Genomic DNA, 63,871 nt, shown 5'->3' on the forward strand with positions numbered 1-63,871 from the left:
TTCTATGGAGAGTGGTTGTGCAGGAAGTTAAAACATCATTGTCTAGGTTTAGCATCTCTTGAACACACTATTGCCCGTCTACGGCCTTGTATCCTTTATCTCAAAGAAGGGGATGCAAATACCTCCTTCCATCAACAGGTTCAGTTCAAAAAAAGGAAGGACTTTGTGGCTAAACTTCAAGTGGAGGATCAGCTTGTTACTAATCAGGAGGATAAGCAGTTGATCATCTTTGGCTTTTATCATTCTCTCCTGGGCTCTGCCGACCAAAGAAGGTCTTCTTTGAACCTTTATGCACTCCAACTGTAGCAACTTCATTTGGCTTTCTTGGATGAATTGTTCTCTAAAGATGAGGTGTGCGACAATTGGCATGATGGATTTATAGGGCGTTTCTATAAATCATGCTGGCAGATCATTAAGTTTGATGTGATGAGAGCCTTATTGGTTGTACAACAAGGTTGGGGTTCAAAATCTAAATTGTTAAACACCTCTTATCTCACTCTCATTCTAAAGAAGTTGGATGCTTTGCAGGTAAAGGACTATCGTCATATATGTCTTATCCACAGTTTTGCAAAGTTGGTTGCAAAAATTATGGCCAATCATTTAATGTCATGTTTGTCTTCCATGGTTTCCACAAATCAAAGTGTTTTTGTTTATGATCGCTGCATTCAAGATAGTTTCCTCCTTCAGCAAACTGCGAGATGCTCGCATGAGCAGAAGGAGCCCCATATTCTTCTTAAATTAGATATTTCTATGGCTTTCGATATGGTCACATGGCTATTTTTGTTTTTCTTCAAAGTTTGGGTTTTGGTTTTCGTTGGTGTAACCTTTTGTGTTGTTTGCGCTCTACTTCCTCTACTCGGATTTTGCTTAATGGGGAGCCAGGTGAGGTCATTTTGCATTAGCATAGCCTTAGGCAAGGAGAACCGCTTTTTCCCATGATGTTTATTCTTGTGATGGATGTATTAAACTCGCTGATACCCCGGGCATGCTTAGAAGTTTTTTTTGCAACCACTCTCGGTGCCATTGCTGCAACATAGAGTGTCTCTTATGGAAACGATGTGGTGCTATCCCTTCGCACTACAACTTCATATATGATTTTGATAAAAACAGCTGCTTGATATTTTTGGTGATGCTTCTAGGCTAAGGATTAACATTCTCAAATGCTCGGTGACTCCAATCCAGTGTCAAGAGCATGATCTGTCACTCATCAGGGATCATCTGCCATGTGAGATCAATAACTTCCCATGCACCTATTTGGGCCTTCCTGTTTCGATTAAGAAACCCTTCAAGGTAGAGCTACAACCCTTGGTGGATAAAGCGGCTGATCATTTGTCAGTCTGGAAGGCTTCTCTCTTGAATAAAGCTGGAAGACTAACTTTGGTTCGTGTGGTCCTCACCGCAACACCAATTTATCATATGATAGCTTTGGACCTTCCTAAATGGGTTCTCAATTCTATTGATAAGAAGCGACACAATTTTCTATGGAGAGGGAAGGACAAATGTTCAGGTTGTAGCTGCTTGGTCTCCTAGAGACGTGTGTGTCGGCCAATCCATCTAGGGGGTTGGGTATTCATGATCTAGCTTCTCTTGGTTGGTCCCTTTGAATCAGATGGCTTTGGCTTCGAATGCCAAGTCTTTATTTGATATGGCCACCATTACTATTATTGGAGATGGGCATAACACAAAATTCTAGGTGGATAGAAGGCTGCAGGGCAAGTCTATTTCTGAATTGGCCCCATCTTTAGTCTCATTTGTCCCTCGACAATCCATTAATCATAGGACTGTGAGTCAAGCTCTTGATCATCGGCGGTGGGTGTTGGATATCAGAGGTGCCCTATCTATTAATGCTCTTGTGGAATATGTTCATCTTTAGGATCTTTTGGAGAAAATCGACCTACATCAGGGTGTGGATGACAAGCACGTTTGGAAACTACCTCGGTCTAGAATTTACTCGAGTAAATCTGCAAACAATGCTTTATTTGTCGGATCAATCACTTTTTCCCCCTAGAAAAGAATTTGGAAGAGTTGGGTACCTCTTCAATGCAAGTTTTTTCTTTGACTTGCTATCCTTAATATATGCTGGATGGCAGACCATTTGGCTGGGCAGGGGCTCCCACACCTAGCCTCCTGCCCCCTCTGTGATCAAGTTGATGAGACAATTCAGCACACTTTGATCTCCTGCTCGTTTTCCTGCCAAGTCTGGTTCACCATCCTGTTAAAGCTTGGGTTGCATGTTGTGGTGCCCCAGCCGGATGTGAGTACTTTTTCAGGGTGGTGGTGCCATGCAATCAAGCATGTGAATAAGCAATTCAGAAAAGAGTTTAACTCCCTCATCATTCTAGTGTCTTAGGAGTTATGGAAGTATCGCAATGATTGTGTCTTTAACAATTCAACTCCTAACGTAAGCATGGTGGTTCATTCGTTCGCTACTGAGGGGACAACAAGCCAGGCAAGGAAGCCTGAGAAAAAGAAAAAAGGAACAAAAATAACACAACCAAGAACAACTAAAGATCAGCTAAAAAGGCAATCTTATACAGCTGCTCAAATAGCACAAGCAGCAACAGGCTATGTCACTGCTGGACCTATTGCCCCACATACGAAGGCACAGTTTAGCTGGGTCCACACACTCCTTGGTGATATTTTTCTTGGTTTTGGGGCTAGTGCTGCCATAACCCTCAAGGTACACCTGCTAATTCTATAAAGGTCCAAAATTTTTAGAAGACTATTCATATACTAAACTTATTAGTATTTAAATTTTTCACAGAAATTGTTCGTTCCAAGACTAAAATCTTGGACTCATAGAGTCGTTGCTAAAGGATATAAAAATGACACTACTATAGAACTGGGCTTATATGCCGATCTATCATTGTCGGTTCCTCATGGGCCGACAGTGATGGGGCATCATTGCCGGTTCATTAGCCGCACGGAAAGAATCGACCATCATGGCTTATGAACCGACAGTGATAGTGGTTATCACTACCAGCTAATGGATTGAGTCGGCAGTGATGCACCCACACCTCATCACTGCCGGTTTAATCTATTGACCAACAGTGATATCTCTACATCACTGCCGGTGGATTATATGAGCCTTCAGCCATATCCTCCTCTTCCCCACCTTCTTCTACCTCAAGCTAACAGAGCTATTTTAGTACTCTCTTCCTCACAAAATCTTCTATTGCAACAACCACTTTATCCCTTCTCCCGCATCGATTCTTCCACCACTCAAGCTCAATTTTGGTCAAGAAGGAGGTCTAGATGAGCTCACTCTAGCTATCCAAACGAAATCCATTTTTTCCTCTCTATTTGCTCATTTGCCCTTTCTTTATTTTTTAGACAAGTGAACTCTGAATTTTTCCCCAACAGGAAGCAAGCTTCTAGCAGGAGCCTCTTGAGCTCAAGTAAGTTGAAATCTCCAAGGTTAATCCTATATTTAACATTTTAACTCAAAATGTTACTTGAAAAACCAAAGTTGATCTAATCCCTATAGAGACCTAGGCAAATCTTCAAAGTTGATCCGAATTAACCATAGGAATAAATTTAGAAGTCTACAATATAGAAACTTTAGGTATGAGTATTTTTTTATTATTTTTAATGAATTAGAAAAATTAGCCATGATATTTAGGTATGTAGCAAGATCCAATTGTATTTTTATATTTTATTTAATTAGCAACCTCCAATATAAAAATTTTAGGTATGAATGTATTTATTTTTTATTTTTTCTTAATGAGTCCTAGATGAAGGTTGAATAATAATGAAAATTTCTAGAGATGGCACCAATAAATACTCATCAAAAGTGGACGCGAAAGCATATAAAAGGCGGGTACTCCAACTCGAGCCAATTGCCGGTAGGAGATGGCGAGGTAATTTATTTGTTGGTGATCGTAAAATCTTCTAGATATTTTGAATTTGGATTTACAATAATGATATAATTGTAGATGGATAGAAGACTCCTCACTTTTGTTATGGAAGCTTCAATTTCTCTGCGCGGCTACCAATAGTGAAAGGGGTTTCACTGCCGGTAGACATATTGGGCCGGTAGTGAAACTAGTTTCACTGCCGGTGGATTTATTAAGCCGACAGTGAAAGTAGTTTAACTGCCAATCGTCCTATTAAGCTGGCAGTGAAGATACTCTTTTAAATTTAAATAAATATGTATTCGGATTTTATGTCAACAAAATGTTAATAAATATAGATAGTACAAACTCAATCAAAAACTCTTGAGTAGCCCAGCGGTTTGTTCGTTCTTACTTGGTGCAGGTCGTGGGTTCGATTCTCTTGGCGTGTGCGAAACTAAAACAAATTTTTTGCACCCAGCATTACCAACAGTGAAAGGGGTTTAACTGTCGATGGACATATTGGACCGGTAGTGAAACTTTTACTGTCAGTGAACTTATTAGGCTGGCAGTGAAAATAATTTCACTGTCAGTCATCCTATTGAGCCGGTAGTGAAGGTACTCTTAAACTGTCAGTGCTCATAGAGCCGGCACTGAAAGTCCTAACCTATATAATTGATCGATGCCCGCCCTCTTACACTTAGAAAAAAATTTCCCGGCCTATGCCCTCCGCGCCGAAACACCTCCCGTCACCTCCTCCCCGACGCCGCCGTCCCCACCGCATCCTCCCCAACACCGCCGTCCCTGGAGCCCAGTCATCCCTGTCCTGGAGGCCGCCGTCCCCTTCCTCTGAGCCCCGCCATCCTTGTCCCGGAGGCCACCGTCTCTGTCCCCGATGCCGCCATCCCCCATCCCACTCGTGCCGTCGTTGTCCACCCGCGTCACCGACCGATAGAGCAAAGATAAATTTTATCGTCACCTCCCTCCCTACTATGTTAATCTGGATAGCAGATTATATGTGCTTTATGCTCTATGATGAAATAATGCACTGAGACTGGGTTTGATTTCTGAGTACACTAGGATAGACCTTGTCGGTGTATCAGGAACCGGGGGTCCCTGAGTCCCGAGGCCAGGCCAGCCATCCGTCACATGTCACCATCCCGCGAGGTCCCTCCGGCGGGATAAGGAAAATCTAAGTTCCGGGAGAAGGTGCTCGGGGCCACAGCCTCTGGTCCCCGAGCACCCCAGTTTCCCGATGACCCGCAGAGTTCAAGTACCGGGAAGAAAGTGCTCGGGGAGGTGCCTGGTCGCCCCCGAGCACCCTAGTCCCCCGACGATCAGAAGAGCTAAGTTTCGGGAGAGAGCGCTCGGGGGGCTGCGTGCGGCAGCCCCCGAGCGCCCGGTTCCCAGAGGGTCAGTGCAAAAGTGCTCGGGAGAGAGTGCTCGAGGTTGCACGTGGCAGCCCCCGAGCACTCGGTTCCCCGAAGGTTCGTGCGAGAGTGCTCGGGAGAGAGTGCTCGGGGAGGTGAACAGTACCCCCGAGCACTCGGTGCCCCGACGACCCAGAAGGGCCCCCGAGGGGCCCGCCGATGGGGTGTCAACCAGTTAGAGGTCCGAGGCCGCATTTAATGGGCGTGCGCGGCCTGACATTCCCAACTGCTCCCGCCGCAGTGTCAGTCCCTGCCATGTTTTAGTAGAGAGGCGTGGGGCTATTAATTGCACGGGTCCCGTCCCGTATCATCCGGTGTATCTCGGGATAACGTTGCCAGGATCAAGGCGTTCCGCCTGCCGCCCTACCGTGGCAGAGGGACAAGACAGGGCGGGCACGCCGGTGCCTCTGTGGCTGCCCGGTGGGCCCTCTCAACGGCGCCCGTCGCCAGGGCGTCCACAGTGACGAGTGACCGGACGCGCACCGCGTTTTTCCACCGCCCCTGTCACTTTGCCCAGAGGAAATGATGACGTCTTTCTCAGTCGTGGCGTCTTGAAACTTGTGCCCCTTCCTTCCCGTTCGGGTATGTCATGGCCGGCGAGTGCATAAAAGGATCGGCATACAGAAATAAGGGGACATGGGATCGAAACATCGGAGGAGAGAACAATTGGAAAAAAGACAAGCCCAAGCAGTAGACCGTGCCACACTCAAACGAAAACATTGCAAGCAAGCCTGAGCAGAGCTAGAACAAGGAGCCTCAAGCTCTTAGTAGACAATATATCCTTGTAACCAGATATATCCCTGAGGGATCCTCCTCAGGGAAAATTATTGCATCCATACAGGAGTAGGGTATTACGCCCCCGTGCGGCCCGAACCTGTCTAAACTCCGGTGCATTTACTTCCCATTACACTAGGTCGATCATCCCCCACCACCGGCCGTTGCATTTACTTCCACTTCCATTTATTTCTCCGACGAACTTATTCAGGATCATCCCCCCGGCCGAATCTTTAAAAAGGGGTCTCTCGGGATCCCTGCGACATGAGTTAATCCTCCGACAGACCTGAATGTTACTTATTGTATGTTCCGTTCTGTACCTGTACACTGAGAAATCCATATTGGTTTGGCTATCGAGTGCAATACATGTTAAATTGATCCTTGGATGTGTGCTGCTATGAGTTCAAAGTCTGTCTAATATACTTGATACTTGGTAAATTGTTATGTTAGCTTCTCTTAGTAGTAATTTTGCAAACTGATATTCAGTTCTACTACCTCGGTACTTTCTTATTTTGAAGAACTACAAGGAGGAAGTCTACTAGAGGGTTAGACGGCTTACATATCACCAAATGACACTATTTTAATGAAGGATATTAATTACTATATATTAATATAGGACATGAATTACTATGTATTAATGAAGGTGTATTTCGGAGTTGGTATCGTCGGATGACTCTTCGACAGAATGACCTTCCAACGATGATGCGAAGGAGGAGCAAGAAGCAATGGCTCGTCAGTGCGCCCAAGAGGAGGAGGATGAGAGGCTGGCCCGTCAGTTGTGCGCTGCAGAGGAGCAAGAAGTAGCTTCCCGTAAGCGTACCTAGGAGGAGGAGGACGAGAGGGTGGCCCATCAGTACGCTGCGGAGGAGGTCGAATGCTCAAAACGTACTAGCATTTAGGAGTCGAACTTCGATGTCTTTGACACGCCGGTGAGCCTGAAGCTTAGGCAACACTACGGTTGATCAGGCGTGCCCCCCCCCCTGTGTCCCTGCACGTATAGACACCATCAACCATCCACGCGGAGACGCGGTCCTCATCGCGGGAGAGGTACAGGGATACTGGATTGGCTCAACTCGACCGACTTTTCGGGGATGACCTGTGAGAACTATTATGTATATATGTGTGACATGAATTACTATGTATTAATGAAAGTGTCTTTATTATTGATTTACATTACATATGTCTTATTGTATGCATGTATTGAGTGGGAGAGAGATTGAGAGATCGAGGAGAGAGAAGGAGGACAGAGAGGGAGGATAGGGCCAAAGTAGAAGGGGAGAGGCACAACACTGCCGACTGGTGGTTTCAGCCAGAGCATCACTGCCGACAATGATATCTAGGGCATCACTGCCGGTCTAATCCTTCAGCTGGCAGTGATAAACCCTTTCACTGTCGATCCACGGAGCCGGCAGTGATAGTCTCCGACTATCACTACTCGTTACCCACTGCCGGCTCTAAAACTGGCAGTGAAGGGGGTTTTAGAGCCAACAGTGAAGGAGGTATCTATAGTAGTGTGAGATCAATGAACTTAATTCCAAGACTTATGAAGAAATTAAAGAAGTTATAAAAGTTTCTGCGTTAGCCTTTTCTGATATCGCTAGAACAAACCAAGAAGTACTTGCTTCAAAAGATGAAGGTTTCAGAATGCTTCTTGATAATTTATCATATTTTGGCAGTACGACAACCATTATTATTTGAATGTTGTTATCTTAATGATTGTCTCTTGTTAACAGATAAGAAGGTACTTATAAAGTTAACAGAAGCATTTGATTCACAAGTAAATGTGTTTAAATCCTTGAGTGAGAGTGTGAGACATTAAATCATATCAGGGAGAATAGGTTCTCACAATACAATCTATTGGAAGAGAATGTCCAGCCTGCACCATGGAACGGTCGGCATCAAACTTAATAATTTATGCAGAACCGCCGAGGTGGTTTCCTTATATTAGCAATTTAGGGCACATCATTCTGTGAATTTTGATTTAGTATTCTCATCATAATCCCCCGTTCTGAACCATCTATTTATAAAGTTCTGAACTTTGGATTTATCATTGAGGTTTGTAATAAATATTTGCATCAGTATTAACTCTCACCATATTGCTATTATTTTTTCTGTGTAGGGCCTATTGACAACAATGGAGAGCTTCCCAGGTATGACTTGAGTTATTGATCATTTCTGGCAGTATTCACAAAGTTTCCATTATGTGCTTACATCTTTCCAAAATGATTCTGCTTGTAGCAAACTAATAATATGTACACAACATCGCCAAACGGTGGTTCATGCTGAGCCACCAACTCATCGCCATCCACCAAAGATAACCTTTTCTATTTTAGCAAAATTTCTTTTAACTCTCAGCTCATGTTTTTGGTCTGTAATATTTTTTACTCCTTCACTCCTGGTTTATTGTTGAACAGGGAGGCATTCATTCACGCAATTACCTGCAGAACCTACTTATGGATCATTTTCTTACACCGAGGCAGGCAACTGCTGGACCATGCTACACTAGATGTTATCTCTATATCAGAGGTAACAAATATTTCCTATCGCATTCTCGAAGATGGGCAGGGCTCGAACATAAGGTCTCTGTCTGAAAAAAGAAAGAAAGAAAGAAAGAAAAAGAAAGGAACCCGCCCGATCCCATTCTTAAACCCTGCACGCTAAAAATGGGAAGATGTTTTGCGTTGCAGCAGTGATGAACTCGCTGTCTCGTTTTCCATACGGATTCGTGTACGACCATCTCCTCGGATATCGGTCGTCACAAATAGCATAAGGTCAGCCGGTCCCGCTTCGTTCACATCACATGGTCACAACTCACAAGGAGGACGGCGGAAGGAAGAGGGCAACAGAGACTTGTGATGGTCCTGGACCTCTCTGTTGTCTGCTCTTTTTCTTGGAACCAAAAAAAGGCAGAGCAGAGAAGCTGAAAACTCTCATGACGAAGACAAGAAAAATTCCAAGCTCGTGGTTCAGAATTCTCTCTCCTCTCTTGCCTATAGATCGATAGGGAGTGCGAAAAATCGGTCGGATCAGCATAACTAGGAGGAGACAGCGAGTCAACTAGATGTAAACGTTCAAACTTCAAAGCACATGCTGCTGCACATGTGCGTACTTTCCTTCCAGTCTCGCTGCAATCAGTTGACCTGCTGCTTGTGATGCAATGCAATCAGTCCTTGAGGTTCAACATGTGCTGGAAACCAAACAGGGCAGTGGCACCGAGTTCAAACTCGTGGGTGCGAAACTCGGATGGAAGAGTGCTACTCCATTTGATTACTTCCATGCCCTTGACGATAACTAATCTCAATCGATTGGCCTTGGTCAAGAACTCAGCCGTCACATGTATCAACTTGCATTGCCTCATGATCTCTCTAAACCTAGGTCTGTGGCCCCTTTCCTCCTCCTCCTCCCAGGGTTCCAAAATGTGGGCGAGGACTGAATATCGAGCCCCGGCGCATTCTTTGAATATCGATCAAAATTAGTAGAATTCGGTCAAAATTCACAGATTCTTTGAATTTTTTAATTTAGATTCAAATTTGATCGGTTTTTGCCGGTATTCGGAATGCGGTGGTGCTCGCATCCGTCGATAAGCATCCAATATCGCGCATTTGCGAACCCTGCCTCCTCTCTTTCAGTTTCATGCCTAGCTAATTACTGCACGCAGTGCATCAGCACCCCACCATGTAGAGATGGCAATGGGCCCAAAACCCGAAACCCGACGGGTAATTACTCCATTAGGGACCGGGTATGGACTACTTCTCATACCCGTGGATCTATTAATTGGGAAAATCATCACCCATAGGGTAGAGCGGATACGAATCCGTTCTTCTACTACCCGTACCCGTACCCGTTTTCCTACTATTCGTACTGTATACCCATCAGGCTAGTTGGGTCTAGGTGGGGTTCCGCCGCCCCTCCCAGTGGCTTCCGCCACCGTTGCCTCCTCCTCCGTCACCCCTCCCTGTCGCCACCGTCGCCTCACCCTCTGTCGCCCCTCCTGATCGTTGAGTGTGAGTTTTTAGGTGTGGGTAATTCGTTGGGTACCCGTTACCCGCACGGGTATGGGTACAAGTAAATATCGTACCCGTGTGCAAGTATAAGTATTGTAACGGACGTAATTTTTTCACACGAGTACGGAGTGATACAACCCAACAAATCTAGACCCATTGCCATCTGGGCCACCATGTTATCTAATCAATCGTCTAATCTCAACTACTAATCGATAAAGCCTAATCAAATGGGAAGCACTACACTACTCGACCGACACGCAAACTGCAGCTTGTGAGGGAGAGTGGCAGCACGAACAAGCATGCAACCCGAATGGGCCACCTGTTTGGTAGCCGGTCGTTCCTGCGATCCAATGCACCTAGCTTTCTCCGGGCAAGAAAGGATGGATGAATATTCAACCACATGTCTAGTGCTGCCCCCATTTTTTAGTACCGTGCCGGACCTAGTGTTGATCTTTATCTGCTCTATCCTCCTGATATTAGTTGTATGCCTCCGACCTGTTTCCTTTTATCAAGTGGTATTACGCTTACATGCATGCCATACATGCACCATCAGAAATTTAACCTACAACGCATAGATTTCAGGACTCCTAAAAAGCCACTTCAAGTTTGAGATGCTATTGATTTTTTTTCAGTTAATTTTGAGTGATCTCCCCCGGCAAGTGCATGATTGTCTCAAGGCCTCTCCGATCCTGCTGTTACTCGCTCCACTTCATATGACGATCGAGATTAAATAAAGTTCTACCGTCACACATTTGCGTGCCTATTAACATGGTAGTCCTCCGGTCAGTAAAGCTTGACGTTTGGTCAGAATAAAAAACCAAGGCATGATGATGTTTACTGTTTTTATCCTTGGTAACACCTAATCAGACGCGGTAGGAAAAAAAAAACCGTTAGAATATAAGGACTTACCCATTATATTTAAATAATTAATGATAAATCTTAAAGACCCAATATGAGAATGGAGAAGATAGTTTTTAGTCCCACATATGGAGAGAGATGATTTAAAAGGAGTTCTCTCCTTCACATCTTAGATCATAAGGATTAGAAGAATACATACGTTTGCTGGCTCACCACGCCTCCCCAGGGCGAAGGGCGCAGACCTACGACACTTGTATGGATGGTTCTTATAAATTGGGTCTAGTTGCTAATGCAGGTGTATCCTTCTTTTAGAGTTTTATTCTTTTAATGTACGAAAATAGTCAACACGTGTGAGTAACTGTCTAAATAATATTCTAATTAATTAATAAAATGATCATTTACCACGATCGTAACGATTAATCAGAATACCATCCCGATAGTCTTGGCATGTGTTTTATGCCTAAGATCGAAACACACGTAGTTCTAACATATGTCATCACAATAAAAATTAATAAAGAGCGAGTAATAAAATTATATTATAAGTTTTTAGAGAATTATTATTTACAATAATTTACAACACACGAATATTAGGAGGATAACAGAACAGTCTCATCCCTAGCCGCCTAGAGATACTACGTATTAGAAAACAAATATATAAACAATAAAAGATGGGTGGAGCCATTTGACTTGAGGCACCACCTAAAACTTTCGTCACTCGAGTAGTTTGTATTACTCCTACCTATCACCTACATCAGCGGGCGGGAAGTAACCAAATACTAGCTCATGCTCACATGTAGCACCTATAAAAGCAGCGTGAATACGAAGATACGCGTAAAACTTAATCCATAATATGTATATATAATAAACTGACTCTATGTATTTGGATGAGTTAGTAAGGAATCGGTCACAAGGTTAAGTAGATTCATAAGTAAAAGTAATTTTTAACACAAAAGTGTGAGCATCTACACTTAACCACATATACCCTTCTATCCTAAAATACATAACACAAACATACCTGTAATAGAAACATCTTATCTCATCAATAGCCATCACCAACCATTTCTCAACATACCATACCATCATCTCACATCGGTACTCTACGACTGCTGCAAATAGACAGAAGCATGCTTATGACCGAGAATGCGGCAATTCGAATTGTTCTTACACAACGCAGGGGATACATCTTTAAGTACATGACTCGATGACTATTCGGCTTGCGTGACTACACAGGCCTACACAAGGGGTACTCGTGTGAACCTTTCCTAAGTAAGCCCCAATTGTTTGAACAGATGCCTCTATGTACGGAGGTCATCTAGAACTACTCCCAGAGCAAAGTAGATAACCCTATAAGCCTATTATGCCTACAACACCAAAGACATGCAAGCCAAATGGTCACAACTACATGAGGTATTTAGCTTATCCTTCCCATAATTAGATATGTGATTAGTACAGAAAGTGTTAGAGCCAACTGCAACAACGGTTGGTGCTCAAACAATGCAAGCGACCTATGGCATCCGGGTTCCTCTCCCGACCCCTAGCACCGCCCACATCTCACCTCATCCTCACAACTCATACTTCCTAATATCATCATTATCCATGTTAACAATAAAATAAGCGCTAAGCTCGCGAACAATAGTTGACCAACTGCTCAACTTCTACAGAGGACCTATGCATTGCTAAACATATCGAAGAAAACTTTTAAATTAGACAATAACATTGTTAACTCAGGTTACAATGATACAGATCATCAACAATTCAAGGTACATATGATGCATCAAGATAGGTTCTACCTATGACTCCCGACACAGATTCGTTAACATGCACAACATACATATAGCATAATGTATCATTTCGACTCACATGATCCAAAATACAAGGTGGTGAAGGGATCGATGATGTCCTAAAAGGGGGCGAATTATGACATTTAGAACTATTTCGGCTCCAAAAATAGCACAAGATAAATCTATATCAAATTCTATATAAATGTGCTCTAGGTTTATCTAGTGTATCTACTCTACCGATCAAAGCACTTACAACCTATCTAAGAAGGTAAATTGCAAGAATGTAAATACGGAAACATAAACAAGGTAGAGAGAGCAAACTTGGTATAAGAATTTTTTTCCAGTGGTATTGATGGCATGAATGCCACCTCTAGTCCACGTTGAAGCTCCACAAAGGATATACTCCCGATCGGCACCCGGTTATGGCTCTTGAGCCACCAAGTCACAAAGACAAAGCCTCCACCTGGATGAGTCACTAAGCCACCAAGGCAAAGTCTCACAACTAGCCTCTCTTCTGGTACCTTGCTGTCGTGATCACTTCGGAGCTTGAGCCATCAAAGCAAGGGTCTCAACGTCCCTACTCAATCATCTTGCCGCCGCTCCACACCAAGTCGGAGGGTCAACAAGCTTACCGACGAGTCACCAAGACTCCAAGTTGTTGGCATACCACTTGGTACATAGCTGTATCACTCCTTGATCTACTCTCTAGGCAACAATCACCTAGCAATACTCTCTCTAGGCCTATAAGCACTAATCACTCACTAATTTTGTGCTTAATTATCTTGGATAATCACTCTAAGCACTTTGGTGGCTTGGATGTCTTCTCATGTGTACATAAACTTCTCTAGACTCCAGCACCTTTAAATGGCAGAGTGGGTGGGTATTTACAGCCCCAAACTCGCATACTAGCCGTTAACCCAACGTCTTAGAAAAATTATTAACACCGGATGATCCGGTGAGAACAATAGTACTAACACCAAATCATCTAGTGAGTACACTCTCACAAACTAGCCGTTGGAACCCCACTCAAGACTCTGTAAACACCAGACACATAGGTGAAGGCTCTGTAAACACCAGACACATAGGTGTATACTTCATCTCTATCACCGGACTATCCAGTGAGTTATCCTGAGCCATCCGAGCTTTTTCTTATTCTTTGTGTAAATTGCTCCGGTGTGAGCATCCTTTTCACCTACGCAACACTCATAAAACTCCAGTGGTTTGGGGTCACCTTTGGTCCCTTAGATAGTCGGCGCGTCACTCTCTAAACAAAACATGAATGCACTTCTTAATAATGGAATGCATGCAACATGTTTGACAAGAAAAGCGGCGTGTTTCAAAAGCATTTGCGAAAGATCGACAACGAATGGGGTTAAAAAAGGTTTGAACTTCAAAGTGGACAACTAAATACTATAGTAGACTGTGTAGCTGACGGTTAGACCAGAAGAAGTGGCAGTCAGACCGTCGATGTGCAGAGAGTTTCGTACTCTGGCGATCTGACCAGACCCCTAGGTAGTCAGACCGCGGGGTCTGGCGGTCAGATCGGCGGTGGTTCAGTTGGACCGCTAGGGAAGGGTCTTTTCCTAATTTCTTCCTAAGAGTCTAGGGTCTTTCTAACCATCTTCAAACTATTTCTACTCAACATAAATGGTGGAAATGCGCATAGACTCAAGACATATATTTTTGAAATGTTTTTAAATACTTAAAATATGATTTTAAGACGCCATGATGATTATACATACTTAATTATGTAATTAATGCATTCGGATGTGACAACACAGTTAAATACAGAAACCAATCGTGGCACATCTCAACTATGTGATTTTCTGTATGTATACCTACCGGCTATCACCACCACAAGAGATATACAACAAATTAGGGTTTGCCTCTTCTTCTCTACTACACCGCCATAGGTAAACTATTACATCCCGTTACGCTAGAGTGCACCAGCGATCGAGAGAGCGGGTCTTTGGAACCCATCGTCCTTGAGATCCTACATCGAAAGAGGACAAATAAGATTTTTTGGAAGCGCTCAACATGACTTCTCATGATCTCCATCCTCTATGTCTTCTTCATCATCATCGGTTTCATTGCATCATGGGGTCCTTTACATCTCTGCGAGTTCTACCATCATCGGAAGCTTTGCGAGCCGCCGTTGGGAGATCCACAAGCGTTGCCTTCATCGGGAGATCCGCGAGCCTCAACGACATCGACATCCAATAATCGATGCACGACTAGGATCTTAGGGTGGGATGCCTTTGTCTGCGATTGATACAAGCTTGTTGTGGAGCTGAGCTACTAAGTTATCTCAATTGAGGGCATGGCCGGTAATGCGTTGCTTGGTTTCCCAACATCAAGTTTTCGTGAAATATTCCAAAAGCCCCCAAATGTCAAGTATTCTTGACTGGAGGGAATATATATGGTGAATAAATCCTTGGATTCCAACAATTTCTATAGTTTATTCCCCGCACCAGGTCACTCTTAAGACACTAACTCGACCTAGTAGGCTGCTAGGGTAACCAACTTGGTCTCAATAGCATATAATGGTGCCACATCATCTAATTACGTTAGCTTGAGTAGAGAGACTAAGAAGAGTGTTAAAATTATATTTGTAGGGAAGTTGCTAAAAAACAAGTATAGGTTGAAGCTCAAAATTTGATTAACTTCCACCCTTTTTCGCAATTTCCCCGGATATTACATCACCACGAAGAAAAAATCATAAAAAGCTGTCCGTTGGAGCACATAATTAAAAAAATGTATGCATAACTTCAGTGATCATATATTTTACAAATAATGTAAATCACAATACTCCATTCTTAAACATATGTTGTTTTAGAATACCAGGAATCCAACATTTGAAAACGTATACTAATCATATGAGAAAGGCATCAACATTTGTCATAAAAATGATATTAGTAGCTTTGTCGTGAAATACTTATTTATCATTGTAGTTTTTACTATCTTTTTTTTTTACTAATTTATAGTTCAGAAAACACTGATACAAATCGTGTATCAAAGATTGTGTCAATGTCCGAAATTCAACAAGTAAAAATGAACTAAAAGAGTAATATGAAAATAATTTTGAACAGATAAATAATTCTATAACGTTTTACACTCCAATCAAAATATTCATATGCATAATTAGTCAATATTAAATACTTTGCCGCATATATTTTGCCACATTTAGTCATGTAGAAAAAAAAATCTTCATGGTAACAAGTGACTTTCTGTTACCTAACATTGAAAGCTCTTTATCCCTATTCCCGACTGCGTACTTTTTTTTTCCCCCGAAGGGGCTTCAAGTCCTAAACTTATCCCCCATTTCACAAAGAAGACACTTAAATACATGCAGATTACAAGGAAAATAACGGGGCCTTCTTCTTCATCCTACGACGGTTCGCCGGACCGCCGTATTGAACGTTGGAGGACACGAACACCGAGGACGGGTGCCACATCGACAGCTCAAATCGACGAAGTGACTCCAAAACACCGGATCACCGCAAGGGAGAACAACTTTGAATGAGCTCCGGCTGTCATGTCCGTCGAAGAAACGGTTCTGTCATCGTGGATGCGAGAATCGATGACTTAGCAGCAGAACATAATAGGAATACCCTGGAGCAGGCACCGTCGCCGAAGAAAGGACAGGGTAAAGTAAATTCATGGAATCACTGTAGATGTCTTTAGTTGCTCGAATTTTTTCAATCTACATGGATACAGATAATTTTAGAAAAAAAAAATTAGTTACCTATATATATTATTCTCGTTTGTATGAACGGATGTAAATATACAGTCTTATTCTGATTGAAGAGTAAAACTTAATTTGAGCTTTACTCCTCAGTCTGGCTGGCTCTACATCCGCTCGTATAGACGATCCTACATGTTAGTGTTACAAAATTATCTTTATACGAGTAATTAATTACAATCTCAACTCTTGCATTCACTTATACGACTTTAGATTCAGCTAACCGAACAGAAAATCAGTTCAACCTATCCAGAAAGATACAATTATCCAAATACTTTTTTTTAACACATGTAATTCTACTCAACATAATTTCCCTCAATCTACTCTATAAAACCTCATTAGAGCAACCAAACATACCCTGCACTATCGTAGCCACCATGAGGAACCTAAAATGCAGACATAGGGTCTGTTTGATAGATCTCTCACTGATTTAAATTATCTACGCAAAGTGATTCTCTGAGGAAATTGATTTTGTGGCTGAAAGTGATTCTCTGTAATAAACTATATAGATAAAGTGATTCTGTGCGGAAAGTGAATTAGGAAAAGCTGTTTTTTTCAGCTCTCCAACTTCTAGTTTATTTCAGAAAATCACTTCCACGGATTCCACTCAAGGAGATAAAAACTGAAAGCTGCTGTTTGACAGAACTCCCTCTAATTCCACCAAAAAAACTACTCTAAAAACTCTGCCAAACAAATACTAAGTCGTTAGCACAACTTTATGAGTTTTATTGCCGTCCCAAACTGTATTATTTTTGTTGTACGTTGGCACAGCTTTATGGGCCTCATTGCCGTCCCAAACTGTATTTTTTTGTTGTATATTAACCTCCTTTGTAATTTTCATCTGTCAAGTCAAAATATTTATAGAAACATTTATAAATTCAACTACATACGCCAAATAACACATATTTTTAACTATAGTGAGCAGTACCCGTCAGGCCGTCACTAGTTCCACACTTCCACTCCTATTAGGCGGCCGCCCTGACCACTATCATGAAATTATTATTTGTCCAAAAAATTCCTTATTTATTATTAAAAGATAAGATAATTTCTTATCTATCATCCAATTAAATAATTTTTTTATTTATTATTATTTTTAATTTTTATTTCTTTCTCATCGTGGTTGTCCATTTGATTAATAGAAAAGACATATCGATCCTTAGGGAGGAGGACGGCGACCTCGGGCGCAAGCCGCTAATCGAAGTTTAGGGTTTTTTAAGGTCAAATCTTAAAAAGTGATATACTAGAGAGTTATAGATAATTTCTTTATATTTTCATAGGGTTTTTGAACACTGAATTTGGATGAACAAATTAGAAGATATGAATTTCTGAAGTCATATTGTATGCAAATCATTATGGGAGTTGCATGGTTACATTGTGCCTATGATTATGCATAGAAAAAAAATTAGAATTAATTTTTATAGTGAATAACAAAATTGTGGAAAATTTTGTATAGATAATTTTAGTGTGCTTATTTATTGTAGTAAAAAATAGATATGAAAATAATAATGTGACTGAATTACAGTAGATGTATTAGTGTCGTGGCTGTTTTTATACGATGTAGTTTAATATTCATAATATTTTCTAACTAGAAAAATATGGTATATTAAGTATGGTTTCTATATACAAGTATGATTTTCTCCTTTCTAAGGGTAAATATATTTTTTAAATGGATGGCAGTGATCAGAAATAAATGAAAATTAAAAATAGTAGAAATAAGTAAGTTCATTTTGTAAGATGAAAAATAGAAAATTACTTTATCTTCAATGGAAAATAAAGAATTTTCTCTTATACGAGAGCGAGAGAGAGAAGGCAGGCATCAGCTGCTTGCGCTGGAGTCCATTTGACTCAGATTCCCATCTCGTCTTATCTCCACACATTTCCCCGTGTTTATATAACTCGCAATCTCCCTCCCACCACTCCCACCACCACCGGCGCCTCCGCCTCTACGACTGCTACCACTTCCTCCCTCCCCTTCCCCCCCCCCCCCCACCCCCTCCTTTCTCACTCCGCGGCCATTACATCGGTTTCTCCAAGGATCAAAGATGGCAGCACTCAAGGCGTCGTTCCCGGGGGAGCTGGGTGCCGTCTCCTTCCTGGACTCCAACAGGGGACCTTTCGGCCAGCTCAAAGGTTCGATTTTTCCCCTTTGGACGGCTTTCTTTCCCGATCGGCGATCGAGCTCTTCTCATTGTTTTCTGGCCTGCTATTCTGCAGCTTCCTGCCATTTTCGTGCTTTATTGTTTACTTCTAGCTAATTTAATAGATAGTTACGCAATTATCCGTTCCAAGCGAATTGCAATGGTATCGTCGGAAAGTTCTGCAAAGATGAGGTTTTTATGCCGTGCTGTTGTTCAAGGTTTAATAATTTATTCTCTCTTGACGTCCATGCGGCTTCCGCGATTAGGAAGTACTGTTAGCGTTGAAGGTTTCATGCCGAAGTTTGGATTGGATTTGGGATTGGTTTGGCTCGAGATTTGAGCTTTTCTTGAAAGTATTTCCCGGGGCCCGTCTCTGTTTTCAGAGTGCATGGGAACTGCGAGAGCTTTGGAGGGTCTAGTCATTGTAAAGTTGCAAGTTCTGATTCTAACCGTTTTGATTTGGACATCCTAAAAGGCAGAAATTTTCTGGTTCGTAGAAAACAGTTATAATTCCTTACTTTGAGATAAAGACAGAATTCTCCGACACGGGTAAAAGGCTGAAATTTCCAGAATTTATGCAGCCTTTTCTTGCTCGAGAATCGTTACTTACGTGTCTGAAATAACTTCTTTCGTGATCACCTGGGTGCGTTAAATTCTAAAATATCTGAGCCTCTTCTTGCCGTTTACTACTTCAGCCATTGGAATATATAATTGTCTTAGAACATATTCCCCATAGATTCCGATTTTCAACTTCCTAGTGATTTGAGATTACTCAGAGGTGGTAGCACTCTGTCGTGTGACGCTCTTATTGGCCAATTGGTTGGTGCACATGGAATTAGTGTTTACATGAATGACCAAAATGAGTAGCATGTCTACCTAGAAGATAAAATCTGTCAAGATCGGGTGCAGTAGCTTAAGGTTTAAAATTTGTTGAGTTTGTCGAGCATATTGCAGTAACGCACGTTTCACAGGGTTCTGTACTGCTAGTGACTTAATTTTAGTGTGATTTCTGGATACTAGTTCTATTTTGTAATCTGTATTTCAACTGTTTCATTGTAGTGGATTTTACATTTCAAAGGAAGGGCAAAAGAGCGATTTCACTTAGAAGGACATGCTGTTCTATGCAACAGGCTATACCTCCAGCTTGGCCTGGGCGAGCTGTCGCTGAGCCTGGCCGGAGGTCATGGGATGGCCCAAAGCCTATCTCGATTGTTGGGTCAACTGGTTCCATAGGAACACAGGTAAAGGGATTAAGTGAATACTCATGGATGTAATTTGTTAACCCATAATATTGATGTTAGTTGTGCAAATAAGGTTGATCGTTGATACATAAAACAACATTCGGTGAATTGGTGCATCTTCAACATTCAGTGCATATTTTGCATGTTGTTTTTAAAATTTTACCTACAGATAATCAGAAACAGTTAGATGTGGTCTATTTCTCATCCTTCTCTAACTGGTTTTTTAGTTTGCAAGGCTAATTGACCTGTTTATGTGCCCATAGGAACTGATTTTGAAATTTAATCAACATGTCTTACATGCATCACATAATCGGTATGATACCAGAGACACTGATATTATGCAGTACTAATATAATTCTTGTGCTATCTTTCCTTCTTCTTTTTTGCATAACTAAAAGACATTGGACATAGTTGCGGAAAATCCTGATAAGTTCCGAGTTGTTGCTCTTGCTGCTGGTTCCAATGTAACTCTTCTAGCTGATCAGGTACTATGATCTTGTGAGAAGATTCTCCATTTCACTTTTTCCCTGAAACCTTTAGGCAACAATTATGCACTCATTTGAGCATTAACTGGATGTAAATAACCATTTAATTGAACAGGTGAAAACATTCAAACCGAAGTTGGTTGCTGTAAGAAATGAGTCATTAGTTGATGAGCTAAAGGAAGCCTTAGCTGATTGTGAAGAGAAGCCAGAAATCATTCCTGGGGAGCAAGGTGTCATAGAGGTAAGACATTTCTTATCATTCAACACATGTGAATAACTAATGCTTCGCTCTTAGTTCCACAAATATTCAACTCTTGAATAATAGGTCGCTCGCCACCCAGATGCTGTTACAGTTGTCACCGGGATAGTAGGGTGCGCAGGGCTGAAGGTAATTTCCCTTCTATTTTGCATATTTCTCTTTGTGCTTTCTTTTATGTTGGTTGTTGCAAAATCAATTGTTGCCCTGGTGCTTTCCAAGTATTTCAAGAATTTGTTAGGCATGTAAAGATTTATGTGCTTGTATAATATACTCCAACTTTATCAGCATTAGGAATTGACTAAGTTAAAGGATTTTTTTAAAAGGTATTATTCAGATATGTCATTTGGTTAATAGTCCACTTGGTCTATTATTCAGATTTGTCATTTGGCTGCATGAATTTTTCATTGGGAAGTATAGTCTTGACTTGAATGAATTCACTGCAAATTAACTTCTTATGTAATTTAATGATTATCTAAAAAAATGTCCCTAGGAGTTATCGTTATACAGTTATAAGGTATTGAAAATGTGTACTGGTAAAGTTACTACAGATCATCTATTACGTGAAGATGAAGCTTTAGTTTGGTGCCAAAGATAGACATATATCTTTCGCATCTAAAATTCGATGCAACAACCCAATTGATAGTGGCATATATGTCCAATATCTATTGCCTGCCCTACCTTTATCGTTCAAGAACCATGATCCATGGGCTCTTTTCTTTTTTATACTGCAGTATCAGGAGGAGCATCATGACTCGATGATGCTACTTTCAGACTGCTCAATAACTTAATATTATATTTGCATTTCCAGAAAATTTGACTTATTTTGTACTTCTTACATTTTTCCACCATTCTAGGTGGACGCGAGTGCACTGTACTCAAATTAAAGACAGCAAACTAAATTATCAGTTAGTGTCGTGCTACTGGCTGACTCCATAATTTTATGTTGTTTATTCTGTCAGCCTACAGTTGCTGCAATCGAAGCTGGGAAAGACATAGCATTGGCAAACAAAGAGACACTTATTGCAGGTGGTCCTTTCGTGCTTCCCCTTGCACACAAACATAAAGTGAAAATACTTCCTGCTGATTCTGAACATTCTGCAATATTTCAGGTATTTCATAAAAATATAAAAAATACTTCTTACTGCAGTTATATGTTTCATCATGATGCATATTTGGTGTGAGGTTGGGAAAGTTAGGTATGTACTTGACTCTGCGTGTTGAAACAAACTGTAATGCAGTTGCGGTTTTATCTATGAAACTTGCAACAATGTGGCAATGCCATTTAAGTTTTTGTGGCGTAGTTTGCTTATTACGATATGTTGATTTAGAATCTGTTTCTCCTATGCCAGTGTATACAAGGCTTGCCTGAAGGAGCACTTCGGCGCATTATTCTGACTGCATCAGGTGGTGCTTTCAGGCAGGTCTATTCTCATATGTGTTATATGTACTTCTGGGAACATAAGAATCCATCTTATATCAACTGATAATGACAGGGACTGGCCAGTTGACAGGCTGAAAGAAGTAAAAGTTGCTGATGCTTTAAAGCACCCAAACTGGAATATGGGGAAGAAGATCACAGTAGATTCTGCTACTTTATTCAATAAGGTGTTTTGGAGCCCCTTCATTTTTTTTTTTGGAAATTTACCGAACTCTTATTTGTTTGTATTAAGCACTAAAGTGACAACTTGATTCTTATAGGGTTTAGAAGTTATTGAAGCACATTATTTATTTGGTGCTGAATACGATGACATTGAGATAGTGATTCACCCACAGTCTATCATACACTCTATGGTTGAAACCCAGGTGAGTCCTACAACATGGTTACATGTTTTACTAAGAAGCAAATATTTAAGTATTCTGCTTAGATATAGTGCTCTCTACGCTGCCATATGCACGCTTAATCCCAACATGGTTCGTATTTTTATTTTCACCTTCCATTCTGTTGTATTAGTGCATGTGGACCATTCTGTGGTTTATTGTTCTTTCAGGTTCAATATGATATATGCAGAATTGTTTCAGTAATGACTTTACATATGGCTTAATATTTTCATTTAGTATTCATGAAGTTCTGTTTCTCCAGGATTCATCTGTCTTGGCTCAATTGGGATGGCCTGATATGCGGATACCAATCTTATACACCTTATCTTGGCCAGACAGAATCTATTGCTCCGAGGTCACCTGGCCCCGACTAGATCTTTGCAAGTATGATCTCTTCACCTGAAATGCTAATAATATGTAGTACAGATGATAATCTTTTTCGAGAATGACCTCCAAGAATTCAAGCCTTTCTCATAACCCACTGAGATATGATGGCTAAGCTTGATAGCTACGAGTCTGGGGCAACTGATTCTGCTGTCAATGTGTGCATTTGTGTGAGTTAAGAATGGATTGGAGTTGGGTTTCAACCAGCAAACAGCATGGCAGCCACCCCCATAATGTTTCAATAACAAATATGTGAATGTACTTAACCAGACTTCTACAAAATTCCATCAAGATTGCACATTGACCTAAACTCGGTCCAATAATGATGTCCTCTTGTATAATTTTATGAGTTGAAGCTGGTCGGCTAACCCACCCCTTGAACCTTGTCTGGTTACTACTTTACTAGTAATAACCAGCTAGTTAGTGCTGAGAACCATGCTTAGGTTGTTAAAATATTGATACACTTTACCTTAAGGAATTACACCCAGTTAAACTTCTCAAATTATAGCACTATAACATATTAAACTTTTTCAGCACACTCAGGTTATATTTGCAATTGGCTAATGCAGGTTGGGTTCACTGACGTTCAAAGCTCCTGATAATGTGAAATACCCATCGATGGATCTCGCCTACGCAGCTGGGCGAGCTGGGGGCACTATGACAGGAGTTCTGAGCGCTGCTAATGAGAAGGCTGTGGAGTTGTTCATCGATGAAAAGTATGATTCTTTCCCTGCAGTATCATCCTTTCTCTGGTTTTCTTTTAGATAAGCATTGCATGTTGAATTTCATCTCCTGTTTTGGTTTACGAATATGTTCTGCAAGTTTTCAGGAGAGTTTTGTTATGCTGAGTACAGCATCAATGCAACAAAAATGCTTTGGTGCAACCAAAGTCCATGGGCATCTGTTGCACTTTACTTTAGAAAGTGTGAGTTAAAAAACGGAGAATGAATGTCCTTAAAGCTATTATTGTCGAGCACCTTTTGGGCCTAACCTACATTATGGATTAGAACAACTCTATAGCATCTTGATTTATACTATCATTCCTGATTTAAATATTTTAGCTTCACAATGGGCTGCCTTCCGTAGCCACCAGAAAATGGAAGGGACACAAAGGTGATATTCTATGCCTGAGGAGTGACATGCCCAAAATTTAATAGCGGAGAAAATTTTTAGCTTTATCTAAGTACATTTTCTTTTGCAGATTAGCTCAAATAGGAGAATATTTTGTTTCTGCACTTATTTTGTTACAAATTGTGACATATACATATGACGAAGTCATTTCTCCTTGTGTTGTTGCAGGATTAGCTACCTGGACATCTTCAAGGTGGTGGAGCTTACATGTGACACGCATCGGAACGAGCTGGTATCGAGCCCATCGCTTGAGGAGATCATTCATTACGATCTGTGGGCGAGGGAGTACGCAGCCAGCCTACAACCATCAGTTGGCCGGAGCCCTGTCCCTGCATAAGTAGATAGACATATATGCGTGCATATGCCTCGAGCTTGCCTGCCATGACCATGGTGTACCAATGGGCGCTCTAGGAAATCACGTATGGGCGACGTGTACACTAGTCCGATTTCCATGGTCATCTGGTCATTCTGGAGCTGGATGAAGAATTAGGGGCCATCTAGGCTGCATTCCTGAATGTGAATCATGTCTTCACATGAATAAGTTGCATATGTTCCATATAAATGTTGATGGTTACGTGTGAAAAGTTCAGGCAGAAAGATTTAGATGCATCCCTTCCAGTGTCGTGTTGAACTGAACATCGTTATGAAGTATGGGGCGTGTTTGGTTGTCTGCATTTGGGCTTTGTACGTGTGTATATTTTCATAGAGAAGTTTGTTTAGTTGTTTGCATGTACTATTTCTTCATGTATCTATATATGCAATTATACGGTTGGAGTCTGTTTCGGTGGATATATTCGAATCGAGCTTATCTATAGAGCTTGGTTCGGTTGTAACGAGCTCACTCGTTAGTTTTAGGTGCAAAATCACTGCATTCATCTATACAGGCAATCAAATACTCTCTTTTTTAAGGGATATTACATGTGTTTAACATGTTTCTACTCGTTTAGGATATATGTTACCGGATAACCAAACACATCTATAATGTGCTCAGAGTAGCTCTGCTAACCTAGCCTCCAAATCACCTTTAGCTCCGAGGTAAGCCCTTCCAATCCTTTTTTTTTTAGTATAGCCCTTCCAATCTTATGATATGTCAGAATAAATCAACCACCATTCATCACGACGAGATTGAGCAAGAATATGACCATTCATCTCGAGACTGGGAGCTATGCTCTCACTCTCTCAGCCTTCACGAAGAGATCAAGCAAATGGCCATTCATCTGGAGACTCGGAGCTATGCTCTCTCTGCCTCAGCCAGCAAGATCTCGAAATTTCAGGTATGAAATAGGTTTTTCGTTGGGCTCTTCGGTCCTTCAAAGCAACGAAATATGGTCCCGACGACCTTGTACCGATTAAATGGAACAAACAACCCTATTGATCACTAACAAAACAGAATACAGTGGCCAACTGAATTGCAGGATCTGATACGCAACATTTAAAAACCTTGCTGATACCTTTCCATCATCACGGCCGCACGGGTAAAGTATCCTGGCTTGCTGAGCCATGGCTTTTTTCACTGTCGAAACCACACGGATCAGGCCGTGAAATCCCGGTAAACAGGCCAACCAAATGCTCGGATAATTTGGCCCTGGGAAAAAGCGGGGGGGCTCCCCAAACAAGGCCTTAGGGAAGGTATCAGAATCTGACAGAATAGTGGAGCAAGGTTTTTAAATGTTACAATTTAGTTGGCCACTGTATTTTTTTGTTAGTGATGAATAGGGTTGGTTGTTCCATTTAATCAGTACAAGGTCGTCGGGACCATATATCGTTGCTTTGAAGGACCGAAGAGCCCAACGAAAAACAAACTGAAATAGTTTTCCTCAAAAGATTGCCGACCCACTAAATTCCAAACAGAGCTCAAGGAACACACAGATTGCAGGAAAAAAAAGAGGAAAAAGCGTAAAAAAGCACAATACTTCAGAATAGTACCACAGCACAATTCAAGCTCATTTATGAAGATACACAGAACATTGTTAAAGATCTACAGTATGATATCCTCTCTACGAATCATCCAAATACAATCCCAGGATGGACATACTACCCGCCATAACTGACAGATGATAGATGCAAGAACCAAAAGTGGCAAAAGATGGAGCTGTTGGAATATGAGAAGTGTTGGGTTGCAGCAGTAGCCTGAAACAAAAGCTCCAACAGCACATGAGGGTCTAGTGACCATATTTCTGAAACTCCCATTCACTGTTATCTGAGAGATAAAAAGTTGGTGGTCAGTATGCAATGCCAAGAGAATGAACTACAAGATCAAGTCATACACAAGAACTGCAGCTACCTAATGGGCACACTTGGCGAGTCTTAAGCCACCTGCTGATGCAGTGGAAGTGAAAAGCATGATTACAGACACCTGTCGTATGTACAAGCACCATGTTAGATCCAGTAAAGCTAAATAATCAACTATTCAACAATGCCAAAAAAATCATATGCTGCGAAGCCATACCATGCGGAACGCATGATACAAGATCCGATGACTATTAATGTGTAATGTACAACCATAAGAAAAGTTTTAATACAAGTGTGCAGCCACCTTGAGTTTATTTTTCTTTTGATCCAACAGCAATTATCATCATGTCCAACTGTAAATAGGTGAACTAATTTTCTATTTTTAACACTGTAATATGATACAAGGACCACCAAGGGGAGGTCAGGCAGGTCATCAACTTGGATATGGCATATAAAACATAACTCTCAGCCTCTCCGGAGCAACATACTGATATATGTTCCACCCGTTTATAACAATCATGCAACAATTTTAATGATATAAGACTGATACTAAGTTTATGCAACACATCAGGCACATGTAGGTTGTCGAAAATATCTACCACTTTATCCAATAAGTGGCCAAATTGGTGAGTTTACTTTTAAATTGAACTTTCTTCCCAACACATACAAAAATACTTAACCAGTATGTCTGCTTTCTAACAATATAAGGTGTACCTATGCTACCTAGTCCCGTACATTTGCAGGGTCTGGAGTTGCTCTTAAGAGCTTTACATGATGACCTACTCAGCAGAGTGAGCTATTCTGACGAGGTGACTAGGAGTATCAAACAAAATCTAGTTCAGAAACACCACAAGTCCACCTTACTCATATCAAGGAATAGCACCTCAGAGGTTAGGGCTGTAAAAGAATACTAGAAGATCCTCGATGCCTGGAGCACTGGAGGAGTGCAATTTTAAGATTACTAGAAGTAAAGGAATTGCTCTAGCAACACTGGTTAAAACTAGTTCATTCCTTCAATTGCATGGCGGTCCGGAGGACTGGAGGAGAGGTGCAAAACATATGCCGTTTAAAGGAACCACAATCCTCGGTGCCTAGTAGCTTTAGCAATTCACCAACTATTTTATATAAAAAAAAAACTAAAACACCACAATGAACAAGCCTGCGTGACATACAGATAAAATCGAACAAGTGGCATAATTCATAATTTGAATACCAACTAGATTGTGATACTATAATTCATAACGACTTCCTCTGCATGAAGAAACATTCAGATATAATTGAACAGCATACAGATAAAATTGAACAAGTGACGGCGTACAAAGGCAATACAGAAAAGAGAGGATTAGGCAGGATTTAAGGAGATTGGGTTCGTACCCCAAGCGACAGTACACTCCTCGCTGGTGGCGCTGGCCTGGTTCGCCTGGCACTCGATGCCTGCACCCAACAACGAAGCAACAAGCTCAAACCCTAATCGTAGATCCCAAACCCGGGACCAAAAGAAGCCCGAACTTACATAGATCCATGATGTGGTTGCGGCAGATGGCACAGTTGTCAACGACGATATCTGCACGGGACGGGATTCAATTCAATTCCGATCTACAGAAAGGATGGATGCGTGCGTGCGTGCGTACCCCATGCCCAGAGAGAGACGGCGTTCCACTTCTTGATCTCGAAGCGCTTGTTGGGCTTGCGGGAGGAGGACGGGCCTGCGGCGGAGGAGCCCTCGCCGGCGGGGGCGGGCGGCGGCGGCGCGTTTATGTCGGTCTCCATGGCGGACATCGGGTTCTCTCGCTAGAAGGATGGAATTGGAATCTTAATTAAAAGATGAAGTGCCCTGCCGTCTCCGACTGTGTGTAATGTTGTCATTTTTTCTTTCCTTTGCCGAGTATGTCGTCATCACCCTGAAAAAAAAGTATGTCGTCATCTCTCGTGGGAGTAGATGCAGAAGCGCTGATAACAGGGCTATGGTTCCTTCAAACGTCATCCGACCTGAAAATGCAACAAGTAGATATATGTATACTCATATCTATATACGCAAGACTATTTTGCGTTTATATGTAATTGCTATTTGTACTGTGCATATTCCCAATTATAATCTGAAACACTGTAAGTTATAACTTGTTAGGTAGATCAGTTACAACTTCACGTTCAGAAATACATAATTGCAACACAAGAAGTTAACACTATAAGTTACAATTTATTATTCGCACTGCGCACATCCCCAATTACAACTCGAAACACTGTGAGTTATAACTTGTTAGATAGACCAGTTATAACTTTACGTTCATAAATACATAATTGCAACACGAGAAGCTAATACTGTGAGTTACAACTTGTTATTCGCACTACGCACATCCCCCAGTTACAACTCAAAATACTATGAGTTACAGCTTATGAGATGTGCGCAGATATAAACTGCACTGAGCATACCTACAGAATATATATAGAGAAAGATATGAAATTTGAAGATTCATAAAATCACCATTACACCATGATGTCGGTAGGTATGTCACTATCACCGATAACAGGGCTATGGTTCGTTCAAAGGTCATCTAACCTGTCAAGTTCACTCTTTTTTTAAAACCCAGTATAATATGTATACGCAGCACATACTCATACCGTTATATATACATATATACTCACACAACGTTTACTGAAAATTAGATATACAAAACTTAGAAATTGATAAAGTCACAACAGACATTTTGTTATCAATGGATACATTGCTTATTACTGAAAAAATTCAGTCTTAACGAGACACGTAAAGAACAAACTTAGAATTTGATTTCTAATGAATAAAAAGTACGACCATCTCTACTACTACAAAGTCTTGGGTTGGTTCTCCTGTAAGTTCAGTCCTAAATTTGATATTGCCGTTCACCGAAGTGTTTACATTAGAAAAATATGTGGTCATGTGTATTTTCTAGCGTATATAATGGACATATAAATCTGGTGTAAAACATGTGGTCAAAATCTACCCATAATTGTTTGTCATTCCAGTTGTTGGGTTGGCATATGCAAACTGATGTAAGACATCGTGTAACAAATTCTCGACTGCAACCCTAATGCATGAATTTTTTTTTTTATGTGAACACAAAATAAACAGTTCATTGGAAACCTCGCACTGGTTTTCTACAATAACCTCTTACCCTTCAAATGGTTAAGAAATCATCAGCATTGTTTTCAGTTACTCGTGGATACGTTTTAAACTTTGAACCAAGGGTATTGTATTTAGCTAAGTTTTCTGATCCATTGTAGGCTCGCTACGCTGTAGCTCATGGCGTTGCTCTGCTACTTCACTAGTTGCTCTCTCAGTTTGATGGCTAACAAGACATACTCCAGGTCACATTCCAGATTATTATGGACTACCTGTCCAAGAATGCAGATCATGGGTCATTTACAACAATTCATCGTGCATTACTACACCATGATAGAACAGTTATATACAATGTTAAGTCCTACAGTCTTACAGAGTAAACAAAACGAAAACGATACACCAGCCATACTCTCGAAGTTAAGAAAAAAAGACCGTTGCCTCTTATGCGACCATGGCTTGTCGAACTGGCCTCAATACCTCATGCTGGGCTAATGTGAGAGGCTGAGAGCTACGGCCGTAATGATAAGCCACTGAGGGCATAACAATCCTAGTGCTTATAACTAAGCGTTTAATGAAAGAGAGTTTTAAACATTTATATAAAAATTATAATTTCTAATGCAAACAACGAATGCATTTCTTAAACATGGTTAATTATCTTGTTAGCACTACTGTAATTAGTGATGTTTAAGTAAACATCTTGTCTTCCGTCTAAGCACATGTGCCAATACAATTGAGAAAAAAAACCAGGCTTTTTTGCATAAGCACCTCATTGTACAATGTACATGCTCAGGCACCTAATTTGATGCCCACTTCCCCTTTTAAATCACCGCCAGAGTCAATTGACCACAGGCTTGAAACAGCTACCGGTAGTGGTATAACCATGCACCTGCATTCAAATGCCATGCTACCCTTCCCACAAATGTACAGGCACCAAAGAGGCAGGCAGCCATACCGTAGGAATGCTGACGAGGGAGGGCCGATGGTGTAAGGGTGAAAAAAACACCCCCACAACTGAAAAGCTTCAGGAGCAGTCACAAAATTTGCTCTTGCCTACGTTCACACTTTGCATCCATTTCCATGGTGCTTAATTATAACCAAGGTCCCCACCCTGGAAACATTTGGCACAAGCGGTCAGCATCTACCGCATCCTGTATGAGTTGTTGGACCTGAAAGGCAAACATAAAATACAGACGTAATTTTGCATTGGCAAAAGTATAATGATCTTAACACTTTGGCATACCAATATATTTACCTGGCTCTGCACACTTCTCATCTCACCGTCTTCGTATCCGTCCAACTTCTGTTTAACACGGAGTATAGCACGAGCTGCATCTCTGTTGCCCTCATAAGCCTCTTGGGAATCAGTATCATCTGTTTCCTGGGAAAAAAATATAGATTAGTATAACAGGTTGCTGCAAGAGAACCCGATGTGTTTTGAAATGAAAAATAAGAAACTTGGGGAATATGTTTAAATAATGATAGGATATCTGGGTGTATCTGATTGTTAAATTGCACGATCAAAGACTAACCTAAGAAATAGTTGCCAGGTAACTATGTCTTTCCTTCCCTTTTTTCTTTTGTTCGTCTTTCTTAGCCTTTGGATAATTATGTTTGATAAAATTGAATATAGACATCTCTAATACCAGCTGCTACTGATCATACATGCTATATATATCCTTAGTGACAGATCCAAAACCATAAAAAAGAGGACTCACACTCTTCTTCTTACTCCTCTTTTTCTCTTCTTCCTCTTCCATGTCCAAAAATTGAAGAGGGCCAGGGGTGGATCCACCGCTGCCTGTGCTAACTGGTATACCAGTGACTTCCAGTTGTATGAACTGTGCTGGACGACTGGAGTACTGTAGGAGCAAGTCCAACAACATTCTGCAAATTTATGTAAATTTTAGTTACCTTTTGACATGTGGTCGGCCTTGGAGAAGCACAAAGTCCCAACAAAGTATATTACCCTTATCAAGGATATGTACGATAATGTTGTGACAAGTGTTCGGACAAGCGATGGTGACACCAATGATTTTCCAATTAGAATAGGACTGCACCAAGGGTCAGCTTTGAGCCCTTATCTTTTTGCTTTGGTGATGAATGAGGTCACAAGGGATATACAAGGTGATATCCCATGGTGTATGCTCTTTGCAGATGATGTGGTGCTAGTCGATGATAGTCGGACAGAGGTAAATGGAAAGTTGGAGCTGTGGAGACAGACCTTGGAGTCGAAGGGTTTTAGGCTTAGTAGAACTAAAACTGAGTACATGAGGTGCGATTTTAGTACTACTAGGCACGAGGAGGATGAGGTTTGCCTTGACGGGCAGGTGATACCTCAGAAGGATACCTTTCGATATTTGGGGTCGATGCTGCAGAAGGATGGTGAAATCGATGAAGATGTGAGCCATCGAATCAAAGCCGGATGGATGAAGTGGCGCCAAGCTTCCGGCGTCCTCTGCGACAAGAGAGTACCACAGAAGCTAAAAGGCAGGTTCTATAGGACGGCAATTAGACCTGCGATGTTGTATGGCGCAGAATGTTGGCCAACTAAAAGGCGACATGTCCAACGGTTGAGTGTAGCGGAGATGCGCATGCTGAGATGGATGTGTGGCCACACAAGAAAGGATCGGGTTCGGAATGATGACATACGTGATAGAGTTGGTGTAGCACCAATTGAAGAGAAGCTTGTCCAACATCGTTTGAGATGGTTTGGGCATATACAACGCAGGCCCTCAGAAGCGCCTGTACATAGCGGAAGAATAAAGCGTACGGATAATATCAAGAGAGGTCGAGGTAGACCAAACTTGACATAGGAGGAGTCTGTAAGGAGGGATCTAAAAGATTGAAATATCACCAAAGAACTAGCCATGGACAGGGGTGCGTGGAAGTTAGCTATCCACGTGCCAGAGCCATGACTAGACTTGCAAGATCTTATGAGTTTCATCTCTAGCCTACTTTAACTTGTTTGGGACTGAAAGGCTTTGTTATTGTTGTTAGTTACCTTTTGACGTTGTAAAGTTTTCAGTGGTGAGAGGGCCCATTTATATAGAGGATGATGGATGAAAACCCGACACAATAGATCCGTCTCATGAGAAACTAAAGTATTGAACTATGTTAAAAAAAAATACAAAAAAAAAGACCTTTGATAATATACATACTTCGATAAGTCAGCAATGCTTCTTTGTTTTCCCTCATGACAAAGAGTTTTCTCACAACATCTTCTAAACACAACTTCAACGCCAGTAATACCCATGCCATACTCTCCGTACTACACGGGAGAACGATAGAAATCACAAGCGAACACATACAACACCATCACTATCTCTACTGAACGACATACAACCATCTCAATTCTCATCGCAAGCTATGCTGGTGAAAGTTCAGTTTATCCCAGCACAGCACAGAAGACACCGGCAAACAGTATAGCACTGGAGAAGACGAGAAGACCTTTGAATCGGAGCAAACCTGATCGATCGCCTGACGTCCTCAGAGCACTGCACAGCGACGCGGAGCATCCTGGAGGCGGCGCTCTTGGTGGCGCCTACGCTTCTTACCCGAGATGGTCCTCCTTGACGCAGTGGACAAGCGCCAGGATGAGGAGCGGCCACGTCGCGGCTGCAAACGGCATCAGCGATCATCAGAAACGACATCGGGAAACCATCGGGCACCAATGCGAGAGAGCGAAGCCAAATGCGCGACTAACCGCCGGTGAGGTGGCTGGGCTGGAGCCTGACGGTGTTGCGGCGGAGGAGGTGGCAGAAGGTGGCGGCGCGGTCGCCCTGCAGCCATGTCCCAGGCAGTTTCATCCCTTCCGGCGGGACACGAAGGAAGCGGTCGGCGGGAGGACGGGAGGAAGCGAAGGGCACGGAGGAGTGGGGACGTGTGCGATCGCTTCCGACGAATTTTTTTTTAGATCTTTTAAGAAACAATTATGCTAGGGAAACGTTTCAATCTTTATCAGTTTTCGTTCAACATCCCTGAAATTTGACTCTAGTGTAAAGTTTTGTGTGAAATTAAAAGAAAATCTTAAAGTGTCTGGATTTTGTTCTAATTTTTCCTTTGACATTTATTTAATTTGTCCCCACATTTCTTTTTTATTTCGCGTACTTTTCTTCAATTTTATATTCCTCTTAAAAGTTAATTGGTGGTGAACGGACAGCTTTTTAGCTGCAAGTGTGCCAAAACAGAGAATTACGACTCTTGGAACATAATCATTAGCTAGGACTAGGTTGTAACGAAAACATAAAATATAAATTTAAGTATAGAGATATGATATGTCATAAAAATATCGCTGAACAAATACATCAAGAGCGATGTCGTAATTTAATTTCAAATGTAATTAAAAAAAGATTATCTGCTAATTTTTATCTTAATTTCTTTATGTATTTTTATTAGTAAAATAGGTACCATATCGATAGCAAAAGTAAATAAATTATTCTAATTTTAAAGATTTTTATTAGATGGAAAAAAAGCAAAAGAAAAAGATAACATATAAATCAACTCATATTTTATACCGTAAAGATTTACAGGTAACAAGAAAAATCACATCCCCAACAGCTCCTCGGCTTTCCTCTTCATTTTCCAGTCGACTGGTACAACCACCACCAAGGGACAGCAGCAAATTATCACTTAACAAACGTGGCAGGTGCGCAAAATGCCTGGCTTTACATGCTCTCAAAGACAACATGAATACATCATTTCATCCCTTGTTAGGAGATCAAGAGGCGCAAATCTGATCGCCCCAAGCGACAAGTTATATATTATTCAGACCTAGTACAATATTAGTGGTGGACACCAGTGCTGCACAAGTTTATCAGGTCCATCAGGGTAGAGTACAACACTTCCAGGGACAGATACCCCAAAAACCTACGCTTCTCCAGCTCTGGATTATCTGCTGACATCTTCCCTTCCTCCATCGGGTGATCAACGGTTAGGTACCACGAAATGCACCCGTACGCATCATCTGGGTCGACATGTGCCACTAGGCCAAGCGTTTCACCTTGGTCAAGATCAAAGTAAAGGCACAGGAAGTCTCTAGTCACATTCATTCCGAGAACCATTGCTTCTTCATGAAGCCAGTGGATCACTTGACTGGCAACCTGTGGATACAAAAAGTGATCAAACTATTCTTGACAAAAGTAAGTTTCAAAATAGCATCGGAAATAGATTGCATCATTGCATAGCATTTAAAGTGCAGCGATTCAACATTGAGGTTATGCATAGAGCATATCTGTGATAGACTTTGGTAGCTTGGTTGCAATATATTTGGATAAGAAAATGCTCGATCTCATGCACAAAATGAATTACTCTGTTGCTTCAATCTCCTCGATCATTTCTCGTGCACAAAATTAATTACTCTCTGTTGCAATATATTTGTATAAGAAAATGCTCGATCTCATGCACAAAATCATAATTTCAGTGGTGCTAATATTATTTGCAGGATAATTTCATCCAACACAGATCTACCAAAATAAAAAGAATGACTCAAAAGGTTTCATCACAAGCTTACCTGCTGCAGAAGCATCATTGGGAGGTCTTCAAAGTCACAATTGTAACTATTTATCAAATGTCCATCAGAGGGTTTCCCAGTCAATGATCCAGCAATGCTTGGAGAGCCTTCACCCATCAAACTAATTTGGCCATCTTTCAAGATCACCTTTGTATTAAACTGCAACCTGGATTTGTATTTAGGCTCATGATTATCTGAAGGCTTCGTGACCCGATTAGAGGCCAGGATAGGCTGAGGAACTTTCAAGCAGAGTGACCAGGAAGAAGTTCGAGAATGCCATGTACAAAGAGAACGCAGATGTAGATAAGGAACCCTACTAACCTGCATTAGTGACAAAAAAAGTTAGAATACTAGTAATACACTCAAACCATGTTACAAAAATTGACAAGTATACAGTAGCCATACCACACTCTCCAGCTCCAAATGTACTTTATTAGAAAATATCCTATGAGCCACTGTCATGCAGAAATGACCTAGCAGGCCACAATCATCAGGTGCAGCCTGAGCAGGACTCTGGTAGCGAACAACATTACAATATTTCTCCCTTTTTTTCCTAAGAATGTTCTCATGGAACATATGTAGCAAGTAAATTTCCAAACTTTTGGGGTTAGGAAGCCCTGACACGTCTTTATTTAAAGACTCCTGCTTCCCATTGACAATGGCTACCGCAAGATTTCCAGCATCCTCTGAATCCATATATTCTTCCAGACCTATCGTTTCTGAGTCACTGTTCTGTCCAGAGTGCACAAGCGAAAGGCACAAAGAACACTCCTGACCAATCGCTAATTGGAGAAAATCTTTGCACATTCCAGTAACAGTGATGCCTTGCGATTGGATAAACGTCCCACGGATCACCATATCAAATACCTACGATAGATATACTAAATTAAGTGGGATGGTATAATAAATACTAGAAGGTCAAACAGGGAGAGGAGGAGAATGTCTATTGTTTGACGTTTCTTTTCTTCCATGGTGCTCTAACTAGATTAGTCAGAAAAGGACTTCGCAAGAATTCATAGGCATTTAACCCACCTGCTCCTCAAATATTGACTTGTGGATGTTGCGGAGGATAGAATGTGCATGTTTGATAGACTTATTGATATCATCATTCTCCAGAGCATCCTTTTCCGCTTCAGAATTAGTGCTGCTTAAAGTGCCTTCTTTCTTTCTGCTGGCATTGCGTTCAGCATTATTGTCACTGTCTCCACGAAATCGAAGGCTCAAGGAACGGAAAAACTTTTGCTGGATTTGTACAGACAAAGTGCCTGAGGAGTCTTGATCTATTGGAACTAAAGGCAGTGGTGACAATCGAGGCATTCCTGTTGTATCTAACTGAGAACTATCAGCTAGGTCAAACATGAAGCCTTCACTTCCTGGACCACTCCCAACAACCCGTTGCCACTTCACTTTCCAGTTCTGCTGCAATCTGCGGATTCACCAGCGCTTACATCAAAAACTTCATTTTTTATGATATTCTTATTTCGCAATTTCCACAACAAAATGTACCTGATTAATGAGCTGTAGAACCTAGTCTCCTTTTGGAACTGTTGCTCCATCGTCTTGGCGGATTGTTTGAAGTACCGTGACAAATGCTGAGAGATCCCAACAGACACAAATGAAGATTGCAGCGGTATGCATGATAATGAATGGCAAAGCTTCAACAATCAACTACTGGAATATTATCTATTACAGTTCTTGTCAACTCCAGATTCATTACTTTCATGAAGTCAGAAGAGCTTCATGCCTTCATTGCATCAATTGAAATACTCTAAGTACATGGACTAGAGATGGTACAGCGCGTACCCGAAGGCGCTGGAGCTTGGTGGCAGCGGAGACCGCCATGTCAACTAGTGTTTCATTTGGCTGCGACTTGGGCTTTGTTGTCGAGGCGACTGCCACGGCATCGTTGGCCTCAACCTGCAGCATAATTTCCAGCATAGTTATAGACAGTTGGCTGCGTCCAATTCACGGGGATCAAATCAGGTGTGCGTATGCATCTACTGACGGTGCCAATGAGGTCAATGACAACGGAGAGCTCCTGTTGCGCCTGCTGCAGGCTCTCCATGAGGCCCTGCCACGGCCATGCCTGCTGGGTCGTGTCGGCGTCGGCAACCTTCTTGGCCTTCTTGGCGTCCTTCTCGATGACCCAGGAGAAGTCGATGCGGCGGATGGCCGCGAGGCGCTGCTCCTCGCTGGTGGTGTCCCTGCAGCCACAGACACCCCCAGCAGCCACAGGGCAATGGGCAAGCGGGTGAGTTCCTGGGTGGATTTGAGCGGAATCCCAGAGATGCGGGCTGGCCGGCTTACGGTGGGTAGTGCTCGTTGCCGGGTTCGTCGATGGCCTCGAGGCGCTTGATGGGGAGCTTGTCGAGGTCCACCCGCACGTCCCCTTCCTCCATGATGCCTCCTTCCTTGCTTGCTTCCTTGACCTCAATTTATTTCACAAACACCAAATTGGACAGATCGATCTCGCGCGATAAAGAGGAAGAAACTAATCGAGACATAGATTGAGACGTTGGATCAGTAGGTTGGCACTACACAGCGAAAAAAATCCACAGCTAACTGGATGTAGAGAAAGAAAGGTTTGGATGATGCGACAAAACCAACTCTTAGAACAAGGGAATCCATCAAAGCAAGCTAGGGTTGCTTACCGACGAAAGAAGAACCAATCCACGTCCGAACGGATATCCACTCTACTGCACTCCACAAGACCAAGGGAGGGGGAGCAGCGCCTCGGCGGCGGAAGTGGACTGAGGAGCGGGGACGCCGGCAGGAGTCTGAGGCGGCGGCGGCGTTGCGTCGAGAGTCAGAGGGAAGGCGACTGCGGGAGACACATGGGCTGCTGCCCGATGAGTAGTAGGCTGGATTTCAGGCTCTCGCGGCCCATGAAATTTTAAGCTATGTTCAGCCCATACACATTTGGATGCATATCGGCTGGAAACAGCCCAAGTCAGTACTAATATATAAAATAAGTCCATATTGTCTTCCTTAACTATTGCTTGCATCTGTTTTTTCTATTTAAATCATAAAAACAGATACCTCACCTCCTCCAACTGTTTAAATCAGTATAATTTACCTCTTTAACTTATTTTAAGGGTAATTTCGTCCTACGTGGCACTGACGTAGCGGTAGGAGCCACATATCAGATGACATCTCATCATCTTGTTCCTCCCTCTTTTCTCTTCCCGTCGTTTGCCCGTGCATGTGGCTCGGAGAGAGGAGGAGACGCCTAGTCCCCCGTCATTGTCTCTCGCCTCCTCCTCGTCGGTGGCATAGTGCAGCCCATGGAGGGCGCTACTCATCCGATGGTGCCTTGAGGTGGTCAGGCAACAACAGACATCGGCGGCAAAATCAAGGCAGCATCGGTAGCTTCACACTGTTCATCAGAGAGAAAACGATGATAATGGTTATATCCTGGGATCCTATAGATGGTTTGATAGCAAGGAATTGGGCAAAGGCTCACCAGAGAATGAGATCGGGCGGCAATGGCGCCATGGCCGGAAAAGAGAAAGATGACTCCGAGCTGCTTGGCTGCTACACGATTCACACTGTAACTTGAGGGGTTTTACTCCTAGAAGTAAGGTTCACGTGGTGATGCACTTTGGCAAGGTGGGAGATCGTTGAGACTATGTGGATAGTGGTGGAGGCTTCGAGCGTGCACGCCGACAACGAGGAAGACGACATGCAACGGGTTCGACCAACTCCATATGCACCATCAAAATTTAAAATGGGACCAATGGGACATATGGACTATGTTCTGGTGGTCAATGGGCTCCGATATGCAGTTGGACAACTCGAGTCACCATCGAACAGTTGCTGGAGCCGGAGAAGGCGATAGTGTTTCGGGCCAGTTGGTGGAGAGATGAGGCTGCTTCTTGCTCGGTTTGGAAGAGGGGAGGGAGGAGAAGAATGAGGCACTTCGGTTGTTTGTGCTGATCGTGGAGGCCATCGTTGGTCGGAACCACGTGTTGATCGTGGAGGCCAACGCGATGCACGAAGCCATTAAGCTGGAGCTCATCGCTCCATCGTCCCCGGGCTCTGGAGCGGGAGGCAGGCGAAGTGACAGGTGCAACAGTAGGGATGAATGGGTCGCCTCCTCTGTTTTCATCCCCATATTTGGGCGTCGCCACTGATCTCCACCGCTAGATCAGCTCCAGCCCCAGCTAGCCGTCGGTAAGCACCACCTGACCTCCATTTACTTCCTTGGCCACTCTGTCCTCCCTCTTTGTGCCCGTGCGAGCCTATCATCGAGCTACCATGGCCACCACCTTTCCCTCACCATCGCTGACCGCCAGCAGCACCGCTCCGACCCAACTGAATACTTAGCCACCTTCACCGCACCTAGTAGCAGCTCTCTGACCTCAAAAAACCCCTCCAGAACCCCATCTCGACCATTTCCATTTTGCGCTGTCGTCTCTATCAACTCCAGCGAAGCCTAGTTGCCATTCTGGCCAACCTCCATCGACATGGATCCCATCACGTGTCGGCAGTCGCACGAGGTCCACCCCTAGGTAGACCTCTTCCCACCTTCCTGCCCGTAGCGCCGTTTTGGTCGAACTCTGGTGAGCACACAGCTACATGATGAACTGTGATGGCACCGCTCTATCCTCTGTGCGCGTGCGTGTTTGGCTAACGTGCGGGACCCGCTATGCTGACTCAGTAGGACCCCAGCCACCTCAGCAACAGGGCAAGCTGAGTTGTCACCACATAGGACCAAACCACCCTCAAAACCAGTTAAGGGGGTAAATTACACCAGTTTAAATAGTTAGAGGAGGTGGGATATATGGTTTTACAGTTCAAGGGGAAAACATATTCGAGCAATAGTGAGGGAGACAATATGAACTTTTCCCATTCTAAAACCTAAATTTTTTATATGCCAATGCCATCGACTAAGGTGTGCCGCACGTGTTATAGACACACTTATGACATATCTGGGATTTGGAAGTTTTTTGGTAGCATATAAGGAAATGACCCAGTATAGAAAGCAGTGTTACATTCTTTTCTATATCCACCCCGTTTAATGCAAACATATAAATTTGCACCATCTGATTGATTTTATCCAACAATCGAGATCAATTTGATGATCCTTAGCACCATCTTGTCATGTCTTGAAAAATTAATCACGTAATTAAGCATTCTCAACCATCGTCGCATGTGTTATACGCATTTTTCTATCAAAGTGAGTTAAACATATTCCAAAAGTATGTGAACATAGTTTAGAGCTTGTTAGAAAGACCCTAAGTGCCTTGGAGTTAGTGAGGTATGCAAAGAGGGGAGACTTAGAAAGATTTCAGCAAGAAACCCCACTCGCAGTCTGATCGGGCCTCACCGCGGTCTGACCACTAGGTGTGCAGCCACGTGGGCTTGCCATGTGGACTTATCGCGGTCTAACCAGGAGCATTGGCGGTCTGACCGCCAGAACGCAGAGGCCCAACTTAAGTGAATCAATCACTCTCTCACACTCACTCTCTCACTCTCTTCCCCACTCCACCTTAGAGAGAGAAGGAGAGCTACACCTCGATGTCTACGATGACCGGAGATCTACGGTGGGAACCTCCACAAGATTCCTGAGGACTTCCCCGAGCTCCTCCCCTCTTCTCCCTCGTCGAAGGCACGCTCGTCCAACCTCAAGCCCGCACACCACCCCGGAGCCTAATCTCCAAACCGGAGCTTCTTCGGAGTGGATTGATCCGCTAGGAAGCTGTCATACACTAAGGTAAGGCCTCCCCTATCGTTTCCTCATTGTTTCCGAGCTTGATTCGACCCTCATGTCATTTAGACCCAAGTTCAACCTAGTCTAGATCCAATCCACGGGGTATTTTGAGTTTAGCTCGGTGAATGTTATCAGAATCACTTTAGAAGCACTCCACTAATCTCATAGAGCATTTTGGTATCATTCGTCATCAAAGATTTCACCGAAGTCCTCACTAGCGACCCCACAAAGGCATTATTGGCAAGGTCTGGTGATCTGACCGCCGATAGGGTCAATCTAATTGCCAGTTAGTGCTAGAGAATCCAGGTTGAAAATCCTATACAGGGGTCACACCGCCACTAGGGCCGGTCTGACCGCTAGAGGCCAAAATCTTCTGCCCGGCGGTCTGACAGCCATTTCAATGTCGGTCTGACTGCTAGCATCTGAAAGCTAGATGGACTTAGGTTAGCTTATCCGGGATTTTAAACTTTGAAACCCTAATCACTTAGCGATCTTTTGCAAATATTTTCGAAACACGACGCTCTAGTATTATTCAAGCATGCATCATGTGCACACATTTCCATCGTTTCTTATTTATGCAATGCATTCTTATTCCATTTAGAGAGTATTGCGCCAATAATTCAAGCGAGTGAAGGCGACGCCAACCTCTTAGAGTTTTATGAGTGTTGTGCGAGAAGTATCAGACAAACCCCAGAGCAGTAAGACAAGTATATAAGCATATTACACCCTCTTGTTCAATTTGAATGGAGTCTAAACTTGATAAATTATGCCTTATGTACGTTTGCATGTATTAAATCAAGTGTCGGGCTTATTCGGGTAGAGCCTATATTGATTGTATGATCCCTACATTGAGTTATTGATTAACCATATCCTTGTAGTCTAGTTAACAATGTTGTTGTCTAAGTTACAAGATCGATTTAATATGCTTAGCAATGCATAGGTTATTGGTAGAAGACGAGCAATGATTTGATTATTGCTCGTGAGCTTAGGGTTTAATTAGTGTTCACAACATACAACGATGATGTTGAGTTGGTTGAGTAGTGAGGATGAGACGAGATGTAGGCGGTATTAGGGGTGTTTCTCCTGCCCCGATGTGGAGTTCCTCGGGATAGGTCAGGAGAGGATCCCGGATGCTGTAGACCGTGTGCATCGTTTAAGCATCGACCGTTATTATAGTTGGCTTTAATATTTTCCATGCTTACTACATGTTGCGTATGGGAACGATAAGCAGATTACCTTTGTAGTTGTGGTTTTTTAACTTGCGAGTCGATGATGTCGGGCATGAGAGGCTGGTTGGCGTATCCAGTTTGCTTCGGGAGTAGTTCTGGATTACCCCAGCATCTATCAGCACATGATCAAACGGTCGAAGCTTATTGGAAAAGGTTGACATGAGTACCCCTTATATGGACCTATGTGGTCATACAAGCCGTATGTTCCTCAAGTCATATAGGTAAAATTGTACCCCCTGTAGAGTGTAAAAATATTTTAAAATGTCACACTCTCGGTTAGGAAGGTGATTTCTATCCGTGGGCTTGGATAGATCAACCATTAAACCATTCGAATTTGCATAGTCTTGATATGCTAATTGTTGTTTTTTTATTTGAAAACTGAGTTGCATCCTCTTCTATCTCATCCATCGGAACCGGCTTGAACGCCATAAATGGGTCGCCAGCCGCCAGACGTGTTTGCTGCAAGAAGGGCCGTTCGGCCTCCATCGTTGCTGGCAATGCCAACTTAAACGAGGAAGGCACTGAATAGTGACCCCGAGTCGCTACTCGTTTGTGAGGAACCGTCCAAATAATATTTTAATTAATCATCAGGAGGATCATTATTCATAATCACAACCTCGATGATTAACCAAAATATCATCCCGGTAGTCCCGGCACGTGTTTTGTACCCAAGATTGGAACACATGCCCTTCCAACATGTACATCACAACAAAGCTTTAAAAAGAGCAAGTAATTAACATTATATTACAAGTTCTTAAGCATGCAACAAGTTATCACAATTTACAGCAAAAGAGAGCTAGGAAGAGACTAAAACCTGCTCAACTCCTAACCAGCAAAAGAACTAAGCAGCAGAAGACTAAAAGCTATACAACAAAAGGATATGGAGTCACATACCCTTAGGCTCCATACCAAAATATTGAGTTCGGAGTAGAGTGTGCTACTCCTGCCCGCCACCCTGATCGGCAGACACAAAGTAGCCAAACACCGCCTTTTCCTCAACAACAGAAGTACCTGAAAGCGCAGCCATGAGTACGAAGGTACTCGCAAGACTTAAACCATATAGAGCACATATACATAGCTCGACTCTAAGGATTATGCATTGATCATTAGCAAGGATGAACCATAGGTTAAGTAAACATAAGCACTAAGCATCCTAGACATATGTGTGAGCGACTGAAAACTTTACCAAACCATATGAAAACCACCATGCATCTAACAATTGAACAAGTGTAACTGTAACAACATGTATATCAATAAGTAACAAGTGCCCACATCACCATCTCTCACATACCAAACCACAAACCATACTCAAAACTCTACGACTGGGTGCAAATGATACAATAGCATGCTCATGACCGAGAGCGCGGCAGTCCGAACTGTTTATATACCATGCAGGGGATACTCCTGGACCCACACGACTCGGGGACCATACGGCTTGTGCCACCCGCTAAAGTGCACACAAGGGGGTACCCGTGTCAACCTTTCCCAACCAGCCCCAACCGTGTGCGACATGCAACGCTTGACGTGACGGTACCAGAACTATTCCCGGAGCAAACTAGTACCGCTTACAAGCCCGCCCGCTCACACCGTCGTTGTTCAGGCCCCATAAAGCCACAACTGCGAAGTTATTCGGCTCGCCTTACCATTAGATCAGCATGTGGTGAGTAAGGTAAGTGCTAAAGCCAACTACCCCGACGATCGGCCTTAAACGATGCAAGCGGTCTACGGTGTCCGGTCTTTCTCTACCGGCCTACCCAGGGGAACTCCACATCCGAGTAGGATAAAACACCATCCTAGCACCGCCCACATCTCGTCTCATACTCACCACTCATACAATTATCCCAACCTCAACAAGTGTGCGTAACCATAAGAAGGTCCTATGCTCGCGAACAACGGAACGCGCCGTCGTTCGACTTCTACCGAATGACCTAAGCATGGCTAAGCATATAAGTCGAACTCGTATCTATATATTAACAACACCTCAAGGCTACAAGGAATGTAAATATACAAGTATTCAAAGTAGAAGAATGCAATCGGCATAGGTTCTACCCATTGGTACCCGACACTGACTCGCTAAACATGCATACATACATAAGCATAATTTATCAATTTTAGACTTATCCAATTACATAAGAAGGATCAATATGCTTAGTTGCTTGCCTTGCTGTTCAGGTGGTTGCCCAAAATCTCCTTCGCTCTCCTGGAAAACCGGCTCGACGTTCTTAAAAAGAATAACGCGTGCAATGCCATGAGTATGGATGAAATGCAACAATACATGCCATATGATGCGTAAAACATGTTAAAAGTGCAAACATATGAATTAGAACAAAATTGGGACTCAAACCCATTTGAAAAATTACTGAAAGTGCGGAACCTCCGGACATATGCGGACTATCCGCAAAATTCTGTGGAACATCCGGACATTTGCGCACTCAGGCAAACTTCGGACTATCTGGACTTTTCTCCGGATACTCCGGACAAGTGCGAACCCTCCGGACTTTGTCCAGACACTCCGGACCTGGCTGAAAATGTGTTTTTCGACGATTCGTCGATCGATTCAACTCCAAACTTGAATCTATGCTACATACACTTGCGCATATATCATACAAAAGGTTCTAGACTAACTTTGTAGCTTAAACCTAGGAAAATCTTGAATACAATTCAAAATGTCATTTTTCCAGAAAGTGCGAACCCTCCGCACTTTTCTGCGGATACTCCGCACTTCCCAGAACTCTCCTGATTTGGGGAAAAACTTACCAAATCAAAATGTGATCATTTCCAAACTACATAGGAACTTGTTTGTGATGGATTATAGAGTCTAGAATCCAGTCATCAACCTAGTAACTTGATTCCTAGCTCAAAACTCATCTAAATCCTCATTTTGGTCCAAAACCTCAAGAACTCATGAACTTTGTTAAAACTTGAAATTGATCAACCAAACTACGAATTCTTTCCATGGGAAGCCTAAGAGACTTACTCAAGATGCTTATGGAATTGGGTGATCGTTGAGGAGTGGAGGGAAATCGAAGAACTTCGGTGTTCCTTGTGCTTCAACCAAGAACACCAAAAGACATCAAATCCAGCTTGAATCTTTCGAGAAAACAAAAATGAATTGGATGGATGAGTAGCTTATGAGCTCTAGAATGCAATGGCACCACATGCATACCTCCAATCCTTCACTTAAGCTCGAATTTGAGAAGAAATGGAGAGAGGGAGTGAGAGCTCTTGAGTGGGAGGGGGAAGCTCCAGCTGCTGCTGCACGTGAGAGTGAGGGGAGCATGTGGGAGAGAGAGAGAGATAGTAGGTGGGCTGCCCATTTAAGTAGTTGGAGGGTGGGACCACATGTGGGGCCCACATGTAAGTGAAAGGTGTCCATTTTTGCTGCGAAATCAATCCTTTTCTCTCCTGTATTTCTTTCTCTCATCCAAATAATTTCATACGAATGCATTAATATTTTGAATTATAATTACACAAAAATTAAATATAATGCTTCAAAAGCATGATTATGATTAATCGCGTGATTAAGAATTTGGGTCGTGACATCGTTTGTCCTGAACGATTGCATCCCCAAGCGTTTTTGGTGGTGAAATCCGAGGAGGAGGAAGGGGTTCATTCCAAGGTTTCATCTCAGTTCTGCGTTTAACTACCGCATCGACAATCTTTCTTGGCAACGAATGTCGATGATCCTCTGAAGAAGGATTAGAAGATGAACTTACAACGCCTTTTTCCAAAACGGCCTCCGCCTCATTGATCTCCTCCAAAGTGAAGTTTGCTTGCACTGCCGAGCAGATGATCTCCACGAATGTTGGAGTCTTGATCACAAGATCATCCCTGTCTGAGTCGTCATCTGTCAACAAGGCCTAGAATTTTGATCCCCCATGCCTGCGGTCGGCAAGTGGGTGTGATCTCCTATCCAAACATCCTACCAAAACAATTTTTGTAGTAAGGGCTGATAGGTCAACTTTTCTTTGACGAGCTAATTTATTTCTCTCGAAGGTCTTCCATATGATGCTAGTGCAATTCTATAGCTGCCTAGCGTGTGCGTTGAACAAAGCCATGAACCTAGCAAAGCTGGGGTGGCAGCACCCAAGCAAAATGAACCGCCCCAATTTGTGTTGGAATTGGGAATGTAAATGGGTATCTAGTGAGTAATTCTAGATCACCCCTTAATTCAAATTTTTGTTAAGTTAGTTAGATGGTGAACCTTTAGTTCAACTAAATAAGTTTTGGGTTGATCCAATAACAATTTTTTTCCAAAACATACGTCCCTAGTTGGAATAAAGCATCATCAGCAACTTAGGATCTCCCACTAAAATGTCAAATCGCTGTGCGTGATAGCTTCCCGATGGAGTAACCTCGATCACACGCTGGCGGATTTGACATGTGATATGCCACTATCAGTGGTTGAAATGGGCCCCACGACACACTAATGATATATCCGGAATTTGAGAGTTTTTTCAGTAGCATATAAGAAAATACCCAAATATAGAAAGCAAGTGTTACATTCATTCTTATATCCACCAGGTTTAATATAAACATATCAATTTGCATCATCTCATCAATTTTATCCAACAAGCTAGATCAATTTGATGATCCATAGCACATCTAATGGCTAAAAGCTTCCAGATGGTCCTTTCCCTACCACCTAGACCCTCCATTTATGAAGCTTAATTAATTCTCAAAGGATATAATTAATCTTAAATCTAGCCACGCAATTAATCCATTTAGTTTTTTTATAAGGTTAATGTTATTTAGTTACAAAATACATAAAACTAAAAGAAGAGATAAAAATTATATTAGTGAAAAAAATATTTATACTTAAAACTTATACCTGAATCGGATGAATGCCCAGAAAAGAATGGGAAAGAAAGGAAAATTTGGATCGACTCAATGAGAAAAGAATCCAAAATTTATCTCCCTAGTTAGAATAAAGCATCCTGAGCAACTCAGCATCTCCCACTAAAATGTCAAATCGCCGTGCGTGATAGCTTCCCCCCGATGGAGAAACCTCGATCACACGTCGGCGGATTCGATGGGAGGTCACCGCGTCAGGTTCCCACCACGGCGATGCTGTGGACGGACGCCATCCACACGCCGGCCGCGCAACGGTGACACGGCATGTGCCGCCGTGTGCACGCGCGGGAATTGACCCCCCCCCCCCCCCAAAGCAGGCACGGCGCACGGTCGGCATAAAAGGCTTTCTGCTGTTCAAGTGAGTCAACAGGGCGTGCGTTGATTGGTCGTCACGAAATGCGTGCGATTTTTCCTGGGCCAGGCGCGCCATGCACACGGTGCCACGTGCGGTGGCCACCGCGGCACGGGCCGACGGTGATAGCTCGCGCGTGCAGCTTGTGTGGCAGGCGACTCGAATGCGCGGCAGGTTTGAAGTTTGGGCACTGATGAGGGATAGACGTTGAGCATAATGGATACCTATGAATTCACGTCAGTCTAATTTAATTAACCAACAAGTTATTTAAATCTAGTAAAAATAATTATTTAATTGATTAAGTTGACTAAAATGGATAGGCAGCTGACGAAAACTTTGGATTCTTCGGCCTGAAAAAAAAGTTTGGTAGACGTCACGCGACCACTGGTACCGAGATGCTTAACCAAACTGCGCCATTTTTCAGAGATTCGTAGCGACCACTGGTAGTGGTACCTCCCGTTTCGCCTCCTAGAAATTTTATCCGAACGAGTGACCCGTCAACTCCAGCGACCGCGAGACTTCCAAGATTCTGCGCGACTTCGTAACAGGCTGACGCAGATTCCACGGGCATGCTTTATTGTACACTCCACAGGGCGGGTGAGCACCCACGCGGCAACGACTGCGGCCCGTCACTGCGGCTGACGCTCGGGCCCCACTCCCCACCGGGCTCGCCGAGCCACGGCTCACTGACCACACCGTCGACTATAAAGGTAAGGCTCATCGTGCGCAGCAAGCGGTGGTGGTGAGAGCAGGAGATCAGCGGGCGCGCATGGCGGGGCACCTCCTCCCGACGGTCATGCACGGCACGGTGCCGGAGAGGTACGTGCGGCCGAAGAGGGAGGCGATACCGGAGAGCCTGGGCCTGGAGAGGAGCCACGTGGTGACAGCCATGGGGCAGCACGCCCAGCACATGGCGGTGAGCCCGCAGCCGGAGCTCACCTGCGGGCTGCCGGGGCACAAGAGCCCCGATGCCACTGCCACCACGCTGCTGCTCCAGGACGGCGTGTCCGGCCTGCAGGTGCAGCGCAACGGCCGGTGGGTGGCCGCCGTGAACCGCGTGCCCGACGTGCTGGCCATCGACATCGGTGACCAGCTGCAGGTACACGTGCTTGAATAGGCCAAATGGTAAATTTGATTTGCTGGAGAGGAAAATCGCGAGTTCGTGATCTAAATGCAGCAGAGTTTAGGTTTGCATTTCTCTTTTGATAAAAGGACATGAGACTATAGCTTGGTAAGCATAAGAATTTCTCGACTTTCTCAAGAACGTATACATGTACATATTGCACATGATAATTAAATAAACCTGAAGTTTTTGACTCCATGTTATGTTTTTCCTGCCTTTGATCCATGGTGACAATGATTTTTTAGAATAAATCATGGCGATAATGATAAATGACATGTTTGCTTTTCCGCCATGTATTATGTATACAAACAGATTGGAGGCGGAGCAGTTGCCTGGTTTGGTGCCAAGATGAATTCTGACATTAACAAGTGCCTGCTGTACCGGTACTGGCTCCTGCTTGTCGTTTCGGTGATGGTTCTGACATGCAATTTCTTCCCTGACGGAGGAGACGATCATGGTGCCGTCCCACAGGACCAGCTGATCACTCCAGCGCTAGCCATGTTCTCCGGGCTCATGTGTGCCATCTGCCTCGTGTTCCGCGCCGTAAAGCAGATGATGTGAAGGCGAGTAGTAATAGCAAGTTCGAAAATGGGCGTGGGCACTTACTTGTACAGAATAAAGATCGAATTAGAGTTCTGATGTTGCGGTAAGGGTGATTTTGTGGTGGAAGTAGGGTGAAAGTGATACTCTAGTGTAAGTGATTCTATTTATAAAATCGTTTGGTATGCTAGTGGTGGAAGTGATTCCTGAGATAATATTATGTTGAAATTGAGGAGAATCAGTCGGGAATCAGGTAGAAGCTAGTTTTTTTAGCTCCCACTTCGCTATACAAAACGGGAAGTGATTCCCGCGCAGAATCACTCCTCGACCAGCCCGTTTGGCAGCGCTGCGAGCGATTCCAGCGCAGAATCAGCTCTCAAAGCTCTACCAAACGAGGCCTTAGTCAAGATATATTATGTAATATTCAAGGACTTTTCCTCCCATCGTCTCTCTTTATATAAGACGGTATCTACATAATAATATAATATTCTATATTATCTCATTACTAATTTTTTTTCAGATATTAGATCGGATCCATTGTGCGATGCCTCTGCCCCGCTCGCCTCTTCACATCTTCGGTGGCTCGCCGGATTTGCCATCACAATCCACTGTCATGCTAACCCCTCTCATTTTAACGCTCCTATCCTGGTCCTACCCATTGGTCGTCCTTCGCCACCCTACCCACCCACCAACTGCCTCCATCGCCAGGTTGGCCATCCTTCCCCGGCTTTACCTCTGTACCCAGAAACACTGTGAAATCCCAACCACAAACCCCCAAATCCTTAACCCGTCAGAGTTCGCCAAAGAAGCCATCTCCTCATATGCTACCCTCTCATAGCCTCGTTGGAGCTCGTCGGAGATCAAGAAGAGGATGAAGAGGAGGAACCAAAAAAATCTGGTGTTGAGGAGGCAAGAAACATACAATTCTATTATAGCAATTCCCTTATTTAATGAAGGCAAGGACACCCACCTGTGGACATATTGTGGAAAAAAATTACAACAGGGAGGGACTGATGATTAATTCCGCATCATTTTTACTTGGTGCTTACTTATATTCCAAATGAACAGTGCTATATGATAATCTTGTCCACTAAAAAACGTACAAAAGCACCAAATGTTTTTAAGCCATCGACACCATGAAAGATGTTTAAGCCCACACACATTTATGAATATGAGCAAAATGGGGCACCATGCCAGCTTCTGTTCTATTCTGCGCACATGCTTGATTGAAGACTTTCGGCAGTGTATGCCCGACAAAGAGAGGGTTCGATGGCGTGGTTGGGTCAAGAGAGCTGGTTGTTTGTGCTGACAATGTTGTGAGCGTGTAAAGAATTTTGAGACGAGCAGGAAGCCCAAGAACGGAGGGAACCTAGAAAATTCCAATTCGATCAAATGCGACCGGTGACATAATGTATACACCATGGTAAAAATTACAGTTCTGTAGCATCCAGTGTAGGAGGGAACTAAATAATTGAAGTTAAGTTGAGTCGTCCCAAACCATTGAGGCACACCAAAACCACAACTGCAAACTTGCGTCGGGGCAAGAACGGATGTATCCCACTGCTATAGTGTAGCACAAACACGGCCCTCGCGTCACTTGCGAGGGCAACTCGGGGGCAACACGGCCTCTCTGCTCCCCACCCCGGATTCCCAAGTGGCACGACCGCCGCCGCCATTGCCGACCGACGGCGGTGGTGGTGACCTATGACGGAGCCAAGCGGCCTCCCTTGCGGCCTCCTTCCTCTCTCCATCCCTTTGTTCCTTTTTTTTCTAGTCTTGGTTCGGGTGGCGATGGCCATGCATGTCACAACTGTCGTCCTGGATTCGTCTATTGTCCAGGAGGAAGGAATTATGTCAAATGACTATAGGAGAAGGAATGGGCCAACCCAAGAGAAGGACCACATACATGTGCGCAAACCCAATACTTGCTACCCGCACTCTGAGTGGGCTCTGTAATCGTTTTGTCGAGCTGTGTCCCATGAGCATATAATCAGAGAGGAGAGGTGTGAGGATGACAAGTTGGAACAGAACACTAAACCTAGAACCCCGTATTCCTTTGTCTAAACCCCAACCTCTATTCTTGCTTCTTCTTATCTATCCCGTTCGTCTGTTCTTCCCATTCTTTGTTGCCAATCGGTGAAAGGGTGGTAACATGTGGTATCAGAGCCAGCGTCCTAGAGCGTACTAATTATCTCCGCAAGCCTCAATACCAAACTCGTGAGCAAAAGAGGTCGATGGAGGCCGAGAAGCAATTGAGCGAGATCATGAAGGCGCTCATGCTTCTTCAAGAGTCAAACAAGACGATCCTTAAAACCGTGATCGAGAAGGGCTCTGGGAGGAGATTGGAGAACTACATCAGCAGATGGCCCAGATCATGAAGCACCCGACGCTGACAATGAAGCGGTCTGATCTTCCTCCGCTGATCTCCATATCGCTAATGAAGCACTCACCATCAACACCAACACCGTATCAGCCTAGCGAAGGGGGGAAGGTGTGTGACCCTACCTCCTGCAGGAAGGATACGACACTCGAGCTGGATAGCCGCCGTGGTGAGCATCAGACCCGAGGGATGGATTATGGGGGCAAATTGACCCCAATTCCACCTTCGAGTATCTGTAACTTTTCACCCCTGAACCTATTCGTGCTTTTGATGCAAAAGGGGGGGGGATCTTATTGCTCAGGAAGTGGATACTATCAGCATCTGCCACCTCGGATGGACTTCTCTTCATTCAATGAGGATAGCCCACGAGCATGGCAAATCAAAAGAAAATCATATATTTCGAATCATTGGTGTTCATGAGGATCACTGGGTTAGCCTAGCTTCCTTACACATGAGTGGTAGCGCTGCTCTCTTGCTACAAGCCAACCCATACATGCAACATGTAGATTGGGGGCAATTTATTCAGAGAGTGTGTGCCAAGTTTGGAAAGGGAGAGTTTCAAGGTGCCTTGAGACGATTTTCTCATCTTAGGCAAGTGGGAAGTGTGGCCTAATACACTGAAGAATTTAATCAATTGATGTACAATTTGCTGGAACATCACTCCTCATGGGAACCTCAATTCTTTGTAACACAATTCCTAGATGGGTTAAGAGACGAAATGAGAGCTCTTGTTATACTACATCTACCTACCGAGTTGGATACTATTGTGGCTCTTGCTTATTTACAAGAAGAGGTGCTAGAGAATTCATGGACCCACAATGATCGCCGAGGTGATCAATCAACTATGTGATCCTCCATGCGTGGTGGTCTTCCACTACCACCTCCTCCCAGCAGACTCTGTGCCACAACAACTCCTCCAAGTAATGAGAAGAAGATGTTGGACAATGGTCATGTTGTGTCAAGAGAGGATGGACTATTGGCCCTTCGTGCACATCGCCGATTCTAAGGATTATGTATGAAATGCGGTGAACAGTGGTCTAGAGATCACATATGTGCCTCAATGGTGCAATCACATGTGGTTGAAGAAATGCTAGAATTTTGGAGTGGGAAGGATAAAGAGAAGCTATTTTCTGATGAGGAACAATTGGATCAGGATGCTGAGAAGTTGTTGGTGATTTCATTGGCTACTGTCAGCAGCACTACAGGACCTAAAACCTTCTCAAGAATGAGGTGCTTATGCTGATTGACTCGGGTAGCACACATAGCTTTGTTAGCACCAGATGTGTAGAACATTTGCTTGGGTAACGTGGTGCTATCAAGCCTCCGACAGTGCGGATCGCAAATGGGGGTCTATTATCCTGCGATCAAGAAATTGTTGGCTGCCAATGGTGGGTGCAGGGAGTATCTTTGTATACAAACCTGAAGGTGTTACCATTGGAAGGGTATGATATGATTTTGGGGATGGATTGGCTCAGTGATCACAACCCAATGATAGTTCATTGGAGGAATCAATGGTTGACTTTTGAACATCAAGGGAAAATGGTCACCCTGAGAGGAAATCAATCCAGTCAAGCCCAGGGCAGTATGATCTTGACTATGGAATTGTGCATACTAGGAAAGCATCAAACAATAACTCAGGTGGTACAACTATGTGTGACTGAGGAAGTCACCCAGGAAGATCTATTACACCCTCTCATATCCAAATTGCTTGAGGAACTCAAGGACTTGTTCTCTGAGCCGCAAGGATTGCCTCCCAGAAGGTTTGGCGACCACACCATTCCTTTGATTCCAGGAGCACAATTTGTGAATTTGTGGCCCTATCAGTATAATCCTTCACAAAAGAATGAAATTGAATACATGTCATCATCGTGCTATCCTAATGCATTATTTAGGAGAGCAATAGCCTTTAGCTTCACCGGTTTTACTAGTTCAAAAGAAGGATGGAGAGTGGCATTTCTGCGTGGATTATCGGAGACTGAACGTGATAACAGTGAAGAATATATTCCCATTACCCGTAATTGATGAACTTCTCTGACAAATTGGCGAGGGCTAGTTTGTTCACAAGTTTGGATATGCGTGTTGGATATCACCAATTCCGGATGAATCCGAGAGATGAGCCAAAACCACCTTAAAAACACACCACGACCATTACGAGTTTCGTGTCATGCCCTATGGACTCACCGGCACCCCATCCACGTTCTAGAGTGTGATGAACCGTCTGTTGGCTCCATTGTTGCACTGAGGTGTTTTGGTGTTTATCGATGCATAATCATGTCTAGCCAGACATTGGAGGAACATTTAGAGAGGTTGAGGCAGGTATTCTCGATCCTGAAGGACAACAAGTTGCGGATCAAGCGTTCCAAATGTTCATTTGCCAAAACGAGTTGCACCTATTTGGGCCATGTAATTAACTCCAAGGGAGTGGGCACAAAAGGCAAAATAATTCAAGCAGTGGTGAACTGGCATGTGCCTTAGACCATCAAGGAAATGCGGGGATTCTTGGGCATTGCCGGATATTACGGAAAATTTATCTACGGATTTACAAAAATTAGCAGACCTCTCACCGCGCTGCTAAAGTAGGACAGCTGGGCTCAAGAACAACATCAAGCTTTTGACACTCTAAAAGAGGCTCTAGTGTCGGCACCAGTTTTGGCCTTACCAGACTTCGCCAAACAATTAGTCATTGAAACAGACGCGTACGGCAAGGGGATAGGCGTGGTTCTTTTGCAAGCAGGACATCCAGTCTCTTTCCTAAGCAAATCTTTGGGACCCAGGAACCAAAGTTTGTTGACTTATGAGAAGGAAGGGTCGGCGATCATTTTGGCTATGGACCACTGGCGGCAATACTTACTAAACGGGGAGTTCTTGCTGTGTACAGACTAGAGAAGCTTAGTTCACCTAGATGATCAACGGCTAGCGACGCCATGGCAGTAGCGTATCATGACCAAACTATTAGGTCTTTAGTATCGTCTGGAGTACAAAAAGGGCTCGAGAACAAGATAGTCAACGCGCTATCTCGATACCCACATGATTCTTCATCTGAACTTTGCGCGATATCATCAGTGGTGCCCACGTGGCTTGAAGATATTGTTAAAGGCTATCAAACCGATGATGGCACACAAAGACTGATGGCTCAGATAGCAGTAAATGATTCTTCGTTAAAGGATTTCCAACTTCGGGACGGGGTGTTATGCTGCAGAGGAAGAGTCTAGGTCGGTGACAATAAGGCAATTCAGAACTCCATATTGATGGCTCTACACTCAAGCACCATAGGTGGCAACTCGGGTTTTCAGGTCACCTATGCGTGCATCCAGAAGATGTTTGCCTAGCCAAACATGAAATGATGAATCAAGCAATTTGTGGCTGAGTGCATGGTCTGTTTGCAAACCAAATCGGAAAGAGTACGCTACCTCGATCTTCTCTAACCTCTTCCCGTACCCGATTTAGCATGGCATGTCATCACACTCTACTTCATCGAGGGCCTTCCGAAATCGGCAGGATATTATTGCATTTTGGTCGTTATGGACAAGCTTACTAAATATGCTCACTTCCTGGCACTTGCTGACCCATTTTCAGCAAGTCAGATTGCGCAATTGTATCGATAGCATGTCTACAAATTACACGGTATGCCTCAATCTTTAATCTCTGATTGTGATCAGATCTTCACTAGTGTGTTGTAGAAGGAGCTATTCAAATTGGCTGGCATGACTTTGTGCATGATTTCGGTGTACCATCCACAATTCGATGGCCAAACAGAGCGCATGAACCGATGATTGGAGACCTATCTTCGCTGCTTCATCTACACTTGCCCAAAGAAGTCGTACTATTGGTTATGGCTCACAGAGTTTTGGCACAACATGGCGCACAATTCTGCATTGGGATGTTCTCCATTCGAGGCTTTATATGGTCACTCTCCCAGGCATTTCAGACTAACTGATGCTGCAGTCTGTTCAATATCTGATTTGCAACAGTGGTTGTCCGACAGGAAGCTCAAGATCAGTCTCTTGAAGCAACACCTAGAATGCGTGCACCAGCGGATGAAATTACAGGCTAACAAGTGGCGTTCGGAATGTTCCTTCGATGTTGGCAACTGGGTCTACATCAAATTGCAATCATATTTCCAAATTTCTATTGCCACAAGAGCTAACTAAAGATTGTCATTTAGTTATTACGGCCCTTTTCAGGTGTAGACCATATTGGGATAGTGGTTTACAGACTTAAACTTCTGGAGGAGAGAAAGATTCATCATGTTCTACACGTGTCACAATTGAAGAGAGGACTTCCCCCTGCTACTCTGGTACATTCGTAATTGCCTAATATGCAAGACGACGATGAGGTTGTTGCTGTTGTTCCTGTCCGAGTCCTTTAGCATTGGTTGTGCTGCAAATGCTCCAAGGTAGTGAAGCAAATGAAGATCCAATGGAGCGGCATGTCCCTAAAGCTGACCACTTGGGAATACGAAGCGGAGTTACACCACAGGTTCCCGACATCACCTGCTTGGGGGCAAGCCACCAAGCAAGGAGGGGGGATGTAATAGCTACTGTCCTGGATTCCTCTGCTACCCATGAGGAAGGAATTGTGCTGGACAACTACAGGAGAAGGAATGGGCCAACCCAAGAGAAGGACCACGTATGTGTTTGCAAGCCCAATACTCACTACCCGCACTCTGAGTGGGCTCTATAATTGTTTTGCCGAGCTGTGTCCCGCAAGAATATAGGCAGAGAGGAGAGGTGTGAGGAGGACAAGTTGGAACAAAACACTAAACCCAGAACCCCGTATTCCTCTGTCAGAACCCCAACCTTCGTTCTTTCTTCTTCCTCGATTTCGTTCATCTGTTCTTCCCATTTTCTGCTGTAGATCGGTGAAAGGGTGGTAACAATGTGGCAGCATGGCATTGGCTTGATCTAGCGCGTGGCAGCGGCTGGCTCCACTTCAATGGAGGCCTGATCTACTCACCTGGCCAAGATCCATGCGTCAACGGCCTAGATTTATGGGATCCCGCATGATGGCAGGTTGTTTTTGTGGGTGGCGGCAACCAGGCGGTTCAAGCAGCACGATGAGGTCGTCCGGATCAAGTCGGTGTGCTCCTTTACCACCACTCGTCGATGTGTGCATCTTCGTGCCCGGAGCGCCCGTGTTGCCGGTGCACCGCTGCATGCTCTGGGCGATGTTCGTCGAGGAGGTGGTGGTTGGGTACGAGCTGTTGCGACTTGTGCTCGAGTACTTATACAGTGGTTGCATCGGTGACCTGCCCAAGGCGACGTGCATCTACGTCTACAAGGGCGGGTGCGCGCACATCAATTGTCACCACCGTTGTCGCCTTCTTGTGCAGGCCAGCAGCATGTCATTGTCTTGTGTCAGCATGTGGGTGGGCACCTCCCTCTCGATAGCAACCGGATCTACTTGTCATCGCTGGGATACATGCAACGACGGATGGGCGGCCATCACCTCTCGTGGTGGTTACCAAATGTTTGTAGCCCGCCGTCGGGATCCTTGCGATGGCTATTCGTGGGATCTTCATTGTTGTTGGCTATGCAGGTCTAGTGCCATAGTATTCATTGTTGTTGGCTATGCAGATCCTTGCGATGACGACACATGGGCGGTCACATTGTTCTTGGTGGCTACCAAATTGTTATTGTTGCCCATCTCTGGCCTAGCTGAGCCTTGTTCGGCTTCCTGTTGCTACCAGCACCAATGGCGCCCTCATACGACGTTCCCTCCTTAGAGATGGTGCTTAGGTCTTATTCCCTAACATCAGATGGCATCGTGAGCGCCACCAAAAAAAGGCCGAGGGATAGAGATCGACTATTCTTTCTTAGAAATACACGGACTTAGAGTTGAGGCTGATGTCTGAAACTCCAACAGTGAGTGCGAGACTGAGGCCCCTATGCATCAGAGTAAAAGTTGTACATAGTAGTAAACTTTAGATCTGTCTACCATGGCACGACGCTACGTACTTAAATACATTCTTGAAACTACAAACTGGCGGACCCTATGTCCTTGCGACAAAGTAACACCAATAGCCAACTCTGCCACAAACGTGTAAAATGTAGTATAGCGCAGGCTACCAGATGCGAGTCAAAGCATCCTAATTCTATTCAGCCTTCCCTGAGGGGTGAAGAGCAAAGTTTCATTTTGTTCTACCTGTCATATGAGACAAATTCAGAAACTACAAAAACAGTAGACCAAATAAGCATAAATCTCCGAGGTCGACCCACAAAGTAAATTATTTTGGAGAAAGATGAAAAAAAACTACTGAAATACTGAAGTGTAGCACTGTTATTACTAATCAACACGTGCATTAACGAAAAGGACTCTTCTATTCATATGAGATTGATACTTCAATGTGTACCGTTGTCGCGTAGATTCTGTTTCAAGTACAACATATTAGATTCTATTTCTACGATTGCGATGCCACCCCCAACAACTTTGATCAAATGATAACCGAATGATATACTATTAACACAATTCTGATCAAATGGATGCACGAAAAGAAACTGTGACCTTATTAGCATATAATACACAAAGCAGTGACACAACAACGCCCTAGCATTCACGAGTTTCAAACCATAGCTGCTAAAATGGTCAAAAGATCTAATTCACCATAAATTTAGAATTAGCAGCTATAATTAACAAGACAGCCACCATAGACAATAAGATCACTAACTACCAAGAGATTGAAGCCGTGATCCTTACAGTTGGGCTAAGGAGGAGTACTACTAGAAGGCCCACTGACCATCTTCCTAACTTTTGCCAAAAGGTCCTGCATCTCCCACAAAAGTTTTTCTGAGGCAGGCTCCAGTCCCGCCGGTGAGTTTGCCTTCTTCTGACTCAGGAATGCAATCATTTTCTCTAGGTTTTTCCTAATATCCTCAGGTTTCGAAGCAGGTGGAGGTGAAGGCCTGCTCACCTTGATGGGAGGAAAATCATCTAGCCTTAGAGTTTCTGCAAACGGAGGCCCAAACTGACCTAGAGTTGCTGCACTCTTGTACGCCGCCACAGCTTCAGTGCGTTTACCAAACACAACATGAGCACTGCAGGTATCTTTGATAATCTCGGAATGAGACTCAATCAAAAAGCCAAACTTGCTGAATGTGGAGAGTAGTTCCTCTTTGGATGGGAGAATAACACCATGTCTGAAGTTCACAATAAGGGCTGCTGGATTCTCGAAGTGTTGTGCGGCTTTCTTCTTCTTTTTCTGATGAGCCGAATTAGCTGGATCAGGGCAAGTGCCATTCACAGCTTCACCAGAGGAATGATTTGCCGCAGCTCCAGCAGTTAGCTTCACCTCCTGGTTAGGTTGTTCATTCTTTAGACACTCATATTTTAATGCTTGGTTCACAACGGTTACATCAGTGCCATTAGTGTCCTCCACTTTCTGAAGCATTTCTGGCACCATGGCTTGCTGAGAAGCATAAGATTGCTGGACCGTACGCACTTCTACACTTGCATGCTCTTTATTTTCATCTATGGGCTGAGCTATGTCTCCATGCATAGGAGACGGTCCACTGCCAACAGGCACATCTGCAACAACAGTTTGCACATTCTCATCAGTGTGAATATCAGCTTACGACTCTGTGGCTTCCTTCGGAACACTTCTGTCAGGCACATATGCAACAACACTTTTGTCGGAGGGTTGGCTCCTGTCACATGGATCATGAGGGACCCTTTTTAGAGATTCGACCGGGGGATGATTCTGAATATGTTTGCTGGAGAAATAAATGGATGTAAATGCGATGGCAGGTGGGGTGGAATGATCTAATGCAGAAAAGAGTAAATGCGCTGGGGGATTTTTAGACAGGTTCGGGCCGCACTGCGCGTAATACCCTACTCCTGTGTGGATGCTATAAATGTCTTGAGAATGTCTCTCAGGAATGTGCTGGTTACAAGAATGCTTGTCTATCCAAGGGCCTTGGACTCCTTGTTCTTCGATTTCTATGCTCGTACGAAGGTGTTCTTCGATCTCTGAGCGAAAGTCTTTGAGGGGTGTCTGAGAGTTCGAGCGTTGCCTTCTTAATTAACTGCCTTTGTCCGTGCCTGCCGGCTCCTTAAATACCCGCCAGCGGTAGCGTGCCCCGAATGGGAGGACGCGAGTTCCAAGGCGCCATAAATGGAAAGGGCGTCATCATAGCCTCTGCGCGAAGTGATGGGGTTGAAAATGCGCCCCGCACCCGGTCTTTAGTCGTCATGATGGCGCTGGCAACGGGTGCCGTGGAGAGGGCCCACTGGGCAGTCGCAGAGCGGCCCGGCGTGCCCGCCCGGTCTTGTTCACCTGCCACAGCAGCGCGGCAGACGGAACGTCTCGGGCCTCATGATGCTATCCTGAGGCGCGCCGGATAGCGCGGGATGGGACCCGTGCATTAAATGTCCCCACGCCCTTCTGCCAGAATATGGCAGGAACTGACACCGAGCGTAGCGGGAGCAGTTGGAGGTGACAGATCACGCACGCTCTTAAATGAGGCATTGGGCCTTTCACTAGCTGACACCTCATCGCTGGACCCCTGTGGGGGCCACTGACCGGGGGCTTCCTGAGTCGTCGGGGACCCGAGTGCTCGGGGGTCACTGTTCACCTCCCCGAGCACTCTCTCCCGAGAACGCCCTTTCTTGGTCCTCGGGGAACTGAGTGCTCGGGGGCCACTGTTCATGGCCCGAGCACTCTCTTCCGGACTTGACTGTACGGATCCTCAGGGAACCGAGTGCTCGGGGGCCGCTACTCGCAGCCCCGAGCACTCTCTCCCGGAACTACCTTCCTTGAGTCCTCGGGGGGCCACTGCTCGCAGCCCCGGGCACACCCCTCCCGGTACTCGGTTCTCCTAGTTGTCGGGGGACTTGGGTGCTCGGGGGTCACTGTTCACCTCCCCGAGCACTCTCTTCCCGGTCACTTAGTCTTCACAGATCATCGGGGAATCTGGGTTCTCGGGAACCACTGACTGTGGCCCTGAGCGCCCTCTCCCAGGACTTAGTCTTTTTTACCTTGTGGAGATGACCTCTGCGGGAGGGCGTCACGTGGCGGATTGCTGGCCTGACCTCGGGATTCGGGGACCCCTGGTTCCTGATTCACCGACAGCAGCCCCCGGGCCCATTGGCAGGCGATGGCCCAGAGACTGCGGATGGGGCCTTCGTCGTCATCGAGGCCAAACCAAGCACCAACGCCATGCGGCGCGCTTTCAGAAGCTGTCCTCTCCGGCCCGGGCTTCCAGTACGGCCCAACAGGGAGCCGAACGGACGCGCGTCCAGCCAACTCCCGAGGCGCGTGATAACGAGGCGGGCGGCGCGCATGGCAACCACGCTGATCGAGGAAAGTGCGCCTGGCAACCGCTGACAACCGCGTGGCCCGAGGGAGATTCACCTGGCGGTTGCGCTGGCCGAGGAAATCGTCTCACCGAGCGCGCCGCGACAGGCAACTTTTGAATTTCCTTCGAGTATAAAAGGGGGAGGGGAGTGAACTGCCCCCCTCTTTACGCCGTTTTCGCGATCAAATCTTCTTCTTCCTTGCTCTCCTGAGCCCTTGTCCTCCCTTAGACGATCAGAGCACCTCTCTTCCCCCACCGTTCCAAGTCATCCCCCACCATGACAAGATGCCGAGAGCATGAGGTAGCCGCCACGACAAGACACCCGACAGCGTGCTACCGGAGTTCCGGTTCTAGAACGAGGAGGCGGCGGATAAAGTGCGGAAGTTGATGGTGCCTGAAGGCCAGCGGGAGGCCTCAGTGGTGAGGCCGGCGAGCTTCCTGCCGGTGACGGACCAGCCGCCAGGCCAGTGGAGGACAAAGGGAAGTGCCCCCAGACTTACGTTCCTACGCCGACGTCCTCGTCGTCACCGTCGCCTCCGCGGCAGCGGCCGTCGGTGGGCGACGTGAAGGAGGGAGGCCGGGGCGGCCAATCGTCCGGCGTGGGGCCCGCGACGGAGGTGGCATCTGCGGTTCTGGAACCCGGAGACCAAGGCCGGCACTCGAGCGGGTCTACAGCGAGTGTCCAAGCCGTCCCACCGCCGGCGACGGGCACCCGGGCGCCGGAGCCCAGAGACCAAGGCCGGCACGGGAGCGCGTGTACAACGAGTGCCCAAGCCGGCCCGCCGCTAGAGCCGGACCCCGCGACGGCTCCGTAGAGCCCCGCGCGGAAGAGGAGGAGGGAGGATTCCGAGCCAAAGCTGTCGGGCCTGGAGTACAAGATCCCGGAATCGAGATGGCAATACCGAAGACCGAAGACTGCGTAAGTTTCTTTCTTTTTCCCGAGCATGCTTTGCCCGCAGTGAGCTCAGAGACTGACCTTATTTTCTTTTTCAGGCTGCCTAAGGACGCCGCCGGAGACCAAGGACGGCCGGAGGCACCGAGGCTGGCTCCAGCCCCTGAGCCGAGTGCGCCTGAGCCGAGCGTGCCGGTGGAGCCAGAGCCGTAGAGCGCGCCGACCGAACCAGAGCCGCAGGCGCCGCCCTGCCCCGAGCCGATGGCAGAGGCCGTGCCCGAGCATCTGGCGCCGGCCGAGCCCGCCCCGAGCACATCGAGTGCGGGGCGGATGGCCTCGTCGAGGGTGGTGCCTGCGTGGCAGTATTCGGGGACCCCGAGCCCCTCAGAGAGCGCTCGCAGGGGACCCAGCGCCCGACCGTCGTACAGCCGGCCTGCAGAACCCCTCCCGGACGTGCTAGGAAGCACCCGGGAGGTGATCGAGTGGCTGGAGGTGGCCATGGCGGGGGAGAGGACCCAACTTGAGGCGGACCACACCGCCCTTGTTGAGGAGAGGGAGCAGTTGGCCGAGGTCAGCCGCCTTTTGGAGGCCCGCATCGCCGCGGCGTGCGCCGTTCACGAGAATGAGCGACGCACGATAGACGCGGAGCGAGAGGCCCTGGAGGAAGTACGCGCGGAGGCCGTCGCCGAGCAGGAAGAAGCCACCCACTTGGGTGAGATATCGCGGCGGCGGGCCGCCGAGGTACTCTCCAGGGAGAGATTGGTACGGGCTCAGGAGGACGCGATCTTGTCGCATGAGAGGGCTGTGGAGGCCTCCCAGGCGGACTTAGCCCGCCAGAAGGACAAGGTTGAGCAGAGCCGTGCCGAGCTCCAGTGTCGGGAGGAGGACATCGCGATCCGCGAGACCGACGTCGGCATCACAGTGACGGCTCTGGACGCCGGGGAGGAGCTACTGACTCGCCGGGAGGCGGAGGCTGCCGAGGCGTCGGCAGCCTTAACTGCTCAGGAGGAGCGGGTCGCCCAATGGGAGTCAGAGCTAACTGCTCGGGAGCAGGCCCTCTCTGCCCTTGCCGAGCAGGTGAAGCAGAAGCAGGCCAAAGTCTCAGCGCCCGCCGTCGTCCCGACCAGCACGGCCGAGGGACTAAGCTTGGAGGAGCAGCTGCAGATCCTAAAGGACGAGCTCAAGACCGTTAGCGCCAAGCGGACCAATGTGAAGCTGATAATGGGAGACATCCTTCGGCAGGCACGGAGGTCTCTAAGGGTGGCCGGGCTCGAGCGAGTCCACGTGGGCGAGAAGGGGATGGAGAGAGCTACCATCGGCCACATCACCCTCGGCTTCGAGGAGATTAGCCAGCGACTCAAGGCGCTTCCCCAGGCCATGCAGGAGCTAGCTGCCCGGGAAGGGCGTGGCCTTGCCCAAGCGGTGGCTGAGCACGTCCTGGCCTGCTACCGGAGCCAGGACCCGAACTTCTCGCTGGAGCCAGCTCAGGAAGGGGTGGTCGAGGCCGAGGAGGAGGCCGCCCGGGAAGCTGTCCGGGGCATTGCCACCGAGGTGGCGGCTTGTTTCATGCGGGAGCCGCCGCCGGACGCGGGCAGCAGCGGCGAGGAGTCCCCGCTACCTTCTGAGCCCGACGACTCAGACTTAGATTAGGCTTTTGTAATTTTCTTTTTCTTTGACTTGATGTAAATATGGGAGTGATCCTTCAGAATAGCTGTCCTTTCTTTTGAATATAATGGAAGCCTTTCTTTAGGGTCGCAACTCCAGTGTTCTTCCAAATGCTTGATGAAGTCTCTATTCTTTTCACTTGATGTCCCGAGGAGTACTCAGTCGGACCGAGCCCGACCTTTCCCTCCCTGAGAACGAAGTCACCCCAACCACTCGTCGCCCGAGTAGTGAGGCCTTCTTCGTGCGTTCAGTCCCCAAGCCCTCACGAGTCCACATAGGCTAAGTCAAGAGACAAAGGCACGAACTTCCTTGCTCGGGAGATAGGTCGATCCAGCACGGGGCACGCCAGGACCAGTGAACGCTTTCCCATTTTGCGACCACTCAAACAAGTAGACCGGAGACGCATGCGAGCGGAAATGTGACCAAGAGTCCCCACGGTTTGGTGGTGCCCGGGCTAGGACGGACCGAACCAAGCACCGACAGCCCGCCCCCAGGGTCTAGGCTCCCGACCGCTCTTTGCTCGAGCGGTGAGATTACCCGAGAACCCTAGAGGCTCGGTAGTGCCCGGGGCCTTTTAAGCGAACCGAACACCACGACCACCATGAAGGACTTCGGTCAGACATCGCCGTTCGTACGGTACACCTTTCTACTGTCCGTTTTGTCGTTCTGGGAAAAGCGGACACATGGGCAGGGTTTTGTGCGCAAGGAGACCATCTCGCAGAATAGATTAGAATACGAGGGCCCCGAGGATAACTCGGGAACAGTAGATTACTGAATGTAAATTCGTATGACTTTAACCACTCACTGGACAGCTGTCAGCTTTTCAGCCGACCGATCCAGGAGATGCATTCGCTCTGAGCTCGGGGTGCCCGAAAACTTGGTTCCTTCTGCTGGGGCGCCCGAGCACTGGGGAGCGTGATAGGGAGCCCGGGACCAGGCGATCCCGACCACTCGTGCCCGAGCGGTAGGACCACCCGAGGACCCCTAGGCCCGGGCAGCGACCTGGGCACTGAGGCCCTCGCGGTCGAGCTGATTTTGCTTTTGATTGTTGATCTGTGATTCGAGAAAATAGAAAGATTCTTTGCTTGGTGCGCTTTGTTAGTGCGGTACTCAT

General features: G+C 45.0%; 4 protein-coding genes and 1 pseudogene across 7 annotated transcripts; 3 read left to right on the top strand and 2 right to left on the bottom strand.

The window, feature by feature from the left end:
- Positions 1–2,407: 2,407 nt before the first annotated feature.
- On the top strand, positions 2,408–8,206 carry LOC133930902 (uncharacterized; annotated as a pseudogene).
- Positions 8,207–18,382: 10,176 nt separating this feature from the next.
- Positions 18,383–24,655, top strand: LOC133908410 (1-deoxy-D-xylulose 5-phosphate reductoisomerase, chloroplastic). 2 transcript variants are annotated; one of them, XM_062350436.1, is made up of 12 exons: positions 18,383–18,552; positions 19,620–19,801; positions 20,200–20,286; positions 20,402–20,527; positions 20,612–20,674; positions 21,505–21,654; positions 21,895–21,962; positions 22,057–22,150; positions 22,244–22,348; positions 22,626–22,747; positions 23,317–23,463; positions 24,047–24,655. In XM_062350436.1, exons 1-12 carry the CDS (start codon positions 18,465–18,467, stop codon positions 24,213–24,215), a joined length of 1,401 nt encoding a protein of 466 aa, XP_062206420.1. In that variant the 5' UTR covers positions 18,383–18,464; the 3' UTR covers positions 24,216–24,655. The 2 variants fall into 2 exon arrangements, with proteins under 2 accessions (XP_062206420.1, XP_062206414.1); XM_062350430.1 differs by having other exon boundaries at positions 18,384–18,552; positions 22,039–22,150.
- A 1,120-nt stretch (positions 24,656–25,775) lies between these two features.
- Positions 25,776–27,967, bottom strand: LOC133908422 (RING-box protein 1a-like). The gene is made up of 5 exons (XM_062350448.1): positions 27,742–27,967; positions 27,624–27,674; positions 27,485–27,544; positions 26,163–26,234; positions 25,776–26,078 (listed from the first exon to the last, which is right to left on the bottom strand). Exons 1-5 carry the CDS (start codon positions 27,887–27,889, stop codon positions 26,041–26,043), a joined length of 369 nt encoding a protein of 122 aa, XP_062206432.1. The 5' UTR covers positions 27,890–27,967; the 3' UTR covers positions 25,776–26,040.
- A 5,771-nt stretch (positions 27,968–33,738) lies between these two features.
- Positions 33,739–37,547, bottom strand: LOC133908430 (mediator of RNA polymerase II transcription subunit 17-like). 3 transcript variants are annotated; one of them, XM_062350476.1, is made up of 9 exons: positions 37,368–37,547; positions 37,024–37,145; positions 36,722–36,920; positions 36,520–36,633; positions 36,223–36,308; positions 35,749–36,142; positions 35,122–35,583; positions 34,717–35,037; positions 33,739–34,306 (listed from the first exon to the last, which is right to left on the bottom strand). In XM_062350476.1, exons 2-9 carry the CDS (start codon positions 37,113–37,115, stop codon positions 33,989–33,991), a joined length of 1,986 nt encoding a protein of 661 aa, XP_062206460.1. In that variant the 5' UTR covers positions 37,116–37,145; positions 37,368–37,547; the 3' UTR covers positions 33,739–33,988. The 3 variants fall into 3 exon arrangements, with proteins under 3 accessions (XP_062206460.1, XP_062206442.1, XP_062206450.1); XM_062350458.1 differs by having other exon boundaries at positions 37,024–37,207; XM_062350466.1 differs by having other exon boundaries at positions 37,024–37,250.
- A 10,033-nt stretch (positions 37,548–47,580) lies between these two features.
- Positions 47,581–48,633, top strand: LOC133908448 (protein DMR6-LIKE OXYGENASE 2-like). Its single transcript, XM_062350486.1, has 2 exons — positions 47,581–47,963; positions 48,300–48,633. The coding sequence occupies exons 1-2, from the start codon at positions 47,634–47,636 to the stop codon at positions 48,546–48,548; spliced, it is 579 nt and encodes a 192-aa protein (XP_062206470.1). The 5' UTR covers positions 47,581–47,633; the 3' UTR covers positions 48,549–48,633.
- The last annotated feature ends 15,238 nt before the right edge of the window (positions 48,634–63,871 follow it).

Source organism: Phragmites australis, chromosome 1 (assembly GCF_958298935.1).
Source record: "Phragmites australis chromosome 1, lpPhrAust1.1, whole genome shotgun sequence".
Classification (NCBI taxonomy): domain Eukaryota; kingdom Viridiplantae; phylum Streptophyta; class Magnoliopsida; order Poales; family Poaceae; genus Phragmites; species Phragmites australis.

Coding starts and splice junctions, on each gene's coding strand:
- LOC133908430 (XM_062350476.1), bottom strand. CDS start 37,115: ATGGAGGAAGGGGACGTGCGGGTGGACCTCGACAAGCTCCCCATCAAG. Junction 36,921..37,023: donor GGCAACGAGCACTACCCACC/GTAAGCCGGCCA, acceptor CTGTGGCTGCAG/GGACACCACCAGCGAGGAGC. Junction 36,634..36,721: donor TCATTGACCTCATTGGCACC/GTCAGTAGATGC, acceptor ATTATGCTGCAG/GTTGAGGCCAACGATGCCGT.
- LOC133908448 (XM_062350486.1), top strand. CDS start 47,634: ATGGCGGGGCACCTCCTCCCGACGGTCATGCACGGCACGGTGCCGGAG. Junction 47,964..48,299: donor ACATCGGTGACCAGCTGCAG/GTACACGTGCTT, acceptor GTATACAAACAG/ATTGGAGGCGGAGCAGTTGC.
- LOC133908422 (XM_062350448.1), bottom strand. CDS start 27,889: ATGTCCGCCATGGAGACCGACATAAACGCGCCGCCGCCGCCCGCCCCC. Junction 27,545..27,623: donor CAACCACATCATGGATCTAT/GTAAGTTCGGGC, acceptor TGTTGGGTGCAG/GCATCGAGTGCCAGGCGAAC. Junction 26,235..27,484: donor GGAGTGTACTGTCGCTTGGG/GTACGAACCCAA, acceptor TACATACGACAG/GTGTCTGTAATCATGCTTTT.
- LOC133908410 (XM_062350430.1), top strand. CDS start 18,465: ATGGCAGCACTCAAGGCGTCGTTCCCGGGGGAGCTGGGTGCCGTCTCC. Junction 20,675..21,504: donor TAGGGTGCGCAGGGCTGAAG/GTAATTTCCCTT, acceptor TTATTCTGTCAG/CCTACAGTTGCTGCAATCGA. Junction 23,464..24,046: donor GAGTTGTTCATCGATGAAAA/GTATGATTCTTT, acceptor GTGTTGTTGCAG/GATTAGCTACCTGGACATCT.